The sequence below is a fragment of the Drosophila willistoni genome (assembly GCF_018902025.1).
Source record: "Drosophila willistoni isolate 14030-0811.24 chromosome 2R unlocalized genomic scaffold, UCI_dwil_1.1 Seg167, whole genome shotgun sequence".
NCBI classification, from domain to species: domain Eukaryota; kingdom Metazoa; phylum Arthropoda; class Insecta; order Diptera; family Drosophilidae; genus Drosophila; species Drosophila willistoni.
The window spans coordinates 19,528,269-19,583,801 of record NW_025814050.1 but is presented as its reverse complement, the minus strand read 5'-3'; the positions used below and the strand labels follow the sequence as shown (position 1 = coordinate 19,583,801).

Here is a 55,533-nt window from a genome sequence, read left to right as displayed (position 1 = left end):
CTTAATTATGAACTTTTAGTAATGTTATTTTTGACATTATTAACTATATCATCAAGATATTTATAATTTATGGTTATATGTCTATTTCAGATCTGATAGAGACAACTTTTGTAACTTAAGTACACTCATTTAGCATACTTTGGTATTCGTAAGTCTTCAATTTCCTGCAATTTGTAATAACTTCATTCAACATGGCGTAACGATCATATTTCAGTTTCTCATTAAATGCAACCCCTTCAGTGTTTCGTCAACTGGCCCAAAGAACTACCGCAGTTACTCCCCCACATTGTGTGTGTCTGTTTGGGCGAGGAAAAAGGCGTTCGGTAGTATTCAGTTTCTCTACCGTCTACCCTCTGTGAATAATACAGAAAAAAAAAAAAAAAACAAAAGAAGGGGGGACGAAAAAAAAAACAGTAAGCAGTCGTCAGTCGGTAAACAGGTAGCGCTCTAACTGACAATAACTCGTCTCTCGTCTCGTTCTCTCTCTATCCCTCACTCAGTCTCTCTGGGTAGACGTACATATATACATACATATAGAAAGATATGTATGTACGTTCCGTATAATCTTCTGTCCCGCTGTCCCGCAGCGTGCGACTGACTGGCGGTCGGTTGGATTTTTGGTTTACACTTACTTGGCTGGTTTTTGTTTTTGTTAACCATCATCGGCTGGTTGCTTCGGTCGTTCGTATTGACCAAGGAGAGACAAAACTCTCGCTAAATATCTACTCGTTACCTCTTATTTGCTCTCTCTCTCTCTCGAAGGTTCTCTCTCGATGGGTTTTCAGTTAGTCTTCAACTGTTGATCGTACCTAAAACACCTGCGCGCGGAATATTGCTCGATAAAACTTCTAAAGAATTGTGTATGTGTAAGTGCAAAAAAACCTTCTCCTTCTGTGTATGAGTGTGTGTCGGTGTGTGTTTGTGTATAGTAAGGGGGACTCTGTCCATGTGTGTGTGAGTAAGTGAACTTGTTGCAAGCCCCAGCTAAAAATTGTAAGCGTGCGCGCGCGGTGCAACGCCGCGACGTTGTGTGTGGGAAGAGTTTGGGGACTACTTGAGGAGCGAATTGGTAGCTGCACTGGCTTCAGCTCCTATTTCAAACAAAATGTAGAAAAACACATTTCAGCTGCCGTATCTCTCTCCTCTTCTCGGTTCGTTGGCTTTGTTGGCTGTTGATCGCTCGGCCTGGTTGGCTTTCGTTCGGTATGTTCGACGACGTTCGTTGACTGGTTTTTTTTCCTACTACGTGGTTTCTGTGGTAGCAACGGCTGCTGCTGCTGCTCCCCCAAAACCCGCTGGCAGTGATTGTATCTCAAGAAAAAAACAAAAAAAAAACCTAAACATAAAAAATATTTTTCGTGCGTTTCTTGTGTATCTGTGTTTGTGTGTGAAAAGAAAATTATATTTTTGCCATGTTCTAATTACAAAATTATCTATGAATTTCAATTTTCTAGAAAGAATCTTGGAGATTTGAAAAATTATTAAAGTGAAATCCAAAAAACACAATTAGGAAAAGAAAATAAAAGAAAAAAACATCATCGTAACTGCTCTTCAAATTTTTGGATACAATCTCAAATCACATTTAGCCCCAGGCTAATCAAATTGCTACAGGTAAGATACCAAAACATGATGACCACGCCCACTATGATAAACGAAACCAAAAACAAAAAATTAACAAGAAAAAAAAGAGGCGAAAAAATTCCGCCCGGCTACGAAACTTCGACTAAGCAAAAATATTTTCGTTGAATACACTTGAAGAAATTTGAGAATTTTCGAGTTGAAATATGTATAGAATTTATTAAAGCAAAAAGATGCAAGTAAATAAACTAAGTTCCTTTTTTAATCTATCCTCTGTAAACATTCAAATATAAGATTAAGTAGAAATTTGAGTATAATTTAAGAAATCAAAAATACTTAAACCCAGCTAAAAGATTGTTGAGTAAATAAGACATTGAATCACATAAAAATTCACTTTTTGTTAAGAGATATATACATAGATAGAAACAAAATGAGATATGAAAAATTATAATTTACTTCAAGATCAACAAAATGTATCTAAAAATAGAAATGAACAAAGAACAGAAAAAGATAAAAAATAATATAATTTCAACTGAAATTTTTTGGAAATGAGTTAACAAAGTTAATAAGTCGTTTAGAATCGTATTCGACAGGTTTTCACTTGTTCAAAAATCTAAATTAAACCTCAGTATAAATGGATTTTTGAACCTAAATAAATAAATAAAATCATTTACACTTTATAATATGATTTAATAATAATATGATAAAAATAATTTATATTTCATCAAAATAAAAAACTGATAAAAAGGTTTCCACGTGTTTAAAAATCAAAATTTAATCTCAGTATAAATGGATTTCCGTCTTTTAATAATACAATTTCTTGATTTAAATAAGATATAATATTATAAAGTGACTATGACTTTATTTGTAATAATTCAATTTAATAATGTATGGTTTAATTTTCATCGTGGTAATCAATTCTTAAGTAAATTTCGATAATTCTTTTGAAAATTAAATAAAGATTACTAATTTTGAATCCCAGACAATCTTATTCTTTGAATGTTAAATAAAGATCATAAATTTTAAATCCCATATCATTTAAACACATTTCTTTTAAACTAGAAAGAAAACTTTTAAAATTAATATATGTAGATTACTAAATTTGAGCCTTATTTTTCGGGGTTCTTGGGAAAACTTAAAGTACTTTTTGTACAGAACCATAGCATAACTTGGTATCCTCAGTTATATGTACATTTTTAAATAATTTAGGTAATTCGAAAAAAAATTAGTTCGATATTAATAAATTCTTAGGTTCATTGCTTTCTAAAAGAACTCTAAATGTTAATGTTTTCTGTTATTTACTAAGTTTTTCAAAAAGTTTCAATCTCTACCACTGTTCATGGTTAAATAATAGATTTCACTCTTGGTAACTTAATCCATTAAGAGAAAAGTCAATGAGAATCGTTTATAACTAAAAAGCTAAACTATTCAGTTAAACCAAATAAAATTAAAAGGTTTATCTTCGAAAATCAATCCTATTTGAATTTTGATTATTGAAATTTAGTTCTCTATAGTTGTTTATTAAGATTTATTGAAATATTTTAGTACATTTTAGGACTAGGTTTAAATTTACCTTGCCAAAAGCCCTAACGAGTTGACCATCTCGCAACGAGTAGTGAGAGTATGAGCGAGAACGGTAAAGAGAGAGAGAGAGAGGGAGACCCCAACGAGTGGCCCCCAAAGAAAACCAGTTTTTATGATTTTTTTCCACTACACAAAATATATACATATATATGTATAGAAAAAAAAACATTGGGAGGCTGCTTGGCGGTTTTTTTTTTCGTTTTTCGTGGTGGCGGCTTCCACTACAACTGCTGCATGTGCCACTGTCATTGCCACCGAACTCAGTGTGGTGCCGCAGCGCGGACTTGGAGTTGGAGCTGGAGAGTTGGAGTTGAAAATTGGGAGCTCAGAGCTCACCGGAGCTGGGGAGAACTGGCTGACTGGATGGCTGACTGGCGCTCGCCAAGAAGAAAACAGAAAAAACCTTCGTTTGGAATGCTTTTTTTTCCATCTCGGTTTTTTTTTTATTTTTCCATTTTGCTGTTTCGTAAACCAGTTCACTTGCCAGTGGCCAGTCAGTGGTTTAGCTTTTGTGGCTCTCCACTGTGGCGGTGGCTGCGACGGCGGCTCTCGTCGTGCTCAATTTGAATCCGGTTGTTGCTTTGGGTTTGGGGTTTGGGGTTTGCTTTGGCGTTGCTTCGTTGTGCCTTTAATTGTTCAGAACGTGAGGCAAACTCACTACAACACAACAAAAATTGCCGCAAGCTTCTGTGGTTAAGATCATGATGATCACGATGATCATCATCATCATCGTCATCTAGATCTTGCTTCAGTTTTCTTTTGATTTCTTTTCAAGCATCGTTTTTTTGCCTCCCGCGCTCTGTTTTTTATTTTCATTTTCAACTTGAAATTTTAACATAAGAATGGAAAACCATAAAAAATTTTATACTTATGGGGAAACCGTCTGAAATTTGGTCTTTCAATTTGAAATTAATTGAATATCGTAAAAGACAATAATACAAATATATGTATGTATTTATATATAAGTATATAAATTGGAAAGAAACAATGGTTAAACAATTGATTGTTATTGCCGTCTATATAAGGCATTTTATTTTGATTTTATTTCAAAGTTGTTAGTTTAGTTTTTTATTTTTCTATTTTTTGTTAGCCCCGCCTTTTTGGCACGTGTTTTGTTAGTTTTATATATTTTTTTAGGGTTTGTCATTTAAATTTATTTGATTTCTTTCTTTTATTCATATTCTGTTGAATGTTTCTAATCAATTTGTGTGTAGATTCTGCGTATGCTTTAGGCCTTAAACAATATGAATATATTCAAATCGAAATCTTAAGAATAGATTTTTGCATATTTATTGAAAGCGAAAGATTTAATCAATATTTTGTTGTGTATAAATTTTAGATCTTTGGCATGGGGAATTCCTTTAGTCATAGGCTGAAGTTTGAGTCCAAGATTTTAATATGCAGAAATTGGAAACTAACTCGAAAGTAAGTTTATCTGATTTTTTAACCGCTTAACAGGTCTTTTTCTTGTATCTTTGCTGGTCTTGTTTCTATTTGGGAAACCAATATGAATTAATATTTTATTAAAGTTTATTAAGACATTGCATATATGTTATTTCTATGGACATTTTTTAATTAAAAATTTTCGCGTCATATTTTTCTATGAAAATTTTTTACTTAGCTCTTTCATTTCATAATTTTTTCAGTGTAATTGAAAAATATTTAATTAGTAATGCAAACTTGTGTGAGTTCAATTAGAGTATTAACAATTAATGTGAGATCTACCAGAAATCAACAATCATTTGTTAATTTAATAAACTTAAATATAATATAGTTCTTTCTTTTCTACTTAAATGCACGATTTAATTTTTAATTCTTGTTTATTTCTTTTTATTGTTACTTTGTGTTACTTTGACTTTGTTGCTTATTTTATATGATTTTAATTTTAGATATAATTGTTTATTAATTGAATTTTGAAAGATTTCTCATTAATATTTATTGAATTGTTAATTTTTTTTTTTTTTTTATGTTGTTATTATCATTATTGAGAGATTTATGCAAAATTGTAAATTTCATGTAATTTCTTGAAAAAAAAAATTTTTTCTTTTGGAATAATTTATTAAGCACACTTTTTTGGGAATATAAATATTTTAAAATCAATATTTTAATGCAAACGTTGATTTTTGGTCAAAGTCTAGAGAGATTTAAATATACAAACTAATTTTAATCATTTTATTTGCCATTTGAGAACATAATTTCGCAAAGTATGAAGTCATTTAATATTACAATAGACACACTTGACTCTTTGGTGATTTGGAAAAATCTAAAGAAACTGCAGAGAATAGAATAATGCCTCTTAGGAAAATAAAGAGAAAATCTTCCTCATAGAAAACTGAAAAACCCAACTGAGATTCAACAACAAGAGACGGATTAGTAACAGAATATACTAAGAAAACAAGAAAAGAACTGAAAAAGGTCGCAACGAGACAGAGAGAGAGAGAGATTAGCATGTGAAATGTGTTTTGGGAATTAAGTAATAATCATAAATTCTACTATGCATATACTTATATAGGACTTGATCGATCTTCAGATTGAAATCAGTTATGTGTTAATCCTGTGGCTCGTAAATTTTTGTAAAGCATAAAAAATGATTTTCAATTTGAAGGCAACATAAAACTTCATTAAACCCCTTTTGGAAAGACAGAAAGAGAGAAGAAAAAGTTAGCAAAGCTCTTTCAAGGGAAAAAAATTAATGGATCTACCATCAACTGCAACTTCACTTGGGCCCTCCTCGGCAAACGGTGTAAATCTCTCTTGGGATATTAATCAAGAAAATTATAAGCCATGAAAGGAGGTGGAAGGAGCAGCTAGCCACAGCTCCGGCAACTGGAACTGGTTTTTCTTTCTCGTCTCCAAAGCAAGCAATGATCAAGCTAGATTTTTTAATAGCTTTGACTATAATCTCTACCCGAAAGGGTTTATATTTTTTTTAGTCTTGTTCTGGACTATAATTATAAGTCTCTCGATTTCTGATTATTAGCCTAGCGTATCGCCCTTTCTCTCTCTTTCGCTCTTACACACACACACACACGCTCAAAAGATCTTTAAAATGAAGTATCCCGAAGGGATTAAGTTGAAAGAAGTAGAGAAAAACGAAAGATCGACCCTTTTTTCTCTTTTCAAACTATCTTCTTCTTCTTCTTCTGTTTGTTTGTTGGACATTTTCATCTTTAGGTCCATCAACGGACAGGGACAACTTTTCGCTTGGTGTTTGTATATCTTTCTTGGTTTTATTTTTGTTTTTTTCTCCCTTTATACCCTGTAGTTGTAACTGATGTAAAACGAATATCACAGTTAGTATGTAACAAACTATTTGGAAAATATTTAAGCCTGGTTGTTCATTTTTTCAAGGCAATATCTTATAGAAAGAGAGAGTACTAATCATGTCTCTCCCTTGATTCCTAACAATATATGATATTTTCCATTATTTTTGGTATTATCTTTTTAATTTTATATTTCTATATATTCCCTTTCCACGAAAACAAAAACAAAACAGGAAAAGAGAAAATATTTCATTAAAAAATTAAAAAAGAAAAATGAAAATTTTCATAACTTAACATTCTTGACGATTTTTCTTTTCAAAAACAGCGTTCAAAATTAAAATCAAAACAAAACAAAATAAAACTGCGCAAAATATTTAAATTTTAAAAAATACAATACAAATATTTTTAAAAAATTTCAAAATTATTTTTGGTACTCACTTCTACTTTTTTTAATTTCTACAATTTTCTCCTACACAAAAATTCAAAATTTTAATACAAAAGAAAAGAAATAAAATGTTATATTAAATAGTATAAACTAAAAAATTCTTCCTTTAAAAAATATCTTAAGAAAATTGCTAGAAATATTTGAGAAAAATATTCAAATTAGACAGAAGTGTTTCCATTTAAGGACCATTCGAAGCAAACGATATTCGAATGCGCCGTTCGAAAAAATGAACTGGCTCATTAGAGACTAAAACCTAAATTTATATTATTCCATTTCTAAAGAACAAAAATAGGCAAGAACTCTTTTAAAGAGTATCATTCTAGTCGTTTTCATAAATTAGCACTTAGGGAACAATTTTTTATCAACACTCTGAACCTTTTCACTTTAGGTTCGGTGTGTGTTTACACAAAAATGCAAGAGTAGGAGACAAAAAAAAAAAAAAGTGAGAAAGACAGATACATATAGAGAGAGTGAGAGGAGAAGAAGTAGGAGAAGGAGAAAAACTAAAAACTGGCAGCCAAATTGCTCCTCGATATCTTTCAGCCAGTAGTAGTCTGGGTTTGTCTGAGTAGGGCTCTGGCGTGGTTGGGTTTTATATTTTTCCCATTTTTATTATATGTACACACACTCGCACACACACATACACAACCTTAAGCCTTTGGGCTCTGCCTCTCCTCTCTATAGAAAGAGTGAGTGAGAGAGTCAGACGCTACGTCGTCTACGTGCCGTTTGTCCATTATTTACATTAATTTTTATTTGTTTTTCTTATTTGGCTTTGGACTTTTTTTTTTTTTTGTTTTCAAAAGTGCCGATGTTTCAGAAAAGATAATGAACGTTCAATTGTTGCTACATACATTGTATAAATAGAGAAACAGTGAGAAAGAAAGAGAGAGAGAGAGAGAGAGAGAGAGATAACATAATATCTCCAGCCAGATAGTCATAAACCTAAAAAAAGGGAAGGGGAGAAAAAAAAACCCCATTTGGGGATTATTGAATTATAATCTCATTACTAATTCTAACTAATTCTAATATAGACCCAAGCAATTACTAAATATGTATGATATGGGAGCGATTAAGATAAGATTAATCAAGTGTTTAGGGCTTAGATAACCATGCAAATTATCGCTGACATATAGTTATAGGAATTTTACTATGAAAAAATAGTTGTAAAATGCACAATATTTAGCAAATGAATTTAATTACTTAAGTTTTTAAGAAAAGTTAATGACTCAATATAAATTTAACACTTAATTTAAATTTAACTACTTAACTAAACTATCAAGAAAATTTGTAAAGTATTCCTTTGACGTCAGTGAAAATATTATTTCTCAGCCCTATTAAGATTTGCTTTACCTATATAAGGGACGATGATTTAGATTACCATGGTCCTAAATATTTTAGGTATTTAATATAAAATTCAAATTAAATATTTCATCAGTCTCCTTACTTTTAAAGAAGTTCTCAAAAGGCTAAAAAATAATTTTAAATAAACATGATCACAATTATACTTAATACTATATACTATAATGAGTCAATTATCTAACCTGCATGATCTATACTTAATTTACAAATATTAAAACAGAAATATTAACATAAAACAGTTTAAAAATTTAATAATATATTCAAAAAAAACATACTGTCATCGCAATATTAAGTAACTGATGAGAAAAAAAAACTTATTTAAATGGTGAAAGCCTTAACCAAAGGGATTACTTTGCTTTTTATGTATAAATCAGACATAACACATTCTTTGCATTAATTTTGTTAAGTAAATCTCTAGACAAAAGCATTATAAGAGCTTCCCAAAACTAAACCTATTATACATTACAATATATTATACTCCCTTGACTTGGTTTTTTTGAAGTCTAGAAAATTGTATACATATATTTTTTAGTTACACATGATTGTATATCATTCTGTTTAGTCAACCTTCTACATATCTAATCTGACAGCGGGCACGCAGCCTAAAAATGAAAAAGAAATCATTTCTAAAGATAAATCCGCTTCTGAAATATCATAATAATAATAAGAAGAACGGTGCACAATGTGGGGAGAGCGGGGGGGCTTGAGGAGAATGAAAGACCTTTTAAGACCCCAAAAGCAAGATGATGTAGCAAGAAGTTTTTTGTTTTTTGTTTTTTTTGTCTAGCAAATGATAAGCGAAAATATTGTCATTGGAAGAGACACGGTAATAATGGAGACTAAGTAATAATTTTTGCTTAACTGGTTATAAATTCGAAACGACGTTTTATCAACGTCATCAAAGCTGATCATGAGAATCAGGCAGTATATTTTTGTTACCATCGTGATGATCACGTTTTGATGCGCAGAGAGTCAGTCAATCTCGAGAGAAATGCGACTTTTGCCTGCTGCTCCTGTTGCGTAAATCCAGTAAGCAGTCGTTCGAGTTTCAGTCAGCGTCATTTACCAAAAGCGCGACGGCAACTTGGCTGGCTGATCAGTAGTGACTCTGCCGGCCTGCCAGTGCCTTGCCTGGGCCTTTGTCGTTCCTCGACTATTTCCCCAGTTGCATCTGTGTGTGTGTGTATCTGTGTGTGTGTTTATATCGGTACTACTGTGTGCCAGTGCCAGTTCATAGTCAGGTTTTTTTTTTTTATTTTTTTGGACACACAATCTTATCTAACCTGGCAGTAACAGCAACAGCAGCAGCAACGACAACAGCAGCAGGCAGCACTACGACTCGTTTTTTTTCTCAGTTTAGTTTCACTCGCCGATACCGCAAACGTTTCGTATATTTCATTTTTTTTCCTTCTTTTTTGCCGCCGTTGTTACTGATAAACAAAATTCATACAAGTAAAGATATTTACTAAAGAACAATCTAGTTTATACCCTATAGAAAGATGTAGAGAATGTAATATATATAAGTCAAAAAAAGGGACTTTAAACATATTTTGGATTTATTTATTTAATTAAAATGATAACTTGAATATAGCGGATAGCTCTTAATCAGGTTAAACTATAAAAAAATTAGCACTTCTGTCAAAGAATAAAACATAAAAAAGTAAAGCAACAGATCATAAACTTCTTCAAAGGATTTGTTTTTGGTTAAATATTAATTTTAATCACTATTTACATTAAGACCCTGTTAAATGTTCTATATACACAAAATCAACTGAATTTCCTGAAAACACTTTGGAGTTCAAAATTGAATATTGTAAAAAAAAAATGTATAACTTTTATCGAAAATCCTAACCACAGGTATGAGAAACCCCAACCAAACTAAAGTCTGTGGCGGATTCCCCTGAGGATTCGCCACGGATTAAAGTAATTAATAAATGAAACTAAAGAAATCTTTCATTAAAAGTAAAAGATGACGTATTTTGTCTAACATTTCTTCCACTGAATAATTTTCAAATTTAAATTCAAATTTGTGTCAATTTGCGATTACTTATAAACTAAAAATTAACATTGGCAATTTGAAATTGTAGATAAACCTTTTATATAATCATTCTATGTATTTTCAATTTTCAAGAAACTCTTCCAGGTTGTTTTTTTTAGGTTTATAGAGATTTTCGATTTATCGGGTAACGATAAATCTTAAACATCGTGCATTGCAATTACTTAACTAGGTTTGATTTTTAATCATTTATTAAGTAAAGTTTAGAAAATTAAATTTCGATAAGCTAAATTCCGTTAATAAAAAGAAAAATTATTGAGTTTGGAACTTACCTTTATCAAATCTTTAATATATCCAACTGAAACGAGAAAAAATATAAGAATTTTAAAAAATTTAAAAAAACAAAAACTATTTTCTTAAGTAGTTGAAAGAAACAAATTCTAAGAAATTTCCACTTGTAATTGAATTGACTTTTCTACTGGAAATTTTCTTTCTTGAGTGTCTATGATACCCTACGATACCTCTTAGCTCTTCAGAGTGTTGTAAAGACTAGAGGTGGAAAAATATTTCCGTTTATGGTACTTTGCAGAGTAATTAAGATAAACTCATCATATAATAATTGTTATTAAAACATTTGCCCCTTCCATTTCTAACCCTTCTCTTCTCTGTCTCTTTCTCTTTTTAGGTCTAGCGGAATGTGAAATACATCTGCGCCTCTTTTGAAAAAACAAAAAAAATGCCCACGGAAAGCTCATCCAGCGATTTGGGTGGCGGTGGAGGAGGAGGTGGAGCCATTCCCATGTTGCGCACCTCACGCATGGATCAGTTCATGTCCACGGTGGCAGCAGCTGCTGCTGCAGCCGCTTCAAACGTTTCTAGCGGTGGCAATGGCGGATCAGGAGCAGGATCAGGTGGTGGCAGTGGAGCATCCTCTGGCGAGGGTAATGCTGGTGACTCGCGAAACTCATCGGCTAGCCGGATCTCGGCAGCAGCGGCTGCCTACGAAACACAATTGGCCTATCAGCAGCATTTGGCTGCAGGACCGCCGCCACCACATCATCGAGAGATCTCTGCCTTTGTTCCTGTACTGCCCGCCAAAGTGCGAGCAGGAGGCAGCAATTCGAATTACGAAATAATTGCCATGATGGCGGATAAACGCAAGGAATTGGCATTACGCGAGGCAGCCGCCGCCGCTGCCATGTTAAGTCGCGGAGGACCAGGTGGGCCACCGGGTGGCCCACCGCCTGGTGTTCTCTATGCTCCACCCCCGCCACCGCCATATTTAACGGGTCCTGGACCATCGCCTACAGCGGCTGGGAGTTTTGCCTTTCCAGGATCTGCTGCTGCCGCGGCTGCAGCGGCGGCTCTTTTCCCACCTGGCCTCGGACCAGTTGGCGGTTTGCATCCCGCTGGCCTGGATCGCCGTCTATTGCGGGCACCTGGTCGTGCATCTCGCCCCAAGAAACAGTTCATTTGCAAATTTTGTAATCGGCAGTTCACTAAATCTTACAATCTGCTAATACACGAACGCACACATACAGATGAACGACCATATTCCTGTGATATTTGCGGCAAGGCATTTCGACGTCAGGATCACTTGAGAGACCACAGGTGAGTGCATGCGTGTGTGTGTGTGTGTGTGAGAGAAGAGGGAAAGGGGGCGTGTCAGCAGACCAGTAATTGCTGGCTTGCCTCAAGTCTCAAAAGAACGATGCATTAAGCAAAGGCAAGAACCCTGAGATTTACTCAATGCGAACATCTTCTGTTTTCATACTCTATCCTCAAATAAGTTACTAACAATTTATCTTCAAATAAATATATCTTCTCATTTGAAAATTAAAAAAAAAATGGTAGTCGGGTTCAAAAATATAACACAAGTTCATTAGGGTTTTTCATTGAATTCATAATTTAAAGTACATCAAACAGTTTTTTAGATCCACTTGAAAGTTTTTGAAACTTTAATCTTTGTTTATCTCAAAACTGCTTTATGAAAGTCGTTGATCAGGATTTGTATAGAACGATTAGCCTGAAATTCTTACATAGACTTCTTAACTATATTTTCTAAAATTTAATCGAAGCTTTTTTATAAGAGATAAAAATAAAACAACTTTAAAAATTGTTTTTAGAAAAATACAATTTATTTAAAGGGATCTTTTTTTGAGTGCATATGCTTAAAATAATAAATTTATAGGTTTTTGTACGAAAAATGTTTAAAAAATGAAATTTTAAAAGGCTTCCAACTAGATGTAATCTCTAAAGAATAGTTAACGCCTTTTAGTAGCTTAGTTTCAGGCCTTAAAATTTTAAAAGTTTCTCATAAGAAACATAAGAGTTGTGATTCTGGTTTCCACTTAATTTTCTGGCGCTAAACATAAAAACAATAGCTTTAATTTTAGCTAATTTTTTAAAAGAGAACTTCGTTTCCCTAGACCACAAAAAGCCAAATTTTGTTTTGTTGTCTCGTCGGATTTCTACTTAAATCCCACATCAATCAAAATCAGCCTTCGAGATGGAGCAAAGAAAAAAAAAATCACAATACCCCAAAAACCTCTTATGCCTGAAATGTAGAGTACAGCACTTGACGTAGAGTCACCACCACAACAACAAAGTTAATTAACTTTGTTTGGTTTACTTCAATAGCAACAACAACAACAACAACAATGATGATGACGATGATGATGATGTGGAGGGGATAAGAGCGTTGAGGGAAAGAGGGGGGCGGAGGGTAGACTGACTGAAAGACTGTCCCAGGTCCAGCGCATTCTGTCTTTTGATCGTTCGGTTTCGGTCCATTTGTCGTTTGTTTGCTTTGCCGCGGGGCTAATTTTGCTTTAGACCAGCATACAGAAAAAAAAAATATCGAAGAAAAAAAAATATATATAAGAAGGCAAAGTATATGGGAGAAGAATCTCGAGCCCCAAAACGCAGACGAAGCAAAAAACCAGTTTTCCTCTTTTTTTTTTCTTTCTTTTTTGGTTTCTTTTAACTTCTTTTCGGTCTATGAGCCAGGCCAGGCCAGCAGCTGCTGAGGCTAAAAGCTGATGCTGATGTTGAAGCTGAAGCTGAGGCTGAGGCTTGGTCTTGGTCTTGGGCTGCTGCTGCTGCTGCTGCTGCTGCTGTCGGCTGTCCAACAACAAGTGGATGCCATTTCAAAGATGGCTGCCATAAACATAAAATATATCAGCGCACTTTATCTGAGAATGGGGCGCAGAGGCAGCAGCAAACACACACCAAAGAGAAAAGAAGGAGAGAAGATAATGCAGTCCAAGAAGATAACTGTCAACTGTTGTGCTACCAACTGGCAGTTAACCCAAAAGCGGCGGCAAACAACGCCCCCGCAATCAGCTAATATGGTTAAACATTTCTTCAGAAAAAATTGCGCGATTTGTTTGATTGTTTAATCGCGTTTATCTAAAGTCTTACTACACTGCTTAACACGTTTATAAATGTGAAAGCAAAAATGATGACAAAAAAATCAAAGTCAAAACCAATACGAAATTTATTTTTTTAATTTCCTTTTATGAAATATTCAATTATTCTTAAATGTTATTAGCAGATTGAAATGGCTTTATGGCTATGACTTTTAAAGTACACAATATGTAGATGCTCAAAATAGATTATCATGCTACCCAAAATCAAATGATATACAACGTTTAAAAGAAATAGAAAAGTTTCTAAAAGAAATTATTAATTTATTTATTTAGTTTTAAAATGATCTCAGTATAATGCATAAAAACTACTTATCATTAGCAAGATCCAGGCCTTTGTTACAAATTATTTTCGAACAGTTTCATAAATTACTCAATTGTTTAGAAACAAAAACATATTTTTCTAATTTGGTTCATTATAATTTAAAAAGAATTTTTATCCACTTACATATTATCAAAATGTCTAGAAATTTTCAGTAGAAAGATTAAAATGTTTTGATGTTTATATTTTTTAAACAAATATTTACACTTCCAATATGATTAGACAGGAATGAGACTAGGATACAGCCATTTTGGTGCACGATTCTCCAAAAATGACATTTCGTGTAGAAAACCTTTTTTTTGAGCTATCTCACTTCACCTTGAAGTAAATTTTTTGAGAGTCAGATTTTCCCAAAAATGTTATAATTCTTTTTATTTTTAATTTTTTAGAGGATAAATTAGTTGTGATGCCGACAAAATTTTAGAAAAAAAACAGACCCTAAGAAGCAGCTAATAACTTCTTATTTGACTAGGCCAATTTGTTGCCCTTTAATTCGCATGGATGTCTCTTTCAAACCCTTCGACTTAGTTGAGGTTCACATCGTACAAAATAACTTAATAAAAACTTGTATCGAATTTAAATTAATAAATAATTTTGTTTTGTTTACTTTTAGGTATATTCACTCGAAGGAAAAGCCATTCAAATGTACAGAATGCGGCAAAGGCTTCTGTCAATCACGCACATTGGCTGTACACAAGATCCTGCATATGGAGGAATCACCGCACAAATGTCCCGTTTGCAGTCGCAGCTTTAATCAGCGTTCCAATTTGAAGACTCATCTGTTAACCCACACCGATCACAAGCCCTACGAGTGTTCATCCTGCGGCAAAGTGTTTCGCCGCAACTGCGACTTGAGGCGTCACGCGCTGACACATGCTGTGGGCGGTGAAGTGAATGGGGCGGACTACGTGGATGTGGGTGAAGAGGACGAGGCTCGTAATTTGAGTGGCGATGAAGAGGATTCGTTGCTGGAAGTGGACTCGCCTAGACAATCGCCGGTGAGGAATTTGAATGAGACAACTGCTGGCGGCAGCGGCGAGGAGAAAGATGAGGCAGAGCGTAGACACTTGAAGAGGAAGGCCACAAATGGAAGTGGTGCCGCAGGCGATGCTAAATTTGATCAGGAGGATAGTGAAGAAGAATTTGAGGACTATGACGATGAAGAGGATCCACATGAGGGAGCTACCACATATCATCAACGTGAGGATTTGGCTGAAGATGAGGATCTAGAAGCCGATGCCGAAGAGCAAGCCGAAGTGGCTTTAGTGGCTCGTTTTAAGGCTGGGCAAAGCAGTGCAAGCAGTTCACACACAGCCAGCACTTCAAGTAGCGCTAAGAAAGAGGGACAAGGTGTCACACATTGTCATCACGAGGGTGGCGAAACCTATACAATGCGTCCACATATTGATAGACCGTTAGATGACTTGCCCATGGCACCATCGTCATCAGCTTCATCCTATTTACGTTATGGGCCGCCGCAACCACAAGCACCACCGCCACCACCCCCGCATGCACATCCGCATTCACATGCACACTCACATCCTCCTCCACCACAACCACATCCACATCTCTTACCACCAAATGGTGATCCTTATCTACCCATGTTGCATGTACGACGCGATCTGCACCACAAGAGTTTAAATCTATCAAAAATTGCTGCTGCCACTGCACCACCAACAGCACCGCAGCCACCAGCGGCAATGCAAGCAGCACCGCCAACAATAATAATCAATAATAGCGCGGAAAGTAGCACAAAACCATCTCCTCAGCCATTACATTCGCCACACGAGGCCATGCCCAGTTTCTTGGGTTCCATACCCATGCGTAAGAGAATATTGCCACAGCCGGCACCACCATCAGCCGCCCCACCACCGCATTCAACACTAGATATGATGAATCAGCGTTGTTTTATGGAGAATCAAAGTATTTATGCTTTGAATATGTCACGTCATCCACCCAGACAGTTATTGGGTAAACCAGTGTCAAGTACCGAAACGAGTGCACGGGATAAAGAACCACCTGGACAGGGAGCAGCACCACCAGCACCACCACTACAACCACCCGCAGTAGCAGCACCACCTAGACGTACGGGCTTTAGCATTGAGGATATTATGCGACGCTAATCGAGCATATAGACTTTAAGAACCTTTTAGTACACTATATTCTTAGATTAAGATCTACTTACGAGGTTGAAATACTTTTTTAGAACATTTAGAACTGTTGGATTTATACTACTTTCTTATTGTAAGCCATTTTAAACAAGATCTAAACAGTTTTTAGATGCTTTAGTACATTTTAAACTGGATCTAAAACGAGTTTTAGTACTCTTTGAAAATAATTTCTGTTACCACTCCAACATATATAGATATTAAGCCATCTACTACAATCTAATTTTAGTTACTTAAACTATTTATAGTCTATACAGTTTTAGTACAATGTCTAGGCAAGGCAATAAACCTATGGATTAAGGACTTTTTAAACTTAAAACAAACACACTATGTTGCTGCATTTGTAAGTGCCTTTTTAGGTTAAGTTACATATATATAAACTTATCAATTTAGTACCGCTTTTTTAGATCATCTTACTTACTTTGGTTAGTTACTTTTCATTTTCGCCTACCCAGCACCAAGTGTTGTTGTTTCCACTTTTAATTTATATATGTATACATATAGTTTTTTTTCTATTTATAAGATAATCTTAATCAAGATTTATTTTGCGAGGGAATAAAATGGTTGAAAATTGAAAGTAAAAGTAAAATACGAAGCAGGCAAAAAACAGGCCTACCAAAACATGTACTAATAATGGAGGCCTCTCCACGCCCACCACCACTAAACAACAAAAAACAAAAACAAAACAAAAAAAAAAAACATTCCAGTTAAACTTTTTTAATAGTCTTGTAAGAGATTCAGTAAGTTTGATAAGTTTCGTTTATAGTTTTTACCACTTAGCGCATTGATTCCATCATGGTCTTCCTTTTTGAATTTTAAATGATTTTTTTAGCTAACAAAACTCCAATATATATACTTATATATATATTTTAGCAATAAATATTTAAAAATAAAATTAAATAATAATAAAAAAAAATAAAAACAACTTTTCATAACTGACTCACTCATTCATTTTGCCCACTGCCCATCAATCAAAAACTAAAGATTTTTCGTATTTTTTTTTTTATAGAGACTTGAGGCACGTTTCACATAGATCTTTTGCGGTTAACGCCTATTTAACATTGGAGCCTCGCATTCAATTCCAAGGCAACAACAAAACTTACTCAGTATAAGCACTCGAACACGTAGAAAGTTTCAATTAAAAATGAAGCCACGTAAATTAGCAGACATCATCAAAAGTAGAGTGGAGTGATGTGAAGTGAAGTGAAGTTTTTTTTCCTCCATCACATAGATGATGACATCAAATGATGTGTGAGTGTGTGCTGGAACTATAAAAAAGGCCAAGTTTCTCCTTTATTTCAAGGGTCTTAAAACAATGATGATATCATATATAGTGAGAGAGCTACATACGTGATTTGCCTAACTAAAGTATTATCTTTGCGAATTGCCCAAATCGTTTTTTATAACAAAAAACACAGTCATACAGAAAGACAAATATGAAATGTGAATTTCTAAACAGCTTTATGCAAAAATACAAACTTTTACGTGAATTCTTTGGGCACAGAAAGGACACAAGAAAAAGAAGTAAATTTGAAAACAAGTTTATAATGACTTTAGGAGCTTCACAATGCAGAAACATTTATAAGGTTTTATAAAAATTGGCCAATAGGCCAACTAGGCCTAGGATACAAAGATTCTAAGCTATTACCATGAAAATCAGTTTCACTATAGAAGATCACTGTCAGCAGTATTAAAACTACTTTAGAAATGTTTCTGAAAACTGTTTAAAATGTTTTTAAAAACTGAAATCCAAAACTTCTTTGTAAATTTTTGTACGTGTTATTCAGAAATTTTCTAAAGAGCAACGAACGTGTTATAAGGATTTGGTGAGGATTGGTAATGCATGGCAATATCACATAGACATTGGAAAAATCCCGATTTAAACATAATATGCTGTACATTACATTAAATGAAGCAGTTTCATAAAATAAAATAGTATTGAAATGGTATTTGGTATTATGCAGCATTTCATTAATATTGTGGTCTTATACAACGAATAAATATATGATCTATACACACATGTGTGATAAATTTTCAGATTTCATTAAATGCCTTTTTCTTTCTTAATAAATTTTGCTTAAACCTAGCTATATACATTTCAGAGTTTATACTAATTTTTATCTTTTCAGCTAAGATATTAGATATTATTAGGAATTATTTGTAATATAATTTCATTATCAATTTACTCGTACTAAAAAATTTATTAACAGAATTCTGTTAAGTCAAAATTTGTTTTAAAATTAACTGTTTATGATTTTTAGCCGAAAAGTATGCAACGAGAATTATTCAAACGCTTTGTGTGTTAACACAAAACTGTTAATCTGAACTGGAATTAACAGAGTTTTCAAATCTGAAACCTTTGCACCCTAAAAGTATGCCATATAAATTGAAAAATATTCGCTAATAATTTCGGTCGACATTTGAATTTTAATAATGTCAATATTACCAAAGCTATAAAGAAAAACTTTTATTGTTTTGTTTTTTCGAAAAATTGGAATTGCACTCACTTCTCCACAAAAAAAGGTCTTAAATTTAATATAAAAAGTAAATGCCTTTTTGATATTTTAGAAAACTTACATTAACTCATTAACAAACCCAACTTAGAGTCACTGTAAACCAGTTCAAACTACTATTACAACTCTTGTAAAACTGTAGCTCTTACTTAACCACTGTTAATGCAACAGGTAACTGACTGCCTGTTATTACATTTAACATTGTAATGTTACCAAAAAATAAGGCAGAAACTGGACGCTGCTAAAGCTAAGCTAAGCGATGACTGCTGCAATCATTTCGGGCCAAGGTAAAACATAAATGAGTTAACTGAGTTCTCCAACTCTCACGCTCTCTGTCATTGTGAGCATTTGTCTCTCTCCCCACTCATGATGGTCGGTTTGCTAAAGCTTTGTATATGGCATATTTAACCTGGCAGAACTTAACGTTGTTTTGTGGCAAGACAAAAAGTGACGCTCGCTCAATGCGCTCACTGAGCGACGACTTCGCTCAGAAGGTGTACAACAACGCGACGGAAAAGACGTGTGTGAGCGCTAAAAATTAAATATTGATCTCAACGGTGCTGCTGCTTTTGTATATATGTATATATATATCTATATGTATGTAAGTGTGTGAGATCGCTTCGCTTATTGACCGCGCCTTAAAAAGCAACAATTTGTTTAATAAAAACGCAACAAGTTGATCAAAAATCGCTTCAAATTTTCATAAATTCAATGAAAATGAGCTAGAAAAGTGAAGAAATATAGTGTGAAAAGTGTTTTTGTGTGTGAAAAAAGCTCTGCAAACAAAGCCACAAAAGAAGAAAAAGAAGAAAAAAGTGAGGTTGTGTTGGTAGTAGTGTGTCTTGGCCAAAAAGCAACGCATATTACCAAACTCACTCATACCAACAAAGAGAGTGGAGTGTTGTACACTCAAAAAGTATCTAGCGCGCAAAAAAGTGATTTACCTGTAATTAGAACAAGAAGATATTGTTGATTAACAGTAAAGCAAAACATAAAAAAGTGTAAGACGAAGTGGAGAAGCATCTTTCCTCCATTTCCAACGATGCATAAATCACAGAGATTGAAGCGATCTTTTGCACGCTTTCTTGCACTTTATGGAATATCTATCTACCTCTTCTTGGCCTTCCTCTCTAATTGCCAACAACTGTGCAAACATAAAAAAAAATTCGTTGGTTTGTTTGTGGCCAAACTGCATTGCGGAGCAGTCAACCAACTGAAACGACAGTTGGTAGTTGGTTGATGGTTGTTTTTGCAGTCCCAGTCATTGCACTTGTTGGGCTACCATACAATTCTCCTCCAGCCACTTCCCAGTGTGTTCCTGTGTTACTTCCGTTCGCATAGAGCGCCTTTTCTTTCCTCTGTTACTCACATATTGATGACGTTCAATTCAAAGGAAATTGATATTATCAATCATTAAGAACCATAGAACCAAACCGAGACAAAGTCAAGTGCATTAACAGGGCTTTAAATATTTTAGAGATAAAGTTATCTACTTGAAAAAGTATTTTGCGTTTGGCCAGGCGATAAAGCTTCAGGTTTCAAATGTGTTTGTTGGTCAAAGAGCATCATTAATAGAAGAAGAGAGAGAGTGACAGAGAGAGAGAGAGACAGAGAGAGAGAGAGGGTGGTATGTGTATGTGGGTTGTATTACTCATTCTAGTTAATTTATTGCAAATTGTTATAAAGCCGGCAAATATCTCAATGAAAGATGACTAATTTTCGGCTTGCTATTTAATTAAAATTGAGCAAGGGAGAAAGAACAAAAGAAAGAGAGAGAGAACCAACTAATTTATTAAATTATCTAAAATTGGCCAATTATAAAGTTCGGCTTTATTATCTGTTAGTTGTTTAACAGTTTGTTGAACTCATATAAACTATGTACATAGTTAGAATGAAAACTAGTTCATAACCAAATTACTGTTAAATTGCCCTCAATCCCTATTCCCACAAATTTAACGCTTTGACCTCACAAAGAACCTTTCACGTTTTGATTGCAAGTGAAAGGCTTTAACTGAATCAATATGAAATAAATGTTATGGTAGCTTAAAAGGTGTATTTTCCAAAATTTAGAAATGCTAACATATACATACATACATATTTGTAAACAAAAAGAAAACTTGTTTAACGGTTGGATAAAAAAGTATTTAATAGATTGTTTGGGTTCTATAAAGAAGAATTAAGAAGGAAACATAAAAAGCTCTAAGACGATCAAACCTTAAAATTTTCTCTGCTAGCCAAATAGAAGAATTTTCAATTTTTAAGTAGTTAATTTTATATAATTCATAGGTGAACTTTAAGCTTAATGATAACATAAACTTATTATTGAGACTATGTATATATTTTATAAAGTCTACGGTAACTTCATATGTATAGAAATGCATTTAAGAAAAGTTGTAGTACAATGTTCCATAATGATTCTGTATAGGTTAACTTAGCTACAGTGCCTTTGTGATTTTGTGATTTTCATTTTCCAGAGAAAGATAGCAAAGCATTTATGAATAAATTAAGAATATTATGATTAAAATACAAAAGAAAAGAAATTAAAGTACAGAAAACAAGAAAAAATTACAATTATATATATATTTTACTACATAATAGTTTGACAAATCTTTGAGATTCAGTTTCATGATTGTAGAACTTGTCGTATTACTTTTATGTGAACATTTTTAAAATCTTAAGGCTCACATCTATAAATCTGGTCATACCAGTAATTCTAAAAGTAGCTGTTACAATTAGTTAGTTTTATGTGAAAAAATTTGTAGGTAGAATACTACTTTAACGAAAGTGATCTAGTGGAAGTTTTGTTTCTGTGCTAATTTATATAAGAATTATCCAAACCCTATTTTGATTAGAATCATGTGAAAGATTCTATTCGATTCTTAAACAATTTTTAAAGACAAAAGATTAGTCTATCTTTTTTAACCATTTAGAATTTGTGTTACACAAGGAGTACTAAATTTATGGCCATTGCTGTATATCTGAAAAGTTTATCTGAAGGAAATGAGTGTAAAACCGTTAAACTGCGAGATGCGCAGAACAGAGAAAAAAATTAAAGAATGTTAGTTTAATCATTGCATTACTCATTTCTTTGTTTCAAAAATAAAGATTAAATGCAAACGTTCTAGCTTTTAACTTTTAAGGGCAAAATATGCGTAGTCTGATATTGAAGTTAAAAAACCCATAAAAAGGCCCATGGAGACAATAAACTTATGAGTATTTTGAATGCATTTCAACGTTGACTTGCATACACATTTCAGTCAGTTGAGTCACATACAGAGAGAAGGAGAGAAAGAGAGCGAGAGAGATACAAAGATTATCGATACGCATGCATCTACCCCAACTCCACCCCCAGCCCACCTTTGCCGCATACTTCTTAACTTTACCTGAACACCGCCCGCACCTAAAAGCTGCTGCTTTGCATATTAAGAAAATGACAACGAAGTAAAAGAAGAAACCAAAAAAACTTGTGGAGAGAGAGAGAGATAGGATGGGGAAATGTGTTTGTGTGTGGGGGAGGGGGGATAATGCTTTCCTCCATCATCTACTACGCATACGTAACCTACCAAAAACAAAAACAATAACAACAGAGACTGACGATGCGTGCGTTGCTCTCGCTCTCCCTTTCTCTCTCTCTCTGTGCTCTTGGGTTTTGTGTATGAATGAAATGCCTGCACATTTACAGTTATTTTACAAAAGCCCCCAACAAAACAACAAAAAACATTTTACATGTCGTTGCTTGGCAGTCGTTAGCTTACTCTCTCTAGTATCGCTCTCTCTCTCTTTCCCTCTCCCTCAGTGGCTTCCTATTGCTCTTTGGTTATTAGTAATAACCCTCTCTTTCACACTGTTGTGGATTTCAGTCGCCACTAACGGTTCTTTGCGTATGGACGTGTTTTTCAGTTGTTGGTTTTTGGTATTTTCTTCGGTGGGTAATCAGTCTATCAGTGTGTGTGTGTGTGTGAGTGTGTGACTTTTGGTTGGGGGAGTTCCTTTGTATGTATGGGTATTTGTATTGGTTTTTTTTTTGTATTTTCTTCGTGGTGTTGTTTTTATTTAGGGCCTGTTATTTCTTTGGCTTATCAGAAAGTTGGCTAAGACACTGCAAGAGGCTTGTTTCAAGTTGTTGTTGAAGAATACGAAGAAGGCCACGACAAAAAGTTGATGATGTCGGTGGGAAATTGACTTGATGAGGGGAAAAACGTTTCAAAATCGTGGAAAACAGCAGGAAATCTAAACAGAAAGATCTGTAAAATTTGTGATGAAATGAACTGTAAAAACCGTTAACTAAAAATTTATCAAAAAAAGTTATTTTAAATATTTATAGCAAAAGACAAATTAAATGTGATAACAACAACAAAAAGTTCTAAATTAATAATAAAAAGAATATAAATGAAGGCCAAAGAAAAACTAAATAAATGTTTATAAAGTAAAATTCAATTTTAAATCAAGAACTCACAACAAAAGTATTATATTTAAATTCTGGTTTAAATAAGAAAATAAATAAATTAAACATGTTTTTCCTATGAAAATGAAGCTGTGAAAAATTAGTGAAATAAAAACTCATCAAATCAAGTGAAATTTAAAAGAAAATCAATCTAAAAGATATAATTTTTCTCTTTTTTTAGCTGTTAAATATCTATAAGCCAACTGCTTTGGCAATGTAAATTATAAAAATTTAAAAAAAAAACAAACGAATTAAACACCAATTAAATATATTAATAAATTTCAACGAAACAAACGACAAAGTAGAAAAACAATGCACAAATGACGCTGCAACGACATAAAACGAACTGCCACCAACAAAGGAAACAAAAATCAAAGAATAACAAAAACTGCCACCAACTGCTGCCCCCAGCGGCTGCCACAAAATGGGGAGGTAACCACATATGTTTATTGTTTATCCTGGCCCTGTTGTTGTCCCTGGGCCAACTAGGTCGAGCACAGCAATCGGAGCAAGAGCTCAATCTACCCCAATCCGATTTGGAAGTTGAGTTGCTGCCAGAAAATGATTTGGAGTTTGCCAGTCTCGATGGCGCCACAGCACATTTGTTGCCTGCCACACAGGCGCCAATGCCGCCCCTTCCACTCCCCTCCTCCACCTCAACGGTGACCTCATCGCCATCATCATTGGGACAACAGTCAACGTCATATACAGAGCTACAGGGTGGCGAAATCCTTGGCGAACGCATTCTACGACTCAGCGAGAGCCCCTATCTGGCACGCGATGACTTGGAAGTGATTCGTGGAGCTCGTCTGACCATTGAACCGGGTGTTACCATAGAATTTGCCCCCACCAAGGGATTGCAAGTGAAAGGAGTTCTACAAGCAGTGGTAAGTCTCAAGAAAAACAAGAAATATTATAACGTTGTACCATGGAGAGGAATGAAAAGTCAACATATACTTTTGACAAAGATTTTGAAAGGCAATAGAGTTGTAAAAGTTTACAAAATTTATGAGAGACTTGTAGATTTCAAAGCATAAATTTTTAAACTACTCTTGAGTTAACGTATTTAGTGGTTTTCAATGGTTGAGTAGGCAGGGGTAGACATTTTTTTTGTCATTTTCACCTAATTTAAACACATTTTCTCTCGGAACAGTGACTTGTGCTTTCAGATAGCTTCCAAACAGACAATTTTCTAGTGATTTTAGGAAATAACCATATAAATAAGATCCTGCAACAGAATGAAAGGCAGGATTTAAAAGTTTTTATATGTAATATATATAAATTTATAAGAAACTTGTTGGATTTTGACGACTACAATGGCTTAAGCATGTTGCTATTTCTATTATGTAGACTACACAGTCTTACACAGTTTTACAGTCATTTAGTTCCTATCAATTAATCATAACACAAATAATTGCCAACTGCTTTACAAAGAGCAAGGATTGTCTTTCTATAACAACAATTAAAATAACGTCATAGAAAACTTTATGTACTCTTTGTTTTTTTGTTTCTGAGTTCTTCAACTTTAACGACGTTTTATAATGACAAAAAAATTAGTCAAGTGAATTAAAATTGGATAAGAATTGAAAGAACTTATGCATTATTGATGGACATAAGGTACTTCTCCAATTACCTTACCTTAAAAAAAATAATAGTTACATAAATCCTTTTTTATTTCTTTAGTTAGTAGCTTGAAACCATAGAAAAAATTTATAAATTAAAAATGTAACCCTGCGAAGCTTAAAAATAAAAGAAATATTTAATTTTCATAAGAAGCTCGACAAACAACAAATCTTCTCAATATCTACTCTAGTATTTTTAATGGATATTTTTGAACTTTAGAAAAATTTTAATGGGTATAAAATACAAAAAACAAAAACAATGTGGTTTAAATTAAAAAAAAAGACAGTTTAATTCGTTATTTGAAAAATATTAAAACTAAAATTAAAATCGTTTTTGTTTTAAAACTACTGTGCGTAAAATATTATTTTATAAAAGTATAATATTTTTATAGTTTTTTCCGTTCTAAAGGGTATTATTTTAGTGTACTCTCAAAAATTTCTCACAATGCTTATCAGCATTTCCACCTGTTTTGCGAATACAATGATTAAGCCATCATTGGAGGCACCTGTTCTTATCAGAGCAGAGCAACCAAAAGCTGACTGAATGAGTAACGATTGAGAGATATATACATATGTATGTAGTAAGCGTAGATAAAGAACAACAACAAACACGGCAAAAATGTTGTGTTGACTCTTCCAGATAGATAAGATTTACACACACACACACACTCAAATTATTATCATACTGCATTCCCAGTTCATGGCTGTAGTGGTAGGTTAGGGCCTTAGCGCAGGCGCACATTACATCTTTGATGTGGTATAAAGAAAACGAAAATTAAATTAGGTCAGCCAAGTTCATTTCCTCTTTTAATAACGCGCAATGGCACCAATTACCGATATACAAATAACTTGCACTTTGCATGTCCGATTCTTATAAAGGGGGAACAATGCGAAGTTTGGTTTTGTCACTTAATCAGGCAGCTCTAACAGGAGAAAGGGAGGAAGAAGTGGGGGGTCTAGTGGGGTCGGTCAGAGGGTCATTAAGGGTTAATTAGATTTAAGTGAATGTCGGCACTGAGAGCATTCAGGCATAATTGACGATTGTATTATAATGAAAATGAACAAATTAGCCAAGACTTCTTTCTCTATATAGATTATGTTAAAAAAAACAACAAAATTTGTTTGTCTATTTTTTTTTTGGATAAATTGTCGTATGCAAAGTATTCTTAAGGTGAGTCAGTCAGCAGTCGGCAGAAGGTCAAAAGTTCTACACTATTTGTCTATGACTTCAATTAAAAACAAGAAGATCAAATTGAATGAATAAACTTCTCTCTGTTTGGGGTGGGCGTATCTCTATCTCGAGGTGTAAATTAATGGCAAAAAGAAAACAAAAATTAATAATAATTGAAAACCGAAGGCCAAGACATTGAGCACATTGAGCTGCGAAAAAACATCATAATTGAAAATAGTGAACATTAAAAATTGCAATGAAACGTGAAGAAAACGTGAGAAACATAAAAACAAGCAAAACGAATAAGTGAAAATTGGAGAAATTTTCAAATGATTGATAGATAAATTGATGTATAGATAGATGTATAGATGGTTGAAGATAATTAGCTGTAAAAGTTAATGAAATATACATAGTCACCCGATATTGATCAACATTTGGTACACACTTACTTATAGCTAGGGAGTACTAGGAGTTTGCATTGATCCAGACGAACAGCCGACATATGGCTAATTGAACTCGTCCCTTTTTATTTATAGGGTAAAATGAAGTAAGTAAGTCGTCTCGCCGACTTAGGTATACCATACACCAGTAAAGCAAATATTTCAACTTTATTAAACAAATGCATTTTCACATGCTTCTTACAAGCATATCTTAGTATCTCGCTCACTCAATCAGACGAGCACCCTAGCGCCCCCACCAGATAACGGCCAACTTCGGCCTTATGGAAAAACGTTTATATGCATAACTCGACTGTTTTTTGTCCGATTTTGATCAAATTTGGTATTTTGCTAGATATTAGTATTAAATTTAAGTGTGCCAAATTTGATTGCATAAGGAAAAAAAAAACGGGAGATAATCAAGTTTTTCAAATTACGGGGGCGGAAAGGGGCGTGGCAAAATCTTTATACATACAAAATGTGTGCATTTACTAAGCGAATATACATACCAAATATGGTGTCTCTATCTGGAATAGTTTTTGAGATATACGCTTTTTTTAAATTGCGGGGGCGGAAAGGGGCGTGCCAAAAATTTGAAATAAACTTGATCACTCTACATACTACACGAGTCTACATGCCAAATTTGGTGGCTCTAGCTCTTACAGTCTCTGAGATCTAGGTGTTCATACGGACAGACGGACAGACGGACAGACGGACGGACGGACAGACGGACGGACGGACAGACGGACGGACAGACGGACAGACGGACATGGCTAGATCGACTCGGTTGTTGATCCTGATCAAGAATATATATACTTTGTGGGGTCGGAGATGCTTCTTTCTGCCTGTTACATACATTTTGGCGACTTTAATATACCATTTCACCCTATGGGTGTATGGTATAATGATGTATTATACTCGCCAAAATGCCTTTCCGATTCATGGTATATCTATATTTATACAATAGTGGTCCCAAATTTATGACGTTTTCGCACTTTAGCTTTGGTTTTCTCGGCTTCTAAGTAAATTAATGGAAAACATTTTCCAGTAAATAGTTGGTTATTGTAATCAGATGAGAAGCCGTAAATAAAGTCATCTAACTTCATCTTCATCATTTCCGTATTATCTGAAGATATACAAAATTGGGTATGAGCAGCCTAGCGCAATACAAAATTATTCCAGAAACATGTTCATTCTTTATAGATGTATTCATGCAATGCTGGAATACCTATTCGTTTTATCATGTTAACACAAAGCACAGATTTGAAAATTACAGAAAATTTATTTCTTAAATTTGTGTTTCGAATTCTAAAGCTTTTCTAATCGTAATAAAATTTAATAAAATGTAATTTAAAAATTCATAGAAATACCAAAATCTTTAAAACAAAATTAATGTTAATTTTTCCAAAATTTAGAAAATATAGTCGACCAGCTGATCTAGTCGGTTTCGTCATAGATATATATACATATATGTCTGTCGATTGGTCTGGCGATAGTCTAGACAATTTGAACATGTCTAAAAACTTAGGCCTTGTTTATCATATGTTCTTTTCAGGGTTAATTCGATTATACTACTCATACTTATAAAAGATAATCAAAATTAAAGGATAAGCGCCCAAAAGACATTTTCCAAAATAGTAAATTTTATGAGTAATGTTGTCTTAGCTAACACGTAGACATTCCTCCTTTTAATTCCTACGCACTACTCCCTCTATAAATTAATAAATAATTAATGTGTTTTTGTTTTCTTTTTTTCAGGGCACTCCCACATCACGCATAGTATTCAAATCGCAATCAAATGTAGCCAATTATAAAATGGAATTACCCGATGATCAGGAAAAAGGAATACGCTTAGTAGATGGTCCAACACCAGTGGAAGGCAGACTACAATTGTTCCACAAGGGAACCTGGCGTTCGGTGTGCTCCAATTCAAGAAAGTAAGTCAGGGAAACTTTAGATATTTCTTTCATTTTCTCAAGTAAAATTTGTTTGCTTTTGCAGTTGGACCTTGGCGGATTATGCAGTGGCCTGTAAGCAACTTGGCTATAGAGGCGGACGTTTCTGGAATTGGGTGGAACGCACTCCAGGCTATTATCCACGTTTGCTTTATGAGCAGCCCAAGTGTCATGGAGGTGAGAGTGCTGTCAACCAATGCTCGGCCTGGAATACCCGGCAAATGGGCGCCGGTTCGTGTGATTATCACAACGATTTGGGTATACAATGTCAGCCAGTGCATTCAGAACCCTTGGGTCATTGGCGTGGCATATATTTTGATAATGCTCCATCAACGAAATCTTTGGGACGCGATAACATTGTCTATGCAGCTCAATCGGAATCGAAATTGAAATATGTTGATATTATACGAGCTGGCAATGGCTATGGATTTGCTGCAAAATCCGCTATGGAAGTTCAGGGTCTACCGCCACAAATGGAACATGTGGTCATCAGTCATTCAGCCTATACAGGATTCAATAGCACCAAACCATGGGCAGGATTTCAATTGAGAAACGTTACCATACGCAAAAGCAACGGCATTGGCATTTTTGTGAATTCCAGTCAAGGATTAGTGAATTTAGATGGTTGCTCTGTGGTGGATAATAGCGCCGATGGCATTAAATATGTTGGACACGATTTACGTGGCACCGAGCGTACGGATCGAGCTAGTATATATGATTTTTGTACTCTACCCACAACATCGGGACAAACGTATCCTATTTCACTGACATTTACACAAAAATATTATGCCGGTGCGGCAAAAGAATGTGGCAAATATTTCTTTACACGTTCGGGTTATTATCTTACGCTGCATTTTGAGCATTTTGTTCTAATGCAAAATGAGACGGCAACGGTGGAAATCTACGATGGAGCATCGACAAATGATCGATTATTGTTTTCATGGCAAGCGAGAAATTACACACGACCGCAAAGTGTCACGAGCACGAGGGAAAAGATGTTTGTGAGGATCAAAGCGGATGCCCGACAGGAGGTGAATGCCTATTTTCGCATAACCTCAGGTGATGCAGTGGCCTACGATTTACGTTTGGCGGAATCCACCGTGGAGGATAATGGCGGACGTGGCGTGGCTATAGATAATATCAGATCAAAGTTACATGTTCATAGTAGTTCCATATCGGGTAATGGTCATGTGGCTGGTGTTCATGTCACTTCGGGTGCTGGAGATGTCAATATTACGAGTTCCAATATTAGTTTCAATAATGGCGCTGGCGTTAATATCACCTACTATGGCGGTAATCGTAATATATCCCGTTCATCTGTGAATTCAAATCGTGGCTATGGCATAGCAACTTGGCTGAATCATACCACCGATGTGCAACGCATCGAATATATACCCTTTAATCAGACAAGCGTCGTGGAATACTCACATATTGGTGGTAACTTGGAAACTGGTGTCTTCCATGGCAACTATTGTCGTCCCATCTGGGTGAATGTGACGGGAAATCAATTTAATGGCAGTCAACAAAATGATATTTTCATCGAATCCTGCTATCAACGTACGGCAAATGGTCAACCTAATCTTCAATTGCAATTGGGTCACAATCAATTCAAATACTCGCAGGCGAATTCCATAATATTGAGTCCAGCATTGAATCTGCAGGGAAAAATTGAGTACAATATGTTTCGTTTCGGTTCCTATGGGTGTATATATGTCAATAATGATTACATCTTTCCCGAATTCAATTATTTTCCTGTGAAACTTTTGATCCAAAGCAATTATTTTACACGAAACAGTGGAGTACATGTCATATCGCTTGCCCTATCGCCCTACAGCCGAGCGGAAGTTCAATATATACTCTTCACCCGAAACTTTGTGAGAGGCAACAATATAACCGAAGCTTTTGGTCCATTGATCGCGGGCAGTGAAGGTTCCGATGGTTCGGGACGTTTAAATCCACGATCACGTGTCGCTGCTCCAGTGGTCGTGGGTTCCAGTAATATTGATATCTTTCGAAATATTTTACATAACTTCGATTCGGCATACGAAATTGGTTCTCAACTGACCGATCAGAGTCAGATAATCAATGCCACCTACAATTGGTTGGGTCATGCGGATGAGAAACGTATCTACGCCCGTCTCTTTCATCGCAATGATCGCTACAATTTGGCCAAAATCAATTATCTACCATTTCTTCTGCACAGTTCGAATCCGGGAACAACGGCGATGATTAAAGTCTCGACAGTGGTGCCCAGTTTCTTCCCCGATGGTGGCGACATCATAGGCGGTGAAGTTGATGGTCAGGAGTCTATACCACCGGGCACTTATACAGTTACCAAGGATATTAATATACGTCCGGGTGGCAAATTAATTTTACAACCTGGTACGACTCTACGCTTCGAGCCAAGTGTCGGCATGATGGTCGCTGGCAAATTGGAGGCACGTGGCAGTCGTCCCGATGATATACTTTTCACACTCAAACGTCAAACCATTATCAGTGATCATAATGATACGGAAACTATAGATTTGGATAGCGAGACGGAGGCCATAGATATGGAAACGGAAGCTGTGCCCTCAGGTGATGCAATTCCACGAGTGCCAGTCCGTTTGGTGGGTGGTCTTGGAGGGGCTCACGAAGGACGCTTGCAATTGTACTTAAAGGGACGTTGGGGCACTGTCTGTGATTATGGTTGGAATGTCTTAAACGCCGCCTTGGTGTGCCATCAATTGGGTTACTCATTGAATCCACAGGATTGGCGTCTTTTGCGTTCACAATTGCCCAGTGCCGGCACTTCAGAAGATATCCTGGTGGCCAATGTTCGATGTACGCCCCACGATCGGGATGTAACCAAATGTCGCGCCGAATATGAGTTCGAGAATAGTTGCAGCCATGAGAATGATGTGGGCATACGTTGCTACGAGGGAGCCTGGGCGGGAGTACGTTTCAGTATGCTGGCCGAACGTGCCGATCTTCAGTATGTTACGGTTGAGAAGGCTGGCCTCTTTGATTATACCACAAATGCCTTTAGGCCGGCCGTTCAAATGGATCATGCCCGCCACAATTTGGAAAACGTACGTGTCGTTAACAATCTGCAAGATGGTCTTGGTATTATCTATGCCGATATCTATGCTGGCAAATCGGTCAATAATATAAAAAATTCGGAATTTTCTGGTAATCGTGGCAGTGGCATTAGCATGAAGCAATTGGATTTCCGCATCTCTGGCTCAATCATTAAAGAGAATTTGGGTAGTGGCATTTCCCATGATGCTGTCATCTCGGCCATGGATCAAAAAGAAATTGGCGGTTGGTTTTATATGGCAACAGATTTCAATTCCTTTGGCACCGATTATGTTCCATATGTCCTGCCCCATCCGACTGTGTCGAATATCGATTTGGGCACATTTGAGCAAAAGTACATAAGAACCGAGGAACTGTTGGGTCAATCAATCAGTCAGAAAATCGTCGTACAATGTCCAGCCGGTTATGTCATTGGCATACAACTATTGAATCCTATTCACAATTTATCTACCGAAAGTATAACCATATTAAATGCACGCACCGAAAACATACGCAGTGATTTGTGGCAAGTAAAACGGGACTTAAATGTCTTTCCGGTTACGAGCAGTAGTTATGGCATCATAATCTACTATAAAAGTGGTCTGCAGGCATTGGGCGGAGCCGTTTTAATGCTGAGTACAGTCACAGCTCCCGTGCAAAATATACGTAATCGTATAGTAAGTGGTCCAGTGCCCACGTTAACCATACGCTCGACGAAAATTCAAAAAAATCTAAGAGGTATTACGGGTTATTATTACAATCGGTATATTGGCGATAATGGTGAATTCTATTTGCGTAAGGCCAATGAATCCATTAAATTGGTCAATTCGGAAATCAGTTATAATCAACGTGAAGCTGTTTTCATTAAATCACCATTCTGGGATGTTATATCGAGTAATCTAAGCGAGATAACACTGCAAATCAATTCATCGTTGATAACCCAAAATGGTTTGGGCATACGACAACGTTCCAAGGATTTGCGTTCATCGAACAATCTGTTTCATTATGTCATTCAGGATACAACAGTGGAGCAGAATACTCATGGTGGTTTCCATGTGGATTTACCATATGTTTGGCAATACAATGAGAATTTCACACATTCCATTTACTTTGGCAATAGCACGTGGCAGAGAAATAAAGACTTTCAAATTGCGGTGCAAGGACATTACACGGTCTTCAATATAACCTCAAATGTTTTCCGTGATAACAATTGCCCAAATGCTTTAATTTCGCTCGATGGCATGGAGAAACGTTTACGTTTCGATAACAATCGTTTCGAATCGAATAATGCTAAATTCATATTGTTATTCAAAGCTGATAGCTTGAGTGAGATATTGGGACAAGTACCGGCAAGCATTGAATACAATTCGTTTAAACAAAATAGCATTGTTACCATGATGTCCTCAAATTATCGTCATTTTATGAAGGCCGCGAGACGTGTACGGAAACAGCATCAATTACCCACGGCCGTGATACGTTTGGATGGCGTACAAAATGTTCGATTATATCGCAATCTAATGGCCGATAATGAAATGGATTATAATCTGGTGGCGGGTGTTAGATCGGCACGCTTGAACAACTATTTCGAGGCTCGTGAAAATTGGTGGGGTTCAAAGGATGCCAATTATATTGAATCGAAAATATTCGATTTCGATAATTGGAATGATCATGCCGATGTTATATATCAACCATTCCTAATTGAGGATAGCTTTGAGGCAAGTGTTTCGGTTGTGACACCATTCAATCAGCAGGATCAAGACATCGATCTATCGACCTATCGCGGTGGTCGTGTCTATAAGGATTTGCTGCTAAAACGACAACAGACACCCTATTATATATCATCGGATATCACTGTAATGCCAGGACAAACATTGACAATACAACATGGCGTTAGCATGGAATTTGAACCGAATGTTGGTATACTAGTCTTGGGAACATTGATTGCTGTTGGCTATCAGGAATCACCGATTATCATGCGACCTTTTAAGAATGCATCCCGTGAGGCTTTGATGGCAGCGCCGCCGCCGCCAAGAAAACGTCGGTCCTTGGAGGACATGAGTGCCGCTCTAACTGACTTTGATTCAATAAGACTTTGCACTAGCTCGAATAATTGCACTGGAGATACGGATGGCCTGTTTGGTTTGAATGAAGGTTTCCTGGAGTACTTTAATCATACTACCCTTCAATGGGTTCCAATTTGTGATGGTCGTTTCACAGAACGCAATGCTCAAGTTGTTTGCCGTGAATTGGGATACGATCCTCTAAACGTTTACTATGGACACGATCGTCGCATTGAATTTCACACAAACTCACTGACTCGGATTTGGTCGTGGGTTCAGCCACTGGAATGTCGCGGCGATGAAGAACGCATGGAGGATTGTTCGGAACGTTTGAATGGTCAGCTTTATGGTCATCGTCATGAATGCAAATGGGATGATGTCTTCGTATTTGTTAGCTGTAATAGCATGGCCGATGATGAAGTCTATTGGGGTGGCATACGCTTTGCCAATTCCAAATTCGAAGAGATCCAATACGAACATCGTTCACTTCATAATACCCGTTCATATGGCCAAATGCCGCAACGGGAAAGTCAATTGGAATATGTGCGCATCGAACAAGCTGGCATTCTGCATAATCACAAATCGGCGGCAATTCAAGCTATACACAAGAATCCTTCCATTGCCTCGGTTACCATTGAGAAATCGGCAAATCATGGCATCAATCTAATTGCACCCAGTGGCAAACTTAATCTCAATCATTTGAATATCACAAAAACTCTGGGCACAGGCATCAGCATTGTCTCACTCACTGGCGAAGGTCGTGACAGCGATGAATCCAGTTTCACGCCACTTAAGAGTCTCGATTTGCCGTATAAGGTATTCTCTCTGGTCGACATCTGTGACCCTCAGAAGGTCTTGACCATTGAGGAACGCATGTTGATCTACTACAAATACGATAATAATCCAGTGAATTGTGTCAAGATCTTTACATCGGCCTATCGAGCCAAGCCCATAGGTTTTCGATTGCTACAATCGAATTTGTTCAATCATTCCAAACTTTATGGCAGAACGGACTTTATAAAACTATACGATGGCGACATCTACAATGTTACGGCAACATATTTGGGTAAAATTGAATCCGATACGGATAATCAACGGTCATTCTTCAAGACCAAAGGACCAACAATGAGTCTGCAACTGGTGGCGAGTGGAGCACCCGAAACACATGGATTTATAGCGGAAGTGGTCACCGTGCCTATATCAACACTGGGACAATGTGAGTATGAATGTGAATTTTTGATTAAACCTAAGAATTAAGCAATAGCAATCTGTCTTGTCAGTTGTAACGAGCCTATTTCGTCGTAATTTCATGCAAAACAAATCCTGGCGATGAAATGTCTTCGTGAGGTGATCCTTCGTTGATCGGTTTTCCTCAAGGTTTATGTTTTAATATAGCTTTATCTAATGTCCTTTATAGTCGATAGATTATTATACCTTTCTCGGGTATGTTTCCTTAGGCCAATCCTCTGGGATTATACTGCAAGTCCTAATTATTCTGCAAGTCCTTATCTTCTAAAACAAATTTAAGGTCCTTAGCTTATCTAAGCTTATTTTTGAACCCCAGCTATTCTTTAGGACTATTCAGAATGGTCCTTAAGTGGATTGAAATATATTTGGTAAATGCCATCTGTTTTCTAAGATACTTCTTCCTCGTCCTTTAGATAATTCAATGATACTCTTATACTCTGTTGGTCACTAGTGGTCCCGCCTTGGCACTTCCTAATTGCATTCAGTATTCAGTATTTCCTATAACCTATAAGTTTTAAGATTACCAGAAAACCCCTTGCTAAGTTCACTAGAGCCTTCCACTTGATTAGTTAAAAAGAAAGTCTTGAAAAGGATGATAATATTAATTGTTGTACTTTCTCTCTCTAAAATAGATCGTGATGCCCTGCACAATATTACCGATACCCATATTTCTGGTGCTATGAAGGGTGCTGTCAGCTATGCCTCAGCTGGGGAAGTCACGCCAACTTTAACACTCATTGGCAATCGAATTGAAAAGAATTGTCGTCAACTTTATGGCAATTTCTCGACCTGTTCATCCGCTTTGAATTTAGATGTACAAAATATGAATTCATTGTACTTTATGGTAAGTAAATTATTTATTTTATTGTTTGGCATTTGAAATTAATTATTTTCCACGTTTAGAATAATCTGTTAATGGAAAATCAAGGAGGTTTACGTATACGTGCCGATTCGAGGGGAACAGCCACTTCGTTGCGTGGCTTTGTCCATCATAATCTTTTTGTACGTAATGGAAATCGTCCAGCCCTCTTTGTCGAAGGACGCCAATCGTCGCCGTATCAAGAAGTGGATTTATATAGAAATTACTTTGCCCAAAATATGGCCGGCTATGAGGATGTTATACGTTTGCGTCAGGTTGTCTCCAATTTTAGTTACAACTATGTGCACAGTAATATCGGTGGTCGTATTATGGAGGTATCCGGTTTTGAAAAAGTTCGCTTACAAATCTATCAGACAACGGCTCACAATGGTTTCTATAGGTGAGTAGTCATAATGTCCTGACACTATAAACTTGTGTTAAACATTTCATTTTGTAGGAATTTTGCCACAAATTGGATGACAAGAGCCACCATAGTGGCTGGAACAGCGGGCCAACAATATGCGGATAATATTTTCGAAAACTATGAAAATGATTATGAACTCTTGACTGTTAATAATTCCATGTAAGTTACTAAACTTTATGATCCCTCGAAGATTTTGTGATGAAGAAAATATATTATATTAGAAGACTTCAATACATTGGAGGATATCAAATAAATATCCCTTTCACTTTGTTCTTACTCGCTCTTAAAAAGTTACTAAATGTAATAAAATGTTTGTACTTATTTTACCTACAGCTTAAGTTTTGACTATGAGAACAGAACATTTGAGACCTGGAGCTCAAAGATTGATGCACGTCATAATTATTGGAGTTATAATAATACCATATCGGTTCAATCGCGCATCAGAGATAAATCGGGTAAGTTGAAGAGAAGAACACGAAGAATTGTGGTACAAATAATATTATTTCTATATCAATCTTTTTTAGATGATCCCATGCTTCTGGAGGTTTTGGCTGTACCCTTCCAAATGAACAATGAAACAATATTGGATGGCAAATGTCCACCTGGCTGGGCTTTGGTACATGACACTTGCTTCATTTATGTGGGAGCTCCAATGACTTTCCATGAGGCACGTGATTTTTGTCGCTCGGAGAATTCATCGATGCCTTTCTTGAGAACTGATAAGCTAACTCTATGGAAGTATCTACAAAGCCAAATGAGACATTTAAAGTATCCCGAAAAGGTTTGGATACAAGACTATAATCATATAGAGCGTTGCACGAGTTTTGTTTTCGGTGAAATTGAAGTGGAAGATTGTGCCAAAGAGAAGGGTTTCATCTGTGAAATGGATCCAAGGGTAAATAGATTTATATATTCTAATATATTCTAATTAATCACTGATTGATTCTCTCTCTCTTCTTCTAGGTGATAATTGATCCTTTGTCATGGCGTGCGGATATTTTTGCCATCAGTATTATTTCGGCATTCGTTTTGGCCATTATTCTATTGATTTTGGTTGCCTTCTGTTGGTTTGCCAAATCGAAGCATCGTCATGTCCAACGTTTGCAGCGACGTAATAGCATACGTCAAAGTTTACGTAGTCTGAACAGCATCGATCCGCAAGGATCATTAAGGAGAAGGCCAAATTATGTATGAATTTATATTTGTTCTTATTTATTTTAACTAATTTAGTCGTAAACAAAATTGTTATTAATTTTAAAGTTATTTACCAAAGAACTGCAATGAGTGTAAGTCAAACCTCATGAATATACGATCACTTCCTCGAACCAAACAAAAATGTTGGATCACTATCATTTGCTGAAGCAAAAGGTTCTTAATCAAGCTGAAGGAAAACATGCCTTTGCTCGTGAGTGTTCGTTTCGAACTGGCGCGAAGGACCACATCGAAAAAAAATCTTAATCAATAATTGAGTGGACCTCAAAATTTATCACTCACTGCAGTTCTCTGGTATTTACTTAGCGTAAGGCAATTACTCTCACAATATCTCCGAATCACTTAAAATGTGGTAGGAATTTTTCCAAAAATATTTTCTAGAAGATAAAGTGGCTATTTTTCTATTCCTTCCAATGTTTTCCGCCGATTACCTATTTGGAGTTTTTCCTTAAACTTCCAAGTCATCTTCTAAGAAAGTGTTTTGCTAAGCCACCGAGTACCTTTTTGGTTTTCTACGTATAAGATTGGCAAGATTAAGATTAAGAAATAACTTTGGATGGATATAGAACATATTTAATTGGTGTTTCTAAATTTGTTAGCTAAATGAGTTATATTTATGCGTTTGCTTTCTGGGTTTATGGTTTTTCCCTTATTTATAATTTGAATTTTTTTGTTTATTTGATTTTACTTTTCATTTCATTTTTAGAACATGTCAAGCAATGGAACATTGTCCAAAACTCCCGATTATAAACAAATGGTGGCCAATGGTTCCATCGATTCCATGAACAAAAGTGTTCTCAGCTCGGATGCGGGAAGTTTTGAGGGTTATGAGCCCAAGACGCATTACAATGAGTATGTCAATCAGAATGCTTTGCGTCCGCTTCATTCGGATCAGCAAGGATCACCGTTGGCGACGGGTGGCAAAGTAGCCACCATATCAAAGGCCAGTGGACATCGAGCTCGTGCCGTTGCCGCTGCTCTGGAACCCGATGCTTTCGAGTTGAGCTATCGTAACGAGGGATTCCGTGATAATTCCACTTACGGCGGAAACGGTGGCACACGTACCAATTCCATTAGCAACAGCATGGCCGAAGATACGCCGATTATTCATCACACAGATGGTGAAATCGAGGAAGCTGGTTCAGATTATTATGGCAATGCCAGCACTTTGCCTCTGCGCACAGAAATGGCAGGCACCCGAGCCCCTATCGTTGGTGGTGGTCGCCGCGGACAGCCAGGGCTAGCTTTTCTCAGTGAATTGAAGCAGAATCTTCCGGAATATCAACGTGATAGTTCTCATAGCAGTTTTATGCCATCATCGTCAACGCATCAGCGCAGCAGCGGTGATTCACTGCCCTTCGATCAAAAACTAGATCAATTCAATTACTCCAACGAGTCGTCGCTTTATCGTCCGGCACCGGTGGTGCAGCCAGCTGATATGCGTCGTCCCGATTCGTATTATACGGCCGTACGTAGTAGTAAGGCACCCGCATCACATTATCGTACACCACGTCCATTGGCTCAACCGCCAGCTGTTCCGTCTCAAGCTGCAGCCTCCACCAATCCATCACGGCCAAAGACTGTCTATCAGGAGGCAAGGCCCTCCTCATCCCCCACACCTGTACCTCAGCAAATCATTAATCCAAGTCCCTACCATCGTTCCAAATCGGAGGCCCTGTTAGAGACCGATTTCGATAATGATAATAGTGATAATGGGGGAGGACTGCAACCTCTGCAGACAAATGGTCGTAGCCACAGTCAGCCCCTGGAGACGGCCATGTAAATCGATCAATCAATATGGTCCTAGCAATAATTCTCGAGATTACTCGTATCTTTAGCCTGACGAACGACCCCACACGTTAATTTCTTTATTTTATTATTATTATTTTTTTAATTTTGTGTAAACTTAAATCATTCCATCCATTAGTTTATAACGAAGAAACGCGATACGCATAAAAGACACGATTTAGTATTAATATTGTTGTATATAAATTTACATATGTACGAATAATTATAAATAAATATTTTAGAAATAAAAACGAATAAATTAAAATAATATCATTTATGAAAAAACGACTATGCTTCTTAGCTTAATGTGGGAAATACATTTAAACTTATGAAAGAGACTTTTTTATATAAAATATTAGTTTATTTCATTAAAAATAAGTTATTGTTCGGTCTATTTGAAATTGCACCCAACAATATTTGTTTTCATGTATGTTTTAGGTTTTTTAAATTTTTAAATGATAAAGAGTCTATCTTTTAAGCCGATTTGGGTGCAAAAATCTTATTGACAGAGCGATTTAGGGAGTCTTTATCCAAAGTTTGTATTTATACATAGATACATACATACATATAAATTATACATACCGACAAATATGCACATATGTATGTACATATGAAAGCCACACAAATAAAATAAATGTAGGTTAAATTTTTAATTTGGAAGTTCCTTACCCTTTTTAAATGGATGTGTATACATATTTATTTCCTTTGCTCTTTACTAAGCAATCAATTAAACAAGAATCCACTCACAAAACAAAACTTACTTAAAATTCACAAATACAAAAAATAAAAAAATCACGCACACTATGACAGAGCTGACGCTTTTTGTTTTCTCAATGTTTAACACATGCAAGGATGGCACCTAGTTTATTTATTATTAAACTAGCTTTTATTAAACGCACACATAATATTTAAACTTTCATTTAATTGTCACTGTTAACAGACACAAACACACAAAAATCAAACTCACGAATTTTCGTTTATAGAGCAGAAGAAATGTTTGAAAAAGCCCGCGTTTTTACTTATCAGCTGTGTCCAAAATGTGTCTGACACATTGGCGTCATTATAGCTAAAATCTCGCTATTTTTGACTGACACACTTTGATGTATCGATATTCTTATCGAAATTCGTAAACTTTCAAAGAACGAAAAAACAAAACATAATAAATTCCTATATAACTTAAAATTACAATAAGTTTCAAATACTCTTAAATTACTTAAAGAACGTTCGAAAAGATAAAAGAATTAAAAAGTGACAGCGGTGAGCAAACCAAACCATTCAAGCGAATTAAAAAAAATGAAAAAAACACATGTACTCATTGTAAATTGCACCTATTTTCTAAAGATTAATTTGTAGATTGAATACATAGTTGAATTTTTATAAAACAGAAAAAACACTATTTCTATAACCTCTTTTGTTCAGCTATTTTAGAAGCAAGTTAGCCACTTTTAGCTACTTTCAGCCTTCGGTTAAGTCACTTTGGTAAAAAAACTTCGCCATCACTGGTTCTAGTGCGGCTGTGTGTGCTTGCTGGTTCTCTGCTTGGCTCGTGGCTCTTCCTTTCTCGTTCACTCTTGCTAATCGTAGTGGAATTTGAAATGTGAAACTAAAACTATTTAATTAATAACAGCAACACCAACAACAGCAATATGAATTCGACAATAACAATAGAACGTAAGTGTGTGAATAATAAAGGCTTAAACTAAAACTAATCAGGCTGTATAAGTGAGCCTGTGCATAAGTGTGTGAATTTGTGGGCTTGTGTGTGGGCGGACGAGCGACTTGACATTGAAAAGTTAATTGCATTAGGCTTATATAGAAATGTTTATTGGGTTATCGCTTTTATGCAAGGCACGCACAAGCCAGTGTGAGAGAAATATAGTGGAAGTGTGTGTGTGTGTGTGTGTGTGTGAGAGAGAGAGAGAGCGCGTAATCAGCATCCCAATAGGCAAAGGCTGCAATTTTTGGCGTAAAATTGCTTACAACAGCAACAACTCATGCACACACGCAAGCACACAATTACACAACCGCTCATAGTGGGAGAGCGCTTGCGGCGCGTGCTCTTGTTGGGTCTCTCTTTCTTTCTCTTGCTCCAAAATGCTTTTTGTTGTAGTAGTAAAAAAAGTCGCCCCCAGTTTAAGTCCAGCCATTCATATTCACCGTTCGTTTGGCGGAGTTCGAAAAGCAACAAAAAATTGTTTCTAGCTTATATTATGGATTAAATCCGAAAATCGCACAAAAATTATAAAAAAAATTCCGAAAAAAATTGCAAAATTTAGAAAATTGCAAGTAAGTGTTATAACGGTTTATTTCTGAGCTTTTCTTTTTAAAGTGAACACTTACGGTCTATCTGTTGTGAATGTGTGTGTGTGTGCGTGTGTATGGAGTTGCAAAAGTGCTAAATTTAGACCTAAAGCAAGGCTGCAGCACGCAGTCGCCTTTTATGCCTCCCACACACACACATACACACACAAACAACACACATAGAGCAAAAAGACGAAAAAGAAAAAAAAAACATTTTTGTCGCCACATGCATACGTCAGACGCTGAGGCTCTCTTTCTAGCCATGTATGTGTGTGTGCATTTCTCTGTTTGTGTGTGAGTGTATGTGTGGTATGAATGGAACAAAAGTACTTGGCGTTGGAATCAATAGTCAGACTTTTTTGTAGTCCCGGGGGGTGTTTTGTGGGGGGGTTCTGCAGCTACCATTACGTCTCTCTCTCTCTCTCTCTTTATTTTTTTCGTAGTATTTTCCGCGTAAATTGAAAGTAAATTGAACGTGAATTGAAAAAAATTCATAGGCATGGTTTTTCCTTGATTTTCTTTTATCCAAATTTTCGCATACAACGAGTTTTGCACGATTTGTTCGTTTTTTTTCTTTTCTAATTTTTTGCTGCCTGCCACAACCTGCCCCATGGTTATATCTGCTTTTTTACCCTCCTCCTCCTCCCCCACCAATGTTACTTCTGCTTCTTCTTCTGTCCATAAATACTATGTACTACGACTACCTCTGGCTAGTTGCATTTCCACGACAAAGTCATCGTCGTTGTCGGCACGAGTTTGTTGCTGCCTCGCGCAGCGAGATGCCCCACAGTCAGACCACTTCACTTTTCTCGCAGCTCTCCCATTTTACGTTTTTCCAGTAAATGCTAAAAAGCTCCCACACGGGCATCATTGCAAGAGTCCAAGTAAATGCAGTATGCGACTATGAGTGTGTGTGTGTTTTGTGTTTGCAATGCGACTGCAAGAGTTGCCAGATAGCAAAATTTATAGGCAAAGAAAAAAGTATCTATAAAAGTATCTAAAAAAAATCAATCATTGTTTGAAATATACTAAATATATTTAATATATCATAAAATAAACAATATTTTAACTAACACGTATAAAATACCATTCAAAACTCAAAACATTTTCAAAACTGACACAGTTAAAGTTTAATCAACTTAAAACTAGCTTAAAGTAGGTGCTGTTTAGTTCTGTTTTTGGGTTAACAAAAACTTCTTGCAGTTAGGATCAGTTGGTAAAATGTAAGTTTTTCTAAAAAACTAAATTTAATAAACTAAATAGGAATTTTCAAAATTTAAAAATAAACTTAATTTGGAAACAGCCAGAACCAGTTTTGTTTTTATAACTTAACTTTTAAAATAGACAACTTATTCTTCTGACTTGAATCCAATTTAAAGCAGGTGAAACAATCTCTTTAAGAGTTTTAACTGTTGTCAAATGAGGCGGATTAAGTTTTCATTTGCATCCCTTAGTATCTTATTCACATTCAGTACAAGATAAATATAACCCGTTGTAATCTCTACAATCTAGGATTGTTAAATGACTTTGTGCTTAGTTTTAAAAATAACACCAAATAGCTTAACAAACTTTCTGCCTATAATGGAATACGTGCATTCGTCTCCAAAACCATCTGGCAACTTTAATAACAACGCGCTGCATTGCCTACACACACATACTACAGTAATTTCACCAGTGGGGGAGGCAAAGAGGAGCTCGAAGCGCTGGCGCGCAGAGATTTTCCGAGTTGAGGCAATAATTTTCCCAGTTGGAGCGCAGCACTAGCCGGTGACGGGTGATGACGATGATGAACATCATAGTAATTCGCAGCACTTGAAACCGCAAAACGTTGCAACTGATTAAACTTTTCTTTCAAAATGAATTCAATTGCAAAGTGTTGAGTGCTGCTGAATCAGAAGTGTGTGTTTGTTTCGGTCTTGATTGTCGCAATTTAACGACAAAAATCAATTAAGTGAAGGGACACACGTTGTCCTGTCGTTGCCGTCGTCTGGCTTCCGTTATATGAAAATCAATAATTCCGTGCTGTATAAGTTACGGCAAAAGGTGCGCGGACACCATACAACAAGCGCAACATTGTCGTCGGCTGGCATTCGGCTCTTGTTACTTGAAGCCCCCGCCCCCCCGTTCGTTGTGGAAGTGTCGTGGCTTGGGAGCGGGAGTGGGAGGCGGTGATACCGAAACGTGATTGAAATTTTTGCACAAAAAGGAATAAGCGCTTACACTTTTAGCGTAGGCGGCAATAGAATCCAGAAATAGAGAGAGTGAGAGAAAGAGAGAGCGTGCGACTGTGAGTGGGGTAAAGAGCATGTGCTATGCGCCGTAATTCTCTCGCGTAAATCAGGAAGCAAAAATAACAAACAAAAATACAATTCTGAAAGGGGGCTGGTCGGTCAGGGGGTATGCGCGCGCTACCGAACGGGGACTATAAACGTGTGTGTGTCTGTGTGTGTTTGTGTGTGAACGAAATAAATAGGAACGACGTGTAAAACGTAACCAGCACAAAAAGTAGTGTGTGTAGTATGTAGTAATAGAGTAGTAGAAGAACGAGCAGGCAAATACACAGAGAGAGAGACACACACAGCGTGAAAGATAGAGAGAGAGAGAGAACGCGAGAGAAAGAAACTGTGAAAGAGGCTCCAAAAAGCAAACGCATGTTGCTGCAGTCGACTTCTGCGTTGACGTCGTAGTAAGTTTCGCTGCTCTGCTTGGCGTGTTGTGGGTGCAGGTCGTGGCGTAAACACGCGCGTGCTTGTGTGTGTGTGTCTGTGTGAGAGAGTATTTCTCCCCTCTGTGTGTGTGTGTGTGTGGGCGCGTGTTCGTAAATGTGTGTATGTGTATACGTGTAATGTAGGCAGAACAAAAAATCATGATAAAGTTTGTCAGGCACAACAACAAAAATCGCGAGAATTCATTAAAGGCATCGAAAAATTTTCTTCGCAAAAAGGTGCGAGTAAAAAAAAAACTTATAACAATAACGATTTGCATAAACAATTGAATAAATTTTTAGATAAATTTGTGTAAATTGTAATCTTGTATCTTTTGTTTTTGTTGTTGCAGCGTGAATCGAATGACTCTGGAACTGAATCTGATGGTGAACTGCTCGATGTGGAAAACAAATGTCACTTAGATGTGGATATGGAAACTAGTGAGTGTATGACGGAAAATGAAACAAAATTGACATGGTCGAAAAATTCACAAAAAATCACAATTTTAAAGCGAGTTGAATCAAAAATTCAAAACTTTTGAAGACTCCGAAAAATCTACAATTATTAAAAACCCAACGTTTCCTCCATGGCCGTAGTCTTACGATATGATTGATGAGTGAACAATCTTAAAAAAAAATCACAGTCAAATAATTAGAAGATTTAGATGATTAACGTATTATGTACTTCCGACTTGATCCTTAAATGGTTAAAATGCCTACGATGTGAATTTCATGAAGAGATTTCATCGACAAATAGTTTAGAGACCTTAAAAATCACCTAATAATAACGTTTTTCTTAAGATTTCGTTGTCCAATAGTTGAAAGTTATACAAAATAATATTTGACAAAAGATTATTTGACATTTTATTGTAAAAAAGTTCATGAAAATTCTGGAATGCTCATGTCTTGCACCTGAAAACCACAAATGCGATAAAGAAACGTTTTTCTCGACTTGGAAAGTCAATTGATGAATTCACAAAAAGGCCGGAAAAAAAATAATTTTAAAAGAATTTCTTTAATAAAAAATCTTATAAGACTTTGAAACTATATGCTACAATGGAGTTATTGTCTTAGCCCATTTTAAAAATATCAATCAACACGGCGGAAGTTTGAATATAAAAAGTTATTTGCTTTAATTTCGCCTATAAACAAAGCAAACTAAGCAAAGGATAACAAAATTCTATGGCAAAACTAGATATTGTTGAAAAGAATAACTACAAAAAATTGCAAGGCAGTCGGTTGATTAGTTTAAAAGACATTTTGGTTGCTGATTTTAAAAACCTAGTTTCTGAGGATAAAAAACTCACGTACACAGTATCATCTATATCTGTATCTAAAAAAAACATTTATCGGATTTGCGAATCTTTAAAATATAATTGTGTTTTTTTTTTCGACCCTTAACCCATTAAAAAGTTTATTTAAACTCTATATTTAATATATGTAATTTAATAAGTCTTTGTTCAGGGACATAAATATATAAACTTAAAATCTTTGTGATTCACAAAAACTTAACATATATTTTGCTTTTCTTTTATATAATTAAAGGTTTGAGTTCCTGCCCGGATGCAAACTTAACTACAAGCAAACAAACTGCATGCTCATCATCCGAGTTTTCTGTTGCTGCCACCACCACCACCACCATTCCTCCAGCTCCTTCTACAACAGGTGCTGCTGCTGCTGTTGCCGCTGCAATGATGTGTCATCATCAGACCACAAATTCAGCATCATCGAGCTCCCATCTTATGTATGATCAGCATAGCTCCGAAGAGGAATTGGAAGTGATTAATGGGCCAGCAGCGGCGGTTGGCAGCGGGAACGGCGGTGGCGGTGTATCGTGCTCATCACGTTTATCTAATCGAGGATGCACTTCCTCATTGGACACAGAGGCACCATGTAGCAGTAGCACTGGCATACATGCTGGAGCAACTGGATCAAATTCAAAACGTTCGAGCTCCTCGCTAATGGTGGAGAATCGTAAACGTTCATTGGCCCATAGTTCCGATGATGAAGTAGGAAGTTTGAAATTAATGCATTTTGATTTAGTTTAAAATATGTAATTAATCCATTTGCTTTTTTTTTTAGCTGCGCAACTCGCTGGAACCCATATCGACGCCCGTGAATTTTCGAACTTCACCGCCATTGGAGGCATTCAAGCCAAATCGTAGCCATATGATGTTCCGCTCCACAACGCCACTGATCTTATCGGAGGCCCGATGTGGCATCGAAAATATTAAATTATGTGATAATAGTGTAAACGAGGAGACAACAACGGCAGCAGCATCGTCATCATCAGCAGCAGCAGGGGCAGGGGCAGCGTTAGCGGCAAATGGCAATAATGATAACAATAAATGCAACAGCAGCAGCAACAGCAACAATGATGCCACCGATGATAATGAATCGAGCAGTGTGATCAAGGCTAGCTCCTTGAAAATGAGCAACAGCAGTCATCACATCTATCAGCCGCAACCGAAATATAGTTTCCATTATAATAGCTCACGTAGTAGTCCGGCCAGTACAACAGGACTGGATAATATGATGATGGAAGTGCGTTCGGTTAGTCCGCCAGCGAAATTATTTCATTGCGCCATTTCACCAAGACGACGTCCTAGCAGCAACTCAACTGGTGGCAACTCAAATAGCGGTGCTGCATCAACAACAACAACGACAACAACATCAACAACAACACACAATGCTGCCCAGCGACCGCATAGGCCGTGTTTAGATTTTGATAAAATGCAGCAAGTCAGTCTTTAAGGCAATCCAAACACACATAAACAAACACAAAACACACACACACCTAAACACATACAGAAGAACCGTTAGGCAAAAGGCAAATCAAAGACTTTTTATACCAACCAACCATAAAAAAAAAACAAAAATTAAAAACTACAACTGCAAGTACCTTAAAACGGTTAAGAGAAACAATGTCAGCAGTTAGAAGAGATGCAAACGAAAAAAAAAGTAAAACTAAAATATTCTCGATCAAAAAAAAAAAAAAAAACAACAAAAACTATGCAGAACAAACGAACAAGCAGAGCAAAACTAAAAAAAAATATCATCAAATCAAATTACATAAAGAACAGTAAACGAAAAAAACCGAAAATAATAATATAAACACTAACAAAATTTCACATTTTAAAATTGAGAACCGAGAGAAAACAACCAATAACAAAAAAAAAAATACTTACCATAGAAGCAGCTATTTTTTCACCAGTTTTAAACAATTAAAATAAACAAAAGAGAAGGATCTACAAAAATAAAAAAAAAAATGATAAAACCTTTTCAAGCCAAATGGCAGAAAGGCGGAAACGGAAATGGGGCAATTGGAAGGAAGAGAGAAGGAAGCGTAGCAGCTAAAAGGCTGTGTCAATGAAAGATTTAAGATTTAGATTGTAAAACTGTAAATAATTGTATTTGTGTGAAACGAAATTGATTAGAAGAAAATGATATAACAACAACAACAAAACACAAAATGGCCGAAAAGTATTTTAATTTTATTTTTAAAAAATATAATGAATACCAACCAGAAAATGAGAAAAAGAAAATACGATAAAGACTCAAAAAAAGAAAGAAAAAAAAAACAAAGAGCAAAAATTATATTTGTATAGAAAAAACAAATTCGATTGAAACTGTGAGCGGTTTGTGGGAGCAGCAATTAAAAGATAAAGAAAGAGAAAGAGAGAGAGCGAATAGAAAACACACTTCAAAACAGTCAGAAACAAAACAAAAACAATGTGAAACAACAATAGCAACTTAAACTAACAAAAAATACTTTTTTCTAACTGATACCTATTCCCCCCCCATTTTACCACCAAAATCAACTGTTTAAACAACAATTTCATACTAAAAATCAGCAGTTAATGAAATTCTATGTTTTAATCACTCTATAGTAACGAAATAAACAATTTTATATAAATATATATATATATATATTTTGTATAAATAATGCAATTTCAAGTTTTGTATATTTTTTGTATTAGTGTTTGGCGATTAACATTTAAGTTAGTACCTAATCATGCAATAATTTTTATAAAAATTCAAAGATGTGCAATTATTTAGGTAGATAAGAGCAAAATCATATTTCATTATATTATAAAGACTATAAATTAACTTTGATTTAATCAATATAATTATCTAAATATTTCAAAATTTCAATATTTTTACATCTAAAATGAGTTTAGCTATAAATGCATTTTTCTATATAACTAAATGACTGCCCTGTTGTTAGTTTAGTTCAGTTTTTGTAAAAACTTGAAAAGAAAAATTGCCACTTAATGCATTTTTAAGAAATTTAGATACATCTTTGAAGATCTTTCTAAGCATCACTTGGTTAGTTTCCGTGATCGCGACTTCTTAATAATTAATCGCTAAACTTGAATGACAAAAAATATACACATCGAGAAAATTATTAATAAAATTATACAAAAACTTATTCACACTAACAAAAATAAGAAAAAAGAAATGCTGCCATCAAACAATATTCATATTTATAGATTGTTTTAATTTTGATTACATCTTAAAGATAAATTGAGAAAAATCACACCAAAATTTAAAACTCCATACTAAATTTGAAAAAAAAGTAAATTAATGTGCGCAACCATAGCAGACAAAAGAAAAAACAAAACATACATTTTTAAGTACCATATATATATATATATATATATATGTATATAAACAAGAAACAAAACGAATATGCAAAAGTAAAAATTATTTAAAATCCGCATTATAAACCAAAAACCAAAAATTTCAGTCAACTCCAACAAGCAAAACAAAAAGCAAAAGAATAATATAAAAGAATAATTAGTCAAGAAATCAGTAAATAATTTTCATAAAATTATGTGTATAATTTCAGAAAATGATACCGAAAAACCCATTCAATTTGTAAATTAATATTTAAACTATAAAAATACATTTAAATATTAGTTATTTGATTTGAAACTTAAAATCACACCAACGTTTTTATCAAATTGAACCCGTTTTAAAAATCATTTCTAGTTTCACTGTTTAATGAATGCTTTTAAAAATGAAATCAAAACACAGTTTAAAGGAAAGGGTATTTAATTAGCTAATGATAATAATCTGTCATTACTCTTTTGGTTTCCAAACGATTTAAAGATAATTTTTCATTATTTTGATTGATATTTGAAGAATCGAAACTCTTTTCGGTATCATAATCTGATAATTTTTCTTTCTACTTTAATAATCATCAAAAAATATTAAAAACAAAAACAAATGTTTCACACACTAAAAAAAAAAAAAAAGAAACTAAAAACAATTGTAAGTAAAACCAGAGCATAATCCACACCACCAAAACGAAAGGAAACAAAACGAAAACCACAAGAAAGCAGAGAACGAATGAAAAGTAGAGAGAAGATGAGAAGAAAAGGGCAAGCAGTTTTCATAATTTTTAAAATTAACAAATTATATTATATGTAAAAATAAAACAAAAACAATACAAAAAACCAAATGAGAGACAAGAAAAAAGTTGATGTTGATGATATCATGGACTGAGCGTACATTAAAGTGAAAGCAAAGTGAAAGAATACTAGGATCTTTAGTTTATAAGTTTCAACAAGGAAAATTATTGTGAAAATCTCTATTATATACATATATATGATTATGAGGATAATGAAGGGCGGCCACAAAAAGGCTAAGAAAACAAACGAAATGAAATGGCAAAGCACACACAACACAAAATAATTAATTTTTTTGTATCAGAATTGTGAAATTTATGGCTGCGTAGGATTTATGTTATATATACCTATAAATATATATATTCTTTTTTTGTCAAAGTTGTAACAAACAAAACAAGAAAACGAAAAAGTGTCGAGACCGAAGAACAGATAAATGAAAAACAAAACAAAAATTCATTGGGTTGATCCAAGGAGTTGAGTTGAGTCTTAAGACCTCCCTGTGTTGTATATAGTTACATTAATAATACCATATATATATATATACATACATATGTTATATACATATGTATTTCTATATATTATATAGATATATATATTTAATATATATATACATACTTACTCATTGAATGAAAAAGAACACAAGAAACAAGAAAACGAAATATAAGAATTAAGTCGCAGAAGAACGGTACAAGTGCAAAAAAGAAAAACAAAACATAAGGAAAAGAGAGAGAAAATTTAATTAATAAAAAACAAAACAAAATATGAAAAAAAGAAAAAAAAACAAGTGACATATTTGACAAAACAAAAAAACGAAGATGAAGAAGAAAACAATTGAAAAATAATAAAGAAATGCTCTGCAATAGCATAAAAATGTCTTTTCGTTTTAAACTTGCCGAAAAATTGCTTTGGCTTAAGAATCAATTGCAATTGCAATTTTTGGGTTCTCTTCACAAAAACAAATCAAAAACTTGGATATTTATCAACGATTCAATGATTACTGTATAAATAACTATATAAGAGATAAGAAAATGCAATTTAAAGACAATCGGAACTAACTTTTAGTTCAATAACTTAAGCATTTGATGCCAAAGGAGGTCTTAATTTTGAACAAGTTATTTGGAATACGTGTCGCAATCAGTCAAATATTTAAACGAAACATCCCAGAAACAATCCCTTTCTATAATTTTTATTAAAACGTAAGATTTCTTAAACAAATGGGTTCCAAAACTGTGATGTTAGACAAAACGTTTGGAAATCTTTGGAATCGGCCAAAAAGTAAATCGAATTTCCCTAAAGCTTATTGGTCATATATCCTTCCTTTCTCAAATAATTGAACTAACTTTTTAAAACCACATAAATTATTTAAACTGCGGCTTTTACTGGTTTTTAAGAATATAAAATCTTTCACGGTATAAAATCTTTCGCTAAATCAACTTGAATACAAAATTTTCCATTAAGTTTTTTTTATTTAACAAAAAGGTTACATTCTCTTAGTATTCTGTGTATATTAATTTGGTTTAAAATTTTAGTTAAAAAGAAACATTTGTGACCATATATGTATGTATTCCTGATCAGCCCAACCATCAGGGTTTCTATATACTGAAAGGCATTTTCTATCTTGGATTTAGTCGAAACGAACCACTATAGGCTTTTAGGTCAATATGTATAATCACCACAAAGACTAAGAACAATATGGAATATTTGTGATATCTTCAATATAATCTGAATCTATATAGTCAAATACTTTTTAAGAAAAGGTTAATTAATTTCTTTTTCCCAAATATTCTTAATATATTTCTTTAGGCAAAAAAAAATTTAAGAAGGAAATATAATAAAGACTGATTTGTAATCGGTCTGTATGTTTTAGTCTGAACCGATTAGTTTTTAGTTTTATACGTCTCTAATCCGGAAGAGTTTTTTTTAGTATTAAATTTAAGAATTATATTTTAAAACTTTACAAAGTAGAGAATACTTTTTGATTAGCAGTGACTACTTTTTAGCCTCAAGTCTTTGTTTCTTGGTAAGAGATTTAAATAATATAATGAATTATAATTTAGATACATTTTATTATAGAAGGAATGAACAGAATTGTTAATCATCAAGTGTGGCTTCAAAGCGATATCGCAAGAAGAATTATAATTTTATTTCGTTCCGTTTGTCATTTTGTTGGTTTGGCTTTCAATCCTTCATCAGATGGGACTAACTTGTTATTATTATTGTAAGTTGATTTTGTTTGCAATTAGTAGGATAACTCCCAGGATATATTTGACATTGATCGTTCTTTTTGATTTGCAAAAACTTCAATTAGTTGGAGTTATTGCCTTTAGAGCTTCGTTTGAAACTGCTTTAAATGCTTCTCGTACTCCAAGTATTACGTCCGAGTGATGCATGTCATAGAACATTTTTATATTGGACATGTTGAAAGTGTAATCGTAATATGAAAATGTTTTGTATTCCTGACTAAGAATTCTATATAATTTAGGCAGTAAGAGACGAGCTCTAATTTTTGCATCAACTAATTTGCCAGCCGTATTTTCTTTAATGCATGTCCTCAATGTTTTAGCTATGGGCAAATTAAATCTGAAATTAATTGATTTGTTAATTCAGAATATTTTCGAATTTGTTAATTCATTAGTTACCTGTCTTTGTCACATTTCTCAATCAAATTGTGTATAATGAACTTGGCAAATTGTCGGATTTCAAAATCATTTTCCATGGTTAATGAAAGAAACACCTCAAATATTCTTTGGATTTTTTCAAATTGCCGTAGATGCCATTGCTTAGCAAGAAGAGCTATATGAGCGACAGATAGTATCGAGATTTGCATATTTATGCTATACGTGTACATCAACTTCAATTCGGAATGGATAGCGTCCATGGTGGGTAGAGTTCTAGCCATAACCATTTCATAAAAGCATCTGATATTGAATTGTTCATATTCTGTTTGTAGGGCATTTCTTATTTGAGTAATGCATTGATATTTCGTATTCTGTAGAAACATCAGAGCCGAGGCAATACGAAATTTAAGTCTGTGCTCCATGGAATTGACTCCATACTGAGGATTACTTTCAGACAACGTCATGTTGATGCGTAACAATTCATGAACGACTTTGTAACGAAAGTCATTTGACTGTTTCTGAAGATAATTTACATACAAAACAGGCAACGAACTGTCACGTGTAAAAGCTTTCGTATACGTCATCTCAGTCCTAAAAAATGAATATGAAATATGTATGCAGGGCTAAACAAAACTTAATTTCTTTTTACCATTCATCTCCAGTCAGAGGTCCATAATAGAGTATTCCTTGGATGACAGTAGATGAAGACAATTTTATTCCACTCTCTAATATTCCAATATTATCTTCATTTTGGTCAAGTAACTTTGCAGATATTTTACATTGCTCTTCGATAGTCATGTGTTTTACAGCATATTGCCCAATAGCTTTACATCTATAAAATAGTATTAAAAAATTATACTTATGGAATTGAGTCCCATAACTTACGTGTCATAACATGGATACTTTTGCAGCATATCCAGAATGGTAGATAGAATGCGATCGTCCTTTAATTGATGCAAAGACTTTGACAAAAGTTCTGTCATGTGTTTTAGTGTTTGATGACCACCCAGATTTAATAATTCCAAAGGCTTAAGCTCCATCTCTTCAATTAGACTCCATTCGTCCAACTGATTCTCCACATATAGGTCTATGGCCATGGCAGTGACAAGAGATTTCTCTTCGCTGGTCTGGCACATTAGTTTATCGAACAGATGTTGCTTCAGTGCATCAAGATCTTTACCCTTCAGTATTAATGAACTGTCCACATCATACACCGAGGAGTAAAAATCACGAATCTTTTCATTGTAATTATATTTCGACATAATGTAGAAGCGTATCCATCCGAGTTTAGTTTTATCCACATCTTTTATTTTATCCAGTACCGCAATAACAAACGATTCCGGTGTCCATGTTTTGAATACTACGTCAAATGACTTATTAAAAGAGGAAAGCAGCAATTGAAACTTCTCACAATTCAGGACTTTCTGTTTCAATTTACAGTAGGGCAAATAATAAAGTTTTCGGTTTTTGTACATCTCTTGAATACAGACTAAAACATCTTCTAGTGTAAATGGGTCCTAAAATATTGTAAGAGCCATATAAATATAGAAAACCATCATTATATAAATGACTTACCCAGAAAGTTTGAAGCAAAATTTCAAGATGATGTCGCATATTAAGGGAGATTTTTGATTTTTCCACATGAGAAATGATTTTAAGCATCACATCCTTTCCAACAAGATGCGATTTTTCAGTCAACACACTTGAAAGCCATTCGAATAATGGAATGAAATTCCAGTCCCATGAAACACTGACAAAGATTTCCATAAATGTATCCATATTTTCACTTTTCGATACAAAATTCGTAAAGAAAGGATCTTTACGGAAATTATCATCGATATTATACAATTCGGTTCTATTAGTTGCCACTAAAAACTCATCGATTACATTCCAATCGGTCAGTTGGGAAAATTTCAATTCATTTGCAATAAATGTGATTGTTATATATCCAACGAATGTATCATCCGATTGCAAGAGTTTGATAAATAATATATGCAGCCATGCAGAAAAATTGTCAGCATCCTTGAAAACGATCAACCAGTTACATAAATCGAAGTCAAATGTCTGATTTTCCAGATGCTCCAATATGTGTATATATGTTGACCACATGCATGGAGTGCATTTCAATTCATTTGAAACGACTTGATTAGAATTGAAGATCTTATCCAGTTCCTTCATTAAATGGTAACCCATTTTACGTTGCTCTTGCTCCTTCGATTGGATTTGCTGCTTGATGACTAGTAGCAATAATTGACATTGTTCGGTTCCCAGATAACTGTTGTAGACATCAAAAAATTGAACTAACATCTGGGCAATAAATTGGAATTGATTGGTCCATAACTGGTCTAGCAATGAGGCAGCCTCGGCGCCGGAACACTTTCCCATTTCAAAACGTATACACTCGAATACTTTAGACACCAACTGACGCTGCTCCGTCGTGAGGGACTCAGACTTGATGCCCGTGTCAACCAGAGCTTTGATTATTTTCTTCAATAATATTGGAGAAGTAATTTCATCTTCCTCAGTAACAGTAACTAGATTTGATAGAACACCATTAACAAGATCATTGGCCAATCGTTTTGTGGCCAGCCCTTTGGGTTCACTTTGAAAAATATTGGACAGATCCGAAAGGATATCCTTCAGATCGGTTAAAATATTAATTTGAGGTTGATTTTCCATTTTACGTTTGAAGTTTTCCAGCACGTCTGGACGTCTACCTTAGAGCTGGCAAATTCTCGATTACACTATCAAGATATCGAATTTTTGCTTTTTTACGGCACCTTCGATAGTTTTTACTATTATCGATAGATATTCCTGCCTGCGGTCGCTGTCTACGACTAAAGCTTTAACTGTAGTTCGAACGAATAAGTAAAATGTCGATCAACTATAATTTTTATATAAATATATTTTTTTCGCCTTGGCTTAACTATTTGAATTTCTGTTTCCATCATTAAAATATAATAAAGCAATAGTGTCGATATTATCGAATTTTTGCCCTAGAGCCTTGCCAGCTCAAGTCCACCTAAAAATCTGAAGTCTGGCAACATTCAACTCCCTAGCCAGATAGGACGAAAATCCGTCGTGTAAGCGAAATGACTTCGATTTTAAACGATGGATAAAAATAAAAATAAATATAAACTTATCGAAATAAACAATTTATTCCAACAATTTTTATTTTTAAATAGTTAAATTTAGAAAATAATATTGGAAATCGGTCAAAAAACAACAGAGAAAGAATTAGTTTTTAAAAACTTAAAATTCTATAAATGTTTTCATCAATTTCTAAACGATTTCAAAAATATATATGTATTTAAATTTTACACCAATATTATTAGCCTAAGTTCAAATAGAAATAAAGAAAAATAAATAAACTTCGATTTATGCTAAAACTGGTCAAAAAGTTAGTAGTTGAAGTAATTTAAATGCAAAAAGGTATATAGCCATATGTATTTTAAAAAACGGCCAAATCGTCATGAATTTCTAACACATTCTTAAAAATATTCGTAGTCTTAAATCTATAAGTTTTTTCATAAGTATTATTATCTTGTTTATTCTATAAA

General features: G+C 35.0%; 4 protein-coding genes across 6 annotated transcripts; 3 read left to right on the top strand and 1 right to left on the bottom strand.

The window, feature by feature from the left end:
• The first annotated feature begins 1,493 nt into the window (after window positions 1–1,493).
• LOC6642877 (protein bowel) lies at window positions 1,494–16,986 on the top strand. The gene is made up of 3 exons (XM_002065431.4): window positions 1,494–1,611; window positions 10,914–11,839; window positions 14,592–16,986. The coding sequence occupies exons 2-3, from the start codon at window positions 10,965–10,967 to the stop codon at window positions 16,099–16,101; spliced, it is 2,385 nt and encodes a 794-aa protein (XP_002065467.1). The 5' UTR covers window positions 1,494–1,611; window positions 10,914–10,964; the 3' UTR covers window positions 16,102–16,986.
• A 6,378-nt stretch (window positions 16,987–23,364) lies between these two features.
• On the top strand, window positions 23,365–39,147 carry LOC6642876 (protein bark beetle). The gene is made up of 10 exons (XM_002065430.4): window positions 23,365–23,990; window positions 28,092–28,270; window positions 28,335–34,621; window positions 35,286–35,497; window positions 35,557–35,912; window positions 35,970–36,095; window positions 36,270–36,391; window positions 36,461–36,831; window positions 36,900–37,124; window positions 37,855–39,147. Exons 1-10 carry the CDS (start codon window positions 23,424–23,426, stop codon window positions 38,929–38,931), a joined length of 9,522 nt encoding a protein of 3,173 aa, XP_002065466.2. The 5' UTR covers window positions 23,365–23,423; the 3' UTR covers window positions 38,932–39,147.
• Window positions 39,148–40,444: 1,297 nt separating this feature from the next.
• LOC6642875 (uncharacterized protein DDB_G0271670) lies at window positions 40,445–47,076 on the top strand. 3 transcript variants are annotated; one of them, XM_015178324.3, is made up of 4 exons: window positions 40,445–40,607; window positions 44,295–44,382; window positions 45,487–45,950; window positions 46,024–47,075. In XM_015178324.3, the coding sequence occupies exons 2-4, from the start codon at window positions 44,373–44,375 to the stop codon at window positions 46,693–46,695; spliced, it is 1,146 nt and encodes a 381-aa protein (XP_015033810.1). In that variant the 5' UTR covers window positions 40,445–40,607; window positions 44,295–44,372; the 3' UTR covers window positions 46,696–47,075. The 3 variants fall into 3 exon arrangements, with proteins under 3 accessions (XP_015033810.1, XP_023031365.1, XP_023031364.1); XM_023175597.2 differs by lacking the exon at window positions 40,445–40,607 and adding an exon at window positions 41,197–41,222 and having other exon boundaries at window positions 46,024–47,076; XM_023175596.2 differs by lacking the exon at window positions 40,445–40,607 and adding an exon at window positions 44,044–44,181 and having other exon boundaries at window positions 46,024–47,076.
• A 4,325-nt stretch (window positions 47,077–51,401) lies between these two features.
• LOC111518610 lies at window positions 51,402–54,724 on the bottom strand. Its single transcript, XM_023175938.2, has 5 exons — window positions 53,549–54,724; window positions 52,859–53,490; window positions 52,623–52,805; window positions 51,995–52,564; window positions 51,402–51,935 (listed from the first exon to the last, which is right to left on the bottom strand). Exons 1-5 carry the CDS (start codon window positions 54,650–54,652, stop codon window positions 51,656–51,658), a joined length of 2,769 nt encoding a protein of 922 aa, XP_023031706.2. The 5' UTR covers window positions 54,653–54,724; the 3' UTR covers window positions 51,402–51,655.
• Window positions 54,725–55,533: the final 809 nt, after the last annotated feature.

What these genes read in the sequence shown, in the direction of transcription:
- LOC6642877 (XM_002065431.4), top strand. Translation starts at nt 10,965, where the DNA reads ATGCCCACGGAAAGCTCATCCAGCGATTTGGGTGGCGGTGGAGGAGGA. An exon ending in GATCACTTGAGAGACCACAG is followed by an intron (nt 11,840 to 14,591) that starts GTGAGTGCATGC and finishes GTTTACTTTTAG; the next exon opens with GTATATTCACTCGAAGGAAA.
- LOC6642876 (XM_002065430.4), top strand. Translation starts at nt 23,424, where the DNA reads ATGACGCTGCAACGACATAAAACGAACTGCCACCAACAAAGGAAACAA. An exon ending in GTGTGCTCCAATTCAAGAAA is followed by an intron (nt 28,271 to 28,334) that starts GTAAGTCAGGGA and finishes TTGCTTTTGCAG; the next exon opens with TTGGACCTTGGCGGATTATG. An exon ending in GCTCACAATGGTTTCTATAG is followed by an intron (nt 35,913 to 35,969) that starts GTGAGTAGTCAT and finishes TTCATTTTGTAG; the next exon opens with GAATTTTGCCACAAATTGGA.
- LOC6642875 (XM_023175596.2), top strand. Translation starts at nt 44,104, where the DNA reads ATGATAAAGTTTGTCAGGCACAACAACAAAAATCGCGAGAATTCATTA. An exon ending in AGATGTGGATATGGAAACTA is followed by an intron (nt 44,383 to 45,486) that starts GTGAGTGTATGA and finishes ATATAATTAAAG; the next exon opens with GTTTGAGTTCCTGCCCGGAT. An exon ending in CCCATAGTTCCGATGATGAA is followed by an intron (nt 45,951 to 46,023) that starts GTAGGAAGTTTG and finishes TTTTTTTTTTAG; the next exon opens with CTGCGCAACTCGCTGGAACC.
- LOC111518610 (XM_023175938.2), bottom strand. Translation starts at nt 54,652, where the DNA reads ATGGAAAATCAACCTCAAATTAATATTTTAACCGATCTGAAGGATATC. An exon ending in TTTTGCTTCAAACTTTCTGG is followed by an intron (nt 53,491 to 53,548) that starts GTAAGTCATTTA and finishes ACAATATTTTAG; the next exon opens with GACCCATTTACACTAGAAGA. An exon ending in AAGTATCCATGTTATGACAC is followed by an intron (nt 52,806 to 52,858) that starts GTAAGTTATGGG and finishes ACTATTTTATAG; the next exon opens with ATGTAAAGCTATTGGGCAAT.